We start from the raw sequence: 60,948 nt of genomic DNA on the forward strand, positions 1-60,948 counted from the left end.
ACCAACCTTGCTTGGGGTTAAAGCTGAAGAAGTTGCCCCAAGCAGCATTCCCTGGACCCAAGAAACACATGGCATGGGCATTTCTATGCTCTAGCTCTTCTTAAAGATTTGTTTTTATTATTTTAATTATGTGCATGGATGTGTGTATATGCCCATGAATACAAGTGCCTACAGAGGGACCAGATCCCTGCCCCATCTGCAGCTGCGGTTACAGACAGTTGGGTACTGGGAACAGAACTCAGGTCCTCAAGAGAAGTATGTACTCTTAAGCACTGAGCCATCTCTCCAGCTCCCCACCCCCATGCTCCCCCTTGATAGGTGATCTCTGCTGTTCCCACCTCTCTGCTTTCCCTCGTGTTGCTTTTCCCATCTGCTACATAGGGACACACTAGCTGTTACTCAAACTGCCCTTCCTGAAGCAAACAGCCTCAAAGGATGTTTTGCTGGCCTCTTCCCAGTTCTGTACCAGCTTGTTGTCTCCTTGTGGGGCTCTGGTTTCCCCCTCTCTAATTCTGACGTTACTTATATTACTTTCAAGGCCAAAAGGAGTAAATGTAAACTCGGGGGATCTTATTTCATAAGTGCTTGGAAGCCCAGCCTCTTTGTGCGTATGTCTTTACACTCCACTCTGAATTGCCTGATGATGTCTGATCCAGGTTGGGAAGGAAAGCCACCTGGAAGGAAATTAGCTACCTTGACTTTGGGGACACTCAGATGGCAGGAAAATGGCTATGTTGAAGAGGCCTGTGATATCTAGTTCAGGGAACTCAAGTCAAGTTAGTGCTGCCTCATCCAAGTGTGTATGTATTGGGGGAGGGGGGTATCTTTGACTGTTTTCTTCTCTCTCTCTCTCTCTCTCTCTCTCTCTCTCTCTCTCTCTCTCAGTTTTTTTGAGACAGGGTTTTGCTGTGTAGTCCTGGCTGTCCTGGACCTCACTCTGAAGACCAGGTTGGTTTTGCTACAAATTAAAAAAAAAAAATCGCAGTCAGACAGTGGTGGCTCACGCCTTTATTTCCAGCACTCAGGAGGCAGAGGCAGGGGGATCTTTGTGAGTTCGAGGTCAGCCTGGTCTACAAGAGCTAGTTCCAGAACAGGCTCCAAAGCTACAGAGAAACCCTGTCTCAAACATCAAAAAAACAAAACAAAAAAAAAAAAAAAAAACGACAGCTTTATAGTAAGATCCTATCCTCAAAACAATCGATTTAACAGCTGGAGGAATGGAGCAATGATGGCTCAGCAGTTCAGAGCAAGGGCTGCTCCTTCAGAGGTACCATTCCAGCACCCACGTGCTGGTTCACAACTGTCTGAAGCTCCAGTTCCAGGGAGCCCTCTTCTGGTCTCTGGGAGAATTACTTGATCATGGTTCATAGACATAGATGCAGGTAAAACACACATACACACAAAATAAAACAATAAAAAAAATTTTAATTAAAACTTTTGGCTTACACTCGGGAGGCAGAGGCAGGCGGATCTCTGTGAGTTCGAGGCCAGCCTGGACTACAAGAGCTAGTTCCAGGACAGGAACCAAAAAAGCTACAGAGAAACCCTGTCTCAAAAAATCAAAAAAAAAAAAAAAAAACTTTTGGCTTAAACTGGACATTGGTGGTGCATGCCTGTTGTATGAGGCTGCTTGTTCATTTCCCGGCCACCCCCACTCCTGAAGTAACCACATAGAAACTGTATTGACTAAGTTACTGCTTAGCCTATCAGCTCTAACTTCATATTGGCTAGCTTTTACATCTTAATTTAACCCATTTTCATTATTTTATATTTTACCACAAGGGTTGTGGCCTACCGGCAAGGTTCCAACATATCTGTCTCCGTTGGCTCCATGGCTTCTCCTTACTCAAACCTCTTTCTCCCAGCATTCAGTTTAGTTACCACTCCCCTCCACCCCCGCCTAACTCTGTCTATCCTATCACAGGCCCAAAACAGCTTCTTTATTAACCAATGGTATTCACAGCATACAGAGGGGAGTCCCATGTCACACACCTTTAAGCCCAGCACTCAGAGGCAGAGATAGGTGGATCTCTGTGAGTTCAAGGCCAGCCTGGTCTATGGAGTGAGTTCTGGTACAGTCAGTAATACATAAACTCTGTCTTGAAAAACAAAAACAAACACACAAAAAACCTTTGCCTTCCAATGACATCCATGAAGAAATTTCTTTCCGTCTGCGAGGGCATGCCCCTGGGTTGCATGTGCTAACTCTTCATGTCAGGCTGCTCTCTATCTTCCATGTCACTGAACCTGTGCTCCATCTCTAGGAGACGGTCTGGTGTTTACACTGGGTGCACGTAGGTTTCATGAAGCTGTGTCATGTGTGTTTGTGGTCACTGTTTTATGTCTGGAAACAATATGGAATTTTGAAGAATGGTAATAATAAACATGTTAACAAAACCTCTGGCCACTTCATTTTTACATTTTAAAAATCTTAGCTGGGCAGTAGTGGTGCACGCCTTTAATCCCAGCACCCAGGAGGCACAGGCAGGTGGCTCTCTGAGTTTGAGGCCAGCCTATTCTACATAGTCAATTCCAGACTAGCTAGGAACACACACACACACACACACACACACACACACACACACACACATATCTTGGGGCCAGAAAGACGAATCAGTAGTTAAGAGCACCAGCTGCTCTTACAGAGGACCTGGATTTGGGTCCCAGAACCCACATGTTAGCTCACAACCACCTGCAACTACACCCAGAGAATCTGATATCCTCTTCTAAGCTCCTCCCAGCACCAGGCATGCAAGTGGTGCATAGGCTTATATGCAGGCAAAACACCCATACACGGCCAGGTGGTGGTGGCACATGTCTCTAGTCCCAGTCCTCAGGAGGCAGAGGCAGGTGGGTCTCTGTGAATTTGAGGCTAGCCTGGTCTACAGAGCTAGTTCCAGGACAACCAAGGCTACATAATTTAAAATACTTCTGTATGTTTATCCTTATGTTTGCCAAATTATTCATTTTTCATAATGGAAATTATAGGATATGCAATCCCAACAAGTCATCACATGCAGAATGTAAGTAAGCTCACTTCATGTGATTTTAACAGACACCTTGTTGTTTTTTTTTTTTAAAGCTAGTATCTTACATTTGAGTTTTGTTACAGGTGTGGATCTGAGTTCGGATGGCACCGAATTCCGGATTCTTGTGTCTGGAGTGCACCAACAACACATAGTTTCAAGTGTCCCAAGGCGCTCGCCCTGAGGCCAGGACCCTTTGTGGGTTGTTTACACAGGACCTGTCTCTCCTGCCTCTGTGACACCACCTTCTTTCCAGTCTTCTCTCTTTTGGGAAGTGTGGATGAGGAAGGTTAGTTTTTCTGTCACGGTTTCTTCTCTACGTTAGCCTTGATGTGACTTTCTCTAGCCTGTTCTCCTGCTGGTGCCAACTTACAGTCATGTCATTAAGGTTTGGCTGCCTGCTTGCTTGTGCCAGCCTTCTGAGAACAAAGCCCAAGCCCAGGATTCTCAAGGTTCTTGGTCCATTTAGGACATGGGTGAAGCTGCTCTTTGGGAAGCCTGCAGCCCCACCGTTAGGTACTTTATCCATTTTGTAGACACTTTTCTTCTATTTTTTTAATTTTCATTTCATCTTTGTGTGTCAGTGTGGGTATTTTCATGCACAGGTATGTACATCTGTGTGAGTATTTGTGTCTGGCAGTATGCATGCATATGTGTACATGTGTGTAGAAACCAGAGATGAAATCAGGTTTCTTTCTCAGTTGCTCTCTGCCCCATTTTTTTGAAACAAGGTCTCTCACTGAACCTAGAGATACTGACTTGCTTAGACTGGCCATGGATCCCCAGGGCCCCATCTTTGCCTCCCAGTACTGAGACTGCAGGCACACTGTTGCATTGACTGTTTTGGTTTTTGAAGCACAGTCTCACTATGTAGCTCTGGCAGTCCTGGAATTCTCTCTGTAGACCAGGCTGCCCTCGAGCTCACAGAGATCCGCTTGCCTCTGCCTCCAGAGGGCTGGGATTAAAGGTGTGCACCACCACACCGTGCCTGAATTTCACTTGGCTTTTTATGTAGATGCTGGAAATCCAAATTCTGGTCCTTACCAACTAAACCATCTTTTCCTCCTTATTTTATTGCTTACTTATATGTACATGTACATGTATGTGTGTGAGTATGGTACCCCACGGAGGCCAGAAGAGAGTTATCAGACACCCTGGAGCTGGAGTTACAGGTGGTTATGAGCTGCCCAGCATGGGCACTAAGAACTGAATCTAGGTTCTCTGGAAGAGCAGCAAGTGTTCATATCATAACTGCTGAGCCATTTCTCCAGTCCCCACTTTCTCCCTGTCTATAATATCTCCAGTCCTGCTACATATTAGTTCATCCTAAAGTTATTTTGGAGTAGAAACCACAGATCCCAGTTCAGCCTGGGTGGGAGTCTCTGAAAAGAACTCAGGCCACAGCAGTGACAGCGTGACAGTGTGGAACTCTGTCTCCCTTATGGACACTAACAGTGTCACCTTTGTATTTCACACGATGCCTTCTTGATCTAACACTGACTACTGGGCAGTCTTTATCAAATGACTCTGATCTCATTTCACTACTTGGAATTTTCTTGTTTGTTGACTATGTTGGGTCACTGCACTTCCAGTCTTCCAGGGTAGAGGCACAGCCCTCTTGGTCATTGCCAAAACCCCACAGCCTTGGCACAGTGCTTAGCAAATTAACTACTTACTCATCGTCTTGATCCTTTTTGTTTGATTTGGTTTTTGTGATAGGATCTTACATAGCCCAGGCTGGTCTAGAACTTACTGTATAGCGGAGGATGGTCTTGAACTCCTAATCCTCCTGACTCTACCTCCAAAGTCATGGGTTAACAAATGTGCATCATCCATCGTCCATACCTGGCGGTGTGTGTGTGTGTGTGTGTGTGTGTGTGTGTGAGAGAGAGAGAGAGAGAGAGAGAGAGAGAGAGAGAGAGAGAGTTAGCAGGGATGAACCTAGAAACCCAAGGCCTTGTACATGCTAGACAAGTATTCTCATACTGAGCTAGGCCCCAGATTCAGTAAATTTTTTTCTGAGGCAGGGTTTCTCTGTGTAATAGTCTTGACTGTCCTGGAGCTTGTTTTTTTAGACCAGGCTGGGCTTGAACTCACGGATATCTGTCTGGCTCTGCCTCCCGAGTGCTGAGATTAAAGGCGCGTGCCACCACCATCCAGAAGTAGAATTTTTTTTTAATATATAAATAACATGACCTAGTTAGTGCTCAACCCAAGACTCAAGTCCAGGCCTCCTTGCCCTATCCCTAGCTTGGACATCTCTCTGTGTTTCACTGACTGCCTGGATCCTCTCCAGAAGATTCCAGGGACTTGTAAGCAGGCCCCAAATCTCCTGCGAGTTCTAGTCATCCAAGTGAGAGGACATACTTGGCTTCCTAGATGGAGGGCAAGTCTCCATCTCACAACAGGATGCGTCGGCCTGCAGGCCTGTACTGTTGCAATGCTATTCTGTTTCCTGGATCCCTGGGGAGCTGTGAAGAACCATTTGTCTTCAAGCTGACATTCTTTAGCAGAGTAAAGCCCAGAGTATAGGCCTTCCTTGTCGGGAAGTGCCTGCCTTCTATGGAGCAACCAGTCCAGCCACAGAATGCAGGGGTTTGGCCACAGACCACAGACCCGCCTCCTCATCAGCCCCAAAATGCCTAGGCCCCAAGAGAAGAGAGGAACTGTCAGATGTAGGATGTAAGACAATGCCTTGGCTCCCCTTATTGTTGCTTTCTGGATTAGCAGCCCGTTGTATAGCTGTGCCACTTGGGTGGCCTGATTTTTCCTTATAAATAAGTATAGGTTAGTGGTCAGCAAGGGGACTGGACTTAAAAACAGACAGAGTGCTTACCTAGAAAGTGTGAGGTCCTGGGTTCCATCCCCAACACTGGAAAATAATGCTCTAGTACTGTGATGAGTGGACAAAGGCTCGTATCCAGTTAATGTCTCAACAGTGATGGTGTATGGGTCTTTCAGCTGAAGAATATCTGAGGCTGAAGCCCACACCACACTCGCCTCTTGTCTTAGGGTTTCTGTGGCTGTGATAAAACACCATAGCCAAAATGAACTTGGAAGTGAACGAAATAAGGACATGGCTGCTCCAGGGTATGTCTGAGGAGAGGGTTTTCAATTGTGGCTCTGAGGGAGAGTACAGCCAGAAGCATCTAGAAGATTCTAGAGCAGGGAGAGAAAGTAGTAGACTAAACATGACCAACAGACTGAACTGGACCATGAGAGGGGAGGGGGGGCAGAGAGAGTGAGAGTAAACAAGAAGAGAGAGAGCAAAGGAGACCGCAAGAAGGGTAGGGGCATGGTGAGGAGAACGAGAGGAGTCGGCACAGACTCTGTAACAGGTGCTTGAGAAGCTGAGCCATGTCGGCATGCTCTTGGGTTTGCCAATAGACACCACAGTTAGCCATTTGTCCCCAGTTTCTTTTGGACCTGACAGGGAGGAAAGAATTTATTTCTGCTTACATATTCTGTGTCACAATCCATCACTGAGGAAAGTTGGGACCAGCCAGAACTCAAGGCAGGAACACTGCTATCCTGCTATTGGCTTGCTCCTCATGACTTGCTTAGCCTTTCCTTCCTTCCTTCCTTCCTTCCTTCCTTCCTTCCTTCTTTCCTTCCTTCCTTCCTTCCTTCTTTCCTTCCTTCCTTCCTTCCTTCCTTTTTTTCTTTCTTTCTCTTTTTTCTTTTTCTTGAGACAGAGTTTCATTGTATAGCCCTGGCTATACTGGAACTCACTCTGAAGACCAGGGTCTCAAACTCACAGAGATCCACCTGCCTCTGCCTCCTGACTGCTGGAATTAGAGTTGTGGGTCACCATACTCTAAATCCCACTGGGATTTTTATTGCTTCACCTCTGTCTGAGTGATCAGCTCTTGGCCTTACACTCTTATATGGTTGGCAAACTTAAAATGGCATAGCTGGCGCCAAAGGACAACTTTGGTGAACAGGATGTAGCCTTGGGTGCATACTCTTAGTCAGGTGCTGCCTGGTCTCATATAACCTTTTGGTAGAAAAGATAAAGCATTTCATTTCTATTTCCCACAATCTCCCCGCTTTTTACAATATCATTTTATTCTTTTCTTCTAGTTTAATTAATTTTGCCAGACTTTCCTGCTTTGAGGTTCTCATCAGTAACATACATGATAAGATGTAGGAATTTTGTTAAGTAGTGATGTCAGTTGATTGTTGAACTAGACCTTGTATGCACAGTATCATCCGACATCCTACAACTGTTACTCCTAGTACCATAACAACGAAGGCCAGGACTGGGCTCATTACCGCATTGCAAATCACTGTTCCTTAAGATTAGAAAAGGGAGAAAAAGGGTCATTTATTCCTGAACTTTTAGTTCATTAGACAAATAGTCCTGGAAGAGCCCTTGTCACGCTGCCACCACGAGCCATGTTATTAACAATGAAAGTGCTGGCCATGTCTCATCACACACCTGACTCCACCCTTTCCTGGTAATATTATGTCTTGGGCCAGTCCATCCCCCCCCACCATTCTACAGCTGCCATCCAGGTGATCTGCTATACCCTCGATAGCGTCCCTGGTGTAATTCACAAAACTGTGTCGGTTGTATGTAATTTATCTGGTCTACATTTTATTTATGGTACAGCATATAATAACAACACGGTGACTTAAGGCCTGTGCTATCTGGTTCCTTGACTTCAATTCAGCAGGGCACTCTGGTGGACTCTATATAAACACAGGGACCAAATGACCCTCTTGGAGTCAGGAGCTCCCTTGCTCTTTATCTACGTGACAATTGAAGTTGGCCTTGGTTGTGTTGATGATGTAATAATGAAAGGGAGAGCCAGTTGACTAAAGCGCAGGTCCTACTCCAATTGGCTGGAAAGATTTTGAGTAATGGTCTACACAATGCCACTAGACATCTTTTATAGCAATGCTCAGGCTACAGTGATGTCACATCTCAAAGGCACAGAGGTTCTTCTATCCAGACACACTGCACGAGAATTCAAATTCCTTGCCACACTTTTTTTTTTTTTGAGACAAGGTTTCTCTATGTAACAGTCCTGGATGTCCTAGAACTCACTTTGTAGATCAGGCTGGTCTCAAATTCACAGAGATCCGCCTGCCTCTGCCTCCCAACTGCTGGGACTAAAGGTGTGCACCATCGCTGCCCGACTATCTCCACATCTTTTGAAGCAGGCCATGTAATTGGTTCTGATCAAGAGAGATCAAAAGTTTGAGGAGGACTTTGCCTCTGTCTTTGTGACCAGGAACCGAAGGGACAAGGATGCCCTAGGCATCTGAGGTCCAGTGCAGTAAGAATAGGACCACTTGAGCTTCTGGCCTGCTGGCTACTCGCGTATAACAATCACTCTTCTTTAGTTCACTGATTGAATTTTGATCCTCCAGCTATGTATTCATTTCCTCATACCCCATTCCAACCTCTATAGTCTGTCTTAAATCTTTAATAATTTTTTTCTTTCTTGTTTTTTGGTTTTTCTAGACAGGGTTTCTCTGTGTAGATACTGTCCTGATACTCTCTCTGTAGACCAGGCTAGCCTTGAACTGCCTGTCACTGCCCCCAAGTGCTGGAATTAAAGGTGTGCATTACCACTGGGCTAGCTAAAACTTTAATTTCTGTGATATGAATCCTTTTGTCACCTTTAAGAATCTTTGGATTTGCACTCGGGAGGCAGAGGCAGGCGGATCTCTGGGAGTTCGAGGCCAGCCTGGTCTACAAGAGCTAGTTCCGGTCAGGCACCAAAGCTACAGAGAAACCCTGTCTCGAAAAACCAAAAAAAAAAAAAAAAAAAAAAAAAAGAATCTTTGGATTAGAGGTGGGGCTAGGTTAGGTAACTGAATTAATAGAAAAGCATCCCTTGGGTCTCTTATTTCCCAGGTTTGGCTTATATACATCTAGCCTATGTGTCCAAATGATAAATGGTTCCTGGTCTAATTTATTTATTTATGTATGTATGTACATATGTATGTATGTATTTATTTTTGTTGTTGTTTTCTTTTTCTTTTTTCCTTTTTTTTTGGGGGGGGGGATTTTTGAGACATGTTTTTCCGTAGCTTTTGGTTCCTGTCCTGGAACTAGCTCTTGTAGACCAGGCTGGCCTCGAACTCACAGAGGTCCACCTGCCTCTGCCTCCCGAGTGCTGGGATTAAAGGCGTGCAACATCACCACCTGGCAACAAAATTAAAGATTTTAAAAGAACAACATTACTCCAATTCCTGAAGGTGCAGTGCAGTTCAAAAGGTGCTAAGTGGAGAGACAAGTACCAAGGACTCTTGAGTACAGAGAGCATCTCTCTTGCCCATGTTGAGTCTTTAAAGGCTGTTCTCCATTCTGTCATTGTCTCCTCCTCCTCTATCTTCTTCTAAAGATTTCTTGTATTGGTGTTTTCCATGCATGTACATATGTGCCCCACACATATGCCTGGTGCCCTCTGAGGTCAGAAAAGAATGCCATATTGTAGGTGCTGAAAACTGAACCTGGGTCTTCTACAAGGGCAACAAGTGCTTTTAACCACAGAGTCGTCTCTTCAGCCCCCAACAGGAATCAACCATCCTGTCTCCTGCCCCCTAAGCATCTGCTGGTATGTCTGAGAATAGCCATAGGAAAATCAGAAGTTCTAGTTTGTATCCCAAATGCTTCTGGATTACTCTTTACCCAATGGACTTTAAACCAATTACCTACATTGTCCTTCTTACAGGATTCAGTCACAAAAATTGTAATGTTGTTCCCTGCTGTGGGACTGGCTTTTATCTCAGTGGAATGAAATTGTCCTCCTAAAATAAATAAGTAAATAAATCGAATTATTAAGCTGCTAAATTCAGAAAAAGAGACATGTTTGTACGAATAGCATTCACCTTTTCGTTTTAAGTCATTCTTCAGGTTAAAAGTCCAAATAGGTGGGATTTTTTTTCTTTGGATCTAATGCTCAAGGGATGTTTCGTTTCGTTAGCTGGGGCATTATCTGCATACCCACGGGGCAGCACTGCCTACTGTAATTAGACGGGGAGGAGTTAGCACTTACAGTGTAATAAAGCAGGAGAAACAAATCATAGTGTTAGAGTCAGCCAGAAATAGTCTGGCTGGGTCAGCATGAGAAGCCAACAGGTGTTGGACCACGCAAGAAGCAGTCAGCATTTGCAAGGCACGAGAGTTGCCTTTCCCATTACTCCCAGGTCATCAGCTAGGAAGACAGAAGGAAGGGTGGAAGAAATAAAGAATAGAAGTGGGCAAAAATAAATGGCTGCATCAGAGGAATGTCATGGGTGGCAGGGCCTGGAACTGCCACGTGTGCATGGCTGTTACTGGAACCGTTGGGGCCATGCCAATCTGATTGCCCATATGGTCAGCGGTCAGTTGTGTGCCAGCACCGGACCATTTCTCAATGAGGGCTATGATAGTTTTTATTGTCAATTTCACGTAATCTACACTCATCTGAAAATGGTCTGTTCTAAAATTCACTTTGTAGATCAGGCTGACCTAGAACTCAGATCCGCCGAGAGTTCTAGGACTGCCAGAGCTATAACAAAGAGAAATTTCTGCTGTCTGCTTCTTGGCTGGAGTCATGTGAACGGTTCTCTCAAGCTCCTTCCGCTGTGACTTCCCTGCCATGATAGATTATAACCTGGATTGTGAACCAAAGAAGAGCTTCTATCAAGGTATCACAGCAACAAGGAATGGACTGAAGACAGAAATTGGTACCAGAGGTGGAGATGCTGCTGTGATAAACCTGAGCATGTGGCTTTTCAGCCTTGGAACTGTTTTGTGGGGAGCAGATGGGAAGACGTTGGAACTTTAGGATAGAAAATCCGCTGGAAGCTGTAAGAAGAGATTAATGAGTCATTTTGGTGGGAGCTGGGGTTATAGCAATGCTAAAACACAATGGAGGAGGCCTATACCATGAGATTTCAAGGGGAACAAGGGCTGTGCTGGGACCTATGCTAGGGGCCATTCTTGTGATATTTTGGGCAAACATCTGGGTTCATGTCCCAAGAACCTGAGTGAAGCTGAATTTAGAGAGGGTGGACTAATTTCCTTGACAGAAGGAAAGTATGTAGGCAGGCTTAAAGTTTCAGAGGAGAAGAGAGCGGATAACAAAGTAGCCATAACTGTTAGAGAGACTGAATGGAGTCATTGAAGAGAAACCTGGCACTCTGCACTGTGTAAACAAAATATTATTTCTTCAGGGTCAGCACACAGAAGCGGATACAACTGTGGTCCAAGAAGGCTGGGCTGTATCTCAAGCTGGCAGCATAGTTTGGCAGTATTACCCATGCAGTACTGGTTTTGAAGCAAAGAAGGCAAAGATTGAGGAGGTCATGAAGAACTACGAAGCCAGATACTGTGTGGCAGAGTTAGTGTCCCTAAATGGCCACTGGGTGAAGCTATGAAGTCAAAAATTTTTTTTGTTTGTTTGGTTTTGGTTTTTGTTTCTCTGTAGATTTGGAGCCTGTCCTGGAGCTAGCTCTTGTAGACCAGGCTGGCCTCGAACTCACAGAGTTCTGCCCGCCTCTGCCTCCCGAGGAGTGCTAGGATTAAAGGCAGTGCCAGGACCAAGGGACATCTGCAGGTGTGGAGTGGAGCTGGCCTGAAAGTTAAGCTATGTGAGCTACCAGTAGCAGGGCTTGAAAAGTGGGGGCCTGCCCTAGCTTTTCTCACATTGGGACATGGAGCCTCAAGATTCGGTGTTTGCTCTGCTGGGTATTTGTTTTTTTTCTTTAATATTTATTTATTATGTATACAATATTCTGTCTGTGTGTATGCCTGCAGGCCAGAAGAGGGCACCAGACCTCATTACAGATGGTTGTGAGTCACCATGTGGTTGCTGGGAATTGAACTCAGGACCTTTGGAAGAGTAGGCAATGCTCTTAACCTCTGAGCCATCTCTCCAGCCCCCTCTGCTGGGAATTTTTTTGCCTTAATCATTCCTTGCTATGCTCTGATCCTTCCATTCTGAAATGGGAATGCTTGTTCTCTTCCAGTATATAATGGAAGGTTTAGTATTACTATTATTGGAGCTCACAGTTAAGGCTTTGGATTTTTAAAGTGTCGAGATTTTAAAAGCTGAATTGTTATTTTATATCATGAGCTAAAATATGAGACTTTGGGCAGGAGTAAAAGCTTAAGGTTATCGATTTAAGAGATGTGTTTGTGGGGGGCAGAGAGATGGCACGGCGTTTAAGAGCCCTGACTGCTCTTCCAGAGGACCGGAGTTCAATTCCCAGCAACCACATGGCAGCTAACAACTGTCCGTGACTCCAGGGTCTGACACTCTCACGCAGACATACATGTAGGCAAAACACCAATGCACATAAAATAAAAGTAAATTTTAAAAGTTTAAAAAAAGAGATATGTTTATGTGTCAACTTTATTGGAGGTGGAGTTGTCAGTTTCTGGTGTCAGCTTTACGTAAGCTGGACTCACCTGGAAAGAGGGTCTGAGGGAAGGGTTGTCTAGAGACTAGGGTGGACAGTGGGCATGTCTATGGGGCATTGTCTTAATTAACTATGATGGGAAGACCTATTTACTACAGGTGGGAAGAGATCCTATACACAAGCAGAGAAAGAACTGGGCATAGCATGCATCAATACATTGTTCTCTGCTCTTGACTGGATGCGCTGTGAGCAAGGCACGCTCAAGCTCCTGCTGCTATGGCTTCCCTGTCATGATGGATTGTGTCTTCGCTACTGTTCTATTGCTGTGAAGAGACACCATGACCAACGCAACTTAGAAAGCATTTAATCCGAGCCTTGTTTATAATTTCAGAGGGTGAGTCTATGAGCATCATGGTGGGAGCATGATAGCAGGCAGGCAGGCACGGCACTGCTGCCATAGCTGAGAGCTTACAAGTTGAGACAACTACCAGGCAGAGAGACCACGCCTAGCCTGGGCTTCTGAAGCCTCAAAGCCTACCCCCAGTGACACATCTCCTACAATAAGGGCCACGCCTCCTAATTCTTCTTAAATAGTACAACTGGGAATCAAACATTCAAAGATACGAGCCTATGGGGACCATTCTCATTAAACCACCACAGACTGTAACCTGAATAGACTGTGAGCCAAACTGATTTTTGCTCCCTTAAGCGGCTTGTGTTAGGGTATTTTTATCACAGCAATGGGAAACAAAACTAAGACAGGGACATAAATCCCCAATGGGATCCACCATTTCTCAGACTTGGCACTGGAACACTAGAACCTCACAGGCATCCCAGGGAAGACAGACCTTCCTGGCCAGCTGCCTCCCCATTCAAAGGTAGGTGTGGAAGTCCCTGGTCAATGCACTTTTTTTTTTTTTTTTTTTTTTTTTTTTTTTGCTGCTCATGTCACAGCAGGGCAGAGAAGAGGGTCCAGGCTTCCCTAGACCATGAGTAAAAGCGAAGGGTGATTGGAAAAGGAGCATGTCCCTGCACTATTATCAGGATTCCTCGAGAGTTGAGAGCTTTCCCACTGGGTGGCGCATGCCTTTAACCCCAGCACTCAGAAGGCAGAGGCAGGGGGAGCTCTATGAGTTCGAGGCCAGCCTGGTCTACAAGAGCTAGTTCCAGGACAGGCTCCAAAGCTAGAGAGAAACCCTGTCTCGAAAAAACAAAAACCAAACCAAACCAAATGTTCCTGGGAAAGGGAAAGAGTAGTGTATATAAGGAAGGGAGAAAGGAGAAATATGAAATAGCACAGATTTTACCTGCTGGGTGAGTCACAGGGGCCACCTGCTTAGATTTCTAGGTTCTTGAATCTCAGGACAATGAATTGTATCAGAAATACATAGCTAACAATAGAGGCAATTTATTTAAAAAAATTGCAAAGATACTCTGGAGGTTGGGAATAGACTAGTGGGAAAACGCAGAAATTCCAGTCTTTAGCCGTAATCTCATGAACCTTTTCAAGGCCATTTCCACACCACCTGCCTCCTCTAGGCCAAGTTTTTCTCCTATGTGCTGTTCGTTGAGTAGCCCGGGCAGGGAAGGGTCTCCAGGCACTAGCAACTGGCTTTTTCATGCCTTATTCTTTTTTCTTTTTCTAATGTGTCTGGGTGCTTTGCCTGTTTTGTGCACCACGTGTGTGCAGTGCTCATGAGGTCAGAAGAGGGCCTCGGGCGTTACTGGTGTAGCAGACCATTGTTAGCCGCCACGTGCCAGGAACTTATCCTGAGTCCCCTGGAAGTGCAGTGTCTTTAACCGCTGAGCCATCTCTGCAGGCCCTCATACCTAATTCTGATCCCTCTTCCTCTCTCTCCACATCCCTACTCTTCTGCCGCACTTGCACTGTGCTAGAGTTTGGCACTTGGTGGCAGGGTTGCAGTATTCAATTTAAAAACCAGGAACTTAGCCGGGCGGTGGTGGCGCACGCCTTTAATCCCAGCACTCGGGAGGCAGAGGCAGGCGGATCTCTGTGAGTTCGAGGCCAGCCTGGTCTACAAGAGCTAGTTCCAGGACAGGAACCAAAAGCTACGGAGAAACCCTGTCTCGAAAAATTAAAAAAAAAAAAAACAAAAAAATAAAAACCAGGAACTTGCTAGAAACCACACAGATCCAAGCATAAAAACTGGCTGGGAGGAAAAGGCACATCTACAGACCCTCAAAAAAATCTCCGAATTTGCCAGACTGGAAGGGGGGGGGGCAGTTGATACTGCATAAGCAGGGGTAACCTTCAAACTGGGGGCGCACGAGTTCTAGTCTGCAGATAAGAAGAGAGAAACGGAGGAGGTTAAACTGCTCAAGCCATTGTAAAGTGTGAGATAGGGGAAACCCAGGCCCCCGACGGCCCGAGGCCACAGTGAAGGGCAAGAAGGCTGGGACCAAGAGTTGGGCCTCTCGGACCGTGAGGGCGGGGTCGCCGCGCGAAGCGCTCTGGGAATAGTAGGCGCTTTCTTTCCGCTCTCCTTCGGTCACTCGCTCTGAGCACCCAAGGACGTCCAGGCGGTGGGCGCAGAAACTCGCACTCTGCGACCGAAAGACTCTTTCCTCAAGCAGAGCCCACCTTTCGCCCTCTTGCGCGCGGCAGTTTGCAGCAGACTTCCGGCGCGCGGTACTGTGGGCATTGTAGTCCTCTCGCAGCCTCCCACTACGTACAAGCAGCCCACCGGACTACGTTTCCCTTCGGCCTGCGCGCGCCCCGAGCCGCGTCGGCGCCAGCCCCCTACGAGCCGAGAGTCTCCAAGATGGCCGCGTGGGGAAGGAGGCGTCTGGGTCCGGGCGGCGGTGGCTCCCGAGAGAGGTGAGCTGGGCTCGCGACTGCGGGCGGCCGCCGACCTTAGAGTAGGCGAAGCTTCTGTGCTACGCGCGACTCCGAATCGTGTGCTTGCTGCGCTCGGGGCCCAGTTCGCGGGGCCCTGGTGTGGGAGGAGCAGGCCGGCGCCACGGCCGGGGAGCGCGGGGAGCTCGACTAGGAGGGGTGGCGGCTCGCGATAGGCGGTCCGTGAACCGGGGTTGAGCGACTCCCAGGGCCGCGAGGCTGTTCTACGGAGCGGCGTGCAGGCTTTGGGCCACTGGCTCGCGCACGTGGCTGTCTGTGCCTGGGCGCCCGACGTGGCGTGGAGGGGCTCCTGGAAGGGGAGGAGGGCAGAGGTTCGCCGGGCGGTGTGCTGCTAGGGGCGTTTGCTGAGAGCAGCCGCGTGCCGGGCGCGCCTCCAAGGGCTTGCGCTTGGACGCCTTCGGAGCGGGCCGTCATCGCCACTCCTGAGGGTTCTCTGCAAGCGGTTCTGCCCTAAGTCCTTTAAAGTGACCTTTTCTACCGGAGGCGTTTGGGGGCGCTAGGGGTTTGTTTCTTCCCGGTGATTGCCCGAAGATGAGAGCAGTTGGCGTGTTTCATGTTGAACTTGTGGGTTTTTCCTCCTGCGGAGTATTTTTAGCTAATAGGTTACTAGAAACTGTTCAGACACTAGAAGTTTGGGGAGAAGGGTACTGTATATCGGTGGAACTACTAAACTGCCAAGTTCGTTTTGCAAAAGCCTTCGCATTTTATTGTCAGTTGAAAAGTAAACCTGGCTATCTTTTTCTTTTCCGATGAATACTGTTAAACATAAAAGTTCTGTCTCAACTAATCTGCATTGTTCGTTTGGACTGGTGCATCCCATGTTCCTTGCTGTTGCCTACAAAGCTTTCCCATCCCACACGAGTCTTCCTGCTTGGCAGTAGTGATAGCCTTCGTTTTATTCTTGAGTTTGCTTATGAAAAAGAATCTAGTCTGCATTTACCGTTCCTTGGGAAAGCAGTGGCAAGGAGTGGTTTTTCTGACTTTATTTCTTAGATAAGAACATCAAAAGTGACAATTTTTGTTGTTTTTCATGCCCTTAAGCCCTAAGGAACACTTTCAGGATATTTAATTTCAGCCCCTCAGTAATAGGAAAGAACCTTCCCAGAAGACCCAGTGTCAGATAAAGATACTTTTAGAGTTAAGATCTCTCTGTGTAGTTCTAGCTGTCCTGCAACTCACTTTATAGACAAGGTTGGCCTTGAACTCACAGAGCTAAATCTGCCTCTGCCTCCCAAGTGCAGGATTAAAGGTGTGGGTCACCACACCCTACCATACTCTTACTCTGGGATACAGACTGAAAGGGCCACACATGGGTACCTCAAGCATGGGACAAGAGCCTTATGCTGTATAGCCTACCTAAAAAAAATAAATACAATTAAAGTATTATAATTTATAATTATAAGTATAATTATAAATATATATATGTAAGTATTATAATACAAGTCAATTAAAATTTGACTTGAAGCAAATATTAATTTAACCAGTTTGTCGGCCAGCCACCCATAGTAGGAGTCCAGTTCTTGATTGAGCTTCAACAGCTTTTAAGGGGATTTAAATCAAATGCAGACAGATTTCACTGTTAAACTAGATAGTAGCTGACTCTTCAGAACAACTTCTGTTTAGTTCCTCACCTGAGAACTTGACTAATTGAGGTTATCTGCATGGGTCCTGTAGGTGTACAGGTGGTGACCTTTGGCCAGGAACTGCGGGTTCTACCCATGCATGCAGATGTTGTGTGTCTGCCAGGAATGGGGCATCAGATTTTATGATGTGAGAGTTACTACCATCTGTCTTCCTGGTAGGTGATGTGTAGTGACTGGAGGCTTACCCCTTTGTGGGAAGGCCCTTGCCAAAGGACTTATTCTCAGGATCCCATCTCCTTAAGGCCCTCCCTTTCTGAGCAGTGTATGGAAACATAACTTCCCCTGGCTACCAAGCTGACTTCTGGGCATACCTCCATTCCTGCTCACTTGGTGGCCTGACTGGGTGGAACAGACCAGAATAATTGTATGCTCAGCATCATAGATTGTGAGGACTGGGTGTATTATTGGCTCTCACGACACAAGTAAACTGTTTATGGCTCCTAAGTGACTTTGTTCCATGTCACATTTGGACGGACTCAAATTTCAGCTTCATGTTAAGAATACTGCAGAGCCATGCGGTGGTGGTGGTGCACGCCTTTAATCCCAGCACTCAGGAGGCAGAGGCAGGCGGATCTCTGTGAGTTTGAGGCCAGCCTGGTCTACAAGAGCTAGTTCCAGGACAGGCTCCAAAACTACAGAGAAACCCTGTCTTGAGAAACAAAAGGAACTTCAGAGTTGCACACACCTTGCCGCCTGCCCTCTGCTGAAACTGAAGGAGCTGCTGTGTGGTTTGTGGCAAGGGCTGGAGTGGGCGTTGCTTTGAACAGACGTATTTGCCAGTGGCTGCATACTCGAGCATATGTTGTATTTAATTCCTTGCTTGATGCTGGTTGGCAGCTTAGTGTGCAGTGGCTCTTGCTTTGCCTGCTTCTTAATTCCAGAAACACAGGCTAGTACTAGAGCTGAGTGACAGCCATTGCAGCAGTTGAGTAGCTGCTAGCCATACATATGTGATGGTTACACTGACATTAGAATTAAACACAATGAAAAATTTAGCTCTTAAATCACAGGCCATGTTTTGGGTGCCCGGTACTCACTTTGGGATAATGGCTAAGAATAGAGAAAACTTTTCCATCAGCTCAGTAAGTAGCTAGGGACAGTGCTGATCTAGACTGAAATTGGAGGGGGAAAGGAGCAAACTGAGAGCTGCTTATGTGTTGATTTTTCTCTCCACTCCATTAAATCTAGGGAAACAACAGTATTTGTAATGAAGAACATCAAACTCTGAACTGTAACCTGAATTCTTGTCCAAAATTGAGCATACTGACAGCGAGTACAGCAAACAGATTGCCGTTTGTCCTGCTGGCCTCTTTGAGGCACACTTACCCATCTAGGAAAGCAGAGCAGGTATTCTGCCACCTGTGTGCCAGCCTGGACCAGCTCTCAGACAGCCCTGCCTATCCTTTCTTGGGCTTCTTGGTGCTGCTCTCAGGGCCCCTCATCCCTGAGATCTCCATGATTGTTGGAATGTGAGTATAGCCCTGCACTCTGAATTCGTTTTTTTTTTTTTTTTTTTTTTTTTTTTTTTTTTTTTTTTTTTGCTGAGCTTATGAAGATACTTGATCTGTGTCTGATACAGGACTGCCTGAGATATTCAAGCTTTCTTCTGTTCTGTGCATTTGTTAGGCAGTCAGTAATTACGGAGTTCCCTCCACATCCTTCCCTCCTCCTCTTGGAAGACTATGTCATTTGTGAGGTCCCAGGGGCCATATAGAGTTAGTGCCTACTCCACTTAAAAAGCCATGTGAACAGATTGGTTTACATTTCTGGGGTGATAGACCCCCCTTTCTGTTCTGATCTTCCCTTTTAGAGCTAGGGGCTCCAGGAATTTGAGGCATTTCATATTTTAAGAGGTTCCCATGCTGGCTTGGGTATATGGCAATTTTCTTTTCTCCTGGTCTGGATGAGGTAAGCAGGCCTGAGTCATACACCAAAGTTTCTTGCTCTATAACCCCTGCTAGCTGTGTTGGCTAGTGAGAGGTGACAGCACCTATGGTTGAGCCACATGTTCTGCTCACAGATCTGAATGTGTACATCAACCACTGTGCCATGGTCCAGCCTTTGGGCTGTATTTCTGATGTCCTGGGTTTTACTCAAGCAGTCTGGGTTCTACTTGCCTTGATTTCTGCTTCTGTGGACAAGTCAAGTTCTGCAGGCTCATCTCATTGGGTCCCACCTCTGAGAAAGGCAGAGTTGATAGTGTCCAAGAGGAGGAAGGGCTGAGGCCACGCTTGCCTAGCTTGGGTTGAGCATGATTTGTTCTTGAGTGTGTGAAGAGCTGTGGGTGGGGTAGGAAGTGTGATTTAGGAGCCAGCATACACAGAGGGGTGCCGACAGCAACTGTGATGGGCACAGAGTTCCTGGGAAAAGGCAGTGGCCCACAGATTTTCCCCACAGTTCTTCAGATGAAATCTGTACAGTCTGGCATCTGCTGATCATTGGGGTTAACACTGGTTGCCTGTCAGTGCTTGAAGTGTGCCAGAGGAGTTGAGGTTTTTACTTTATTGAGTAATTAATTTACATTTAAATAGTTGCGGGTGTTTTACTATTGCCCTCTTCGATTTTTGCACCCAGCCAGATCATTCAGTGCTTTGGGAGACCAGGGAAATTGACTCAGGATAGCAAAGTGTTTTGCCCTTGGGCTTAAATGTGTAAACTTGAGGGACAACAGAGGGGGAGGCTAGGGAAAGTGGGGCAGGTGGAGGGGCAGGTGGAGGGACAGGAGATACTCATATAATAGTATTTGTAAGAACACAAGATTTGTGGGATTTTGGTTTTGGATGTTTTTGTTTGTTTGGTTTTTCAAGGCAGGGTTTCTCTGTGTAGCCCTGGCCATCCTGGGACTCACTCTGTAGACCAAGTTTACCATCGGAGTGCTGGGATTAAAAGCATGCACCACTGCCAGGCAAGATTTGTTTTAATGGTGTGTGGGTGCTTGGGGCATCCATAAGAAACCATTTGATCTTGAATTTGGAGTTGCAGGTGGTTTTGAGCCACCTCATGTGGGTGTTGGGAACTGGTGTTCTCAGCAAGGGCAGCACTATTGTGACAGTTAAGGGTCTCCTCATCCTACAGTCCTGCTGAGAAAAGGATGGTTCTGTTTCCTTGTTTTATTCACACAAACACTGTGCTATTTGGTGGGGAGAGGTCTGTCCAGACCCAGAATGCAATCTTGACTGTATACTTCCTAGGCCCCAGATTCCCAGGCAGGGTTCAGATGAGAACCCACATCTAAACTAGCAACTGGTATTCGTTTGGTTTTTTTTTTTCTTTTTGGTTTTTATTTTTTGTTTTTTAAACAACTGAGGATGTCTTCTTCATCAAGGCATCCCTATCTAACACTCTCTGAGAGTGACAGGTTCCCAAGAATGTTTGTAATGAAGGAGAGGAAGAGAAAATCTTGTGACATTTAAGGTATCTAGGACCTGAAAATAGAGTCAGTAGTCAGTTTGCTTTTCTGTTTTGTTTTGCTTTTTTTTTGAGACAGGGTCTCTCAAGGTAGTCCAAACTGTCCTACTTTTTGCTCTGAAAACATGATCACTTTTGCAGTTTCTTATGATATTGCATTCCACCTCCACCCCCAGGTCCAGAAAACCCATTTCTGGCTAACCAGACACGACTTTCTGGGAATGAAAGAATGCAGAAAGAGCAGGGCCGAGGTGGTTGCACGCCTTTAATCCCAGCCCTCGGGAGGCAGAGGCAGGTGTATCAAGGCCAGCCAGGTCTACAAGAAACCTGTCTTCCAAAAACAAACAAACAAACAAAAAAACCCACAAGAATGCAGAAAGATCAAACAATTGACCCTTTGCTGCAGAGGACGGGGAGACCCAGACTAGGCTATTTCAAAGGGAACCTGACACTTTGCTCCTGTGAGAGGTCTCCCCGTGGTCTGGTGACTGAGAAGCTCTTCTGCCTCAGTGTTGGGGATACACATGCCAAGGGGAGAGATAGCTCAGCTAAATTTATGAGCACTGGCTGCTCTTCAGAGGACCTATGTTTAATTCCGAGCATCCACGGTTATTGTAGGGAAGCCGCTTGTTGGTTCATGGCTGCTTAGCCCCAAAATAATCACACAGAACTCTGTTCTTTTGTGTCTAGGATTCCTTTCCAAGCTTTCTCAGGTTTTATGTGGATTTTAGTCCACCATGTTGGTGTGCTAGTTTGTTGGCGGAGGCCGCTTGTTTGTTCCCAGTCGCTTAGCCCCTGAAATAATCACACAGAAACTGTATTATTTAAGGCACTGCTTGGCTCATTAGCTCTAGCTTCTTATTGGCTAACTCTTACGTGTTGATTTAACCCATTTCTATTAATCTGTGTATTGCTATGTGGCTGTGGCTTACTGGCTAAAGTTTTGTCTGGCTCCTGCAGGGCTATGTGGCTTCTCTCTGACCCCATCCTTCTTTTTCCCAGCATTCAGTTTAGTCGTTGTATCCCGTCCCCCTTCTTCACCCCCACCTCTATTCCCTGCATGCAGGCCCAAGACAGTTCATTTGTTGTTGTTGTTGTTGTTTGGTTTTTTTTGTTTTTAGATTTTATTTATTATGTATATAGTGTTCTGCCTCCGTGTATGCCTGCATGCCAGAAGAGGGCACCAGATCTCACCGCAGATGGTTGTGATTCACCATGTAGTTGAACTCAGGACTTCTGGAAGAGCAGCCAGTGCTCTTAACCACTGAGCCATCTCTCCAGCCCCCAAGACAGTTTCTTTATTCATTAATGGTAATCACAACATACAGAGGGAAATCCCATATCACATGGTTTCTGTCCTCCTTAGGTTACTGCACACATGATATGCCAACATATATGTAGGCAAAACTTTCATACACACAAGATAAAATGTATTCCTATATATGCGTGTTTTTAAAAATCGGTCTTGAAACTGGAGAGATGGCTTAGTGTTTTAAAAACATGTATTCTTACAGAGGACCTGAGTTCAATTCATAGCACCCACATCAGGCAGCTTACAACTGTTTGTAACTCCAGCTCCAGGGGACAGCACTAACCTCAGATACATGCACATATACAGACTACACACATACACACAAATAAACAATAATTTTTAAAAATTGGTTTTGGCTCAGTGGTTAAAAGTGATGTCATAGTTGTGATGGCACATACCCCTCATCCCAGTGTTTGTTACATAGTGAGGCCAGGTCTGAACACAAACAAAAGGAAGCTTGACCGCTGGCTCTGCTATACATTTTCAGGCTCCAGATACCGTAATTGCCACAATAGTTTTTCTCTCCTGTTCCTCATTACAGACATTTCTTGGACACCTGCTTCATACAGGCAGAGCTAGATAGGGATGCTTTGATGGGAGTGGCTTCAGTTGTTTAAAAAAAGAAGCACCAGTTGCTAGCCTAGGTGTGACCTTTCCATTTGAACACTGCTTGGGAATCTGGAGTCTAGGAAGTGGAACATCAGGTTGAGTTCTAGGTCTAGAGAGATATCACTCACCACCCTATCCCATCCCCAGGATACAAAATTGTCCTCTTCTTAGCAGGATTGTAGGATGAGGCCAGTATAACATAGCTAGGAGACCCTGGGAGCTTGCTTCTGTGGCTTTAGGCACAGAACCAGATACCAGGGTGGGAGGTTAGCCACTGTTGCTTGCCTTTGCAGTGGGAGTCCCATTGGTATCTGGTCTCTGTGCTAAGGGGTACATTGTTGAATTTGGTTTGTTGTGAGGCAGGGTCTCCTGTAACCAGGCTTGCATTGAACTTGGTGTGTAGCAGAGGTTACCCTGGGCTTCCACAAGTACTCTCTCCACCATGCCACATTCCCAGCTTGACTTTAGTTTAATTTCTCCTTGGGAAAGGAGTCTTGCTAAGTATCCCAGACTGGCTTGGAACTCATAATCGTCTTTTTTTTTATTTGTTGGTGATGGAGGAAGATCATTGGTTAAATAAAAAGAAACTGCTTGGCTCTCATTGGTTAGAGATAGGTGGGAGGAGTAAACAGAACAGAACGCTGGGAGGAAGAGGAAGTGAGCTCAGACTCCACAGCTCTCCTCTCGGGAGCAGATGCCTCAGAGAGATGCCATGCTCCGCTCTCCTGGGCAGATGCACGCGATGAAGCAAGCCGCCAGGTTAGACATGCTGAACCTTTCCCAGTAAGACCGGTACTCACAGATTATTAGAGATGGGTTGATCGGGATGTGAGAATTAGCCTGTAAGGGCTAGAGCTAAAGGGCCAAGCAGTGTTTAAATGAATACAGTTTGTGTGTTGTTATTTCGGAGCATAACCGAGCAGGCGGCCGGGGTGCTGGGGACGCAGCCCCACCGCCCCTTATTACTACATGTTGGTTTTTTTGTTTTGTTTTGAAGCAGGGTTTCTCCTTGTGGCCCTAGCTGTCCTGAAACTCGCTCTGTAGACCAGGCCGCCCTCAAACTCAAGAGATCTGCTTGCCTTAGCCTTCTGGATAGCTGGTACTACAATTATGTCCCCACCATGCCCAGTTGAGATTTTTCTTTTTAAGAAAAATTTGTTTTCTATTATGAAAGAAGTGTGGGCTGGGGAGCTAGCTTGAGTGGGTAAGAGTGCTTGTGTTGCAAGCATGAGTACTTGAGTTCAGATTCTTTGCACTCACATAAAAGACTGGGCATGACTGTGTATACCTGTTACCTCAGCGTTTGGAGGGGCAAGCAGAGAAATAGGTAGATTCTCAAGACCTGTTAGCCAACCAGCCTAGTCACATTGCAAACTTCTGGTTTGGTGGTGTTAGAAATGGGTCTGGGGTCTCAGGGAACTGACCATACAGTGAAACAAAAAAAAGGTTTCTGCAGAAGGGTGTCCAGCTGCATATCGAGCCAGATATACAGGCCAGCATAGGCAGCAGAGCCTCACATTCTTACGGCATCTGGTAATGTAAACATAACACTGTTGATAAGGGAAGTGTAATTTTTTTTTTGTGAGTTCCATATTTATTTAGTGAACTATAAAGAAGAGGAGGAGAGCAGAGAGGCAGAGAGAAGGGAGAGAGAGAGAAGGGAGAAACATAGCTGCCTCTTCGAGAGGGAGACAGAAAAGGAAGAGGCTCAGGCTGCAAACAGGAAGCGGGAAGTGTAATTTTTGAGGACAGGAGGCGCACAGTCTTTGAGCACATACTTTTTATTTATTTATTTATTTATTAAAGATTTCTGTCTCTTCCCCGCCACCGCCTCCTATTTCCCTCCCCCTCCCCCAATCAAGTCCCCCTCCCTTGTCAGCCCAAAGAGCAATCAGGGTTCCCTGCCCTGTGGGAAGTCCAAGGACCACCCACCTCCTTCCAGGTCTAGTAAGGTGAGTATCCAAACTGCCTAGGCTCCCCCAAAGCCAGTACGTGCAGTAGGATCAAAAACCCATTGCCATTGTTCTTGAGTTCTCAGTAGTCCTCATTGTCCGCTATATTCAGCGAGTCCGGTTTTATCCCAGGCTTTTTCAGACCCAGGCCAGCTGGCCTTGTTGAGTTCCCGATAGAACATCCCCATTTTCTCAGTGTGTGGGTGCACCCCTCGCGGTCCTGAGTTCGTTGCTCGTGCTCTCTCTCCTTCTGCTCCTGATTTGGACCTTGAGATTTCTGTCCAGTGAACACATACTTTGATCTTAGTCAAATGTTAGGTGTGGGCTTGTCTGCCCACAGCTCTAGAACTCGAAAGAGTAAGCTCACAGGCTGGTCCCCGTGGGGGGAAGAGCAAAGCCAAGCCCAGCACAAAAGATGCTGGTGCAGCTAATATGGAAACTTCCTTTGTTTCATTCACTCCTGACAGAAAAGACAGCACATTTTACTTAAGTTCCACAAGTGCCTGGCAACTCTGGGTGTTTTTCCAAAAGAATTGAAAACAGGGCTACAGAAGTGGCTCAATGGTTAAGAACACTGACTGACTGACTGACTGACTGCTCTTCCAGAGGACCTGGGTTCAGTTCCCAAGATCTGACTCCCTCACATTTGTGTGTGTGTGTGCGTGCAAAATACCAATGCACATAAAATAAAAATAAATTTTAAAAAATTGAAAACAGGAAATGGTGTGGGCAAATAGATGGCTCAGCAGGTAGAAATATTTGCCTGGTGAGAGGTCTATCCTTAGAACCACATAAGGTTAGGAGAGAGCCGATATCTACGAGTTGTCCTGTGACTTCCCTGCACGTACACTTATACAAAACAATGAAGTATTAGCCAGACTTGGTGGTGTACACCTTTAATCCCAGCATTCAAGAGGCAGAGTTCAAGGTCAGCCTTGTCTATATAGCAAGTTCCAGAACAACTAGGGTTATAAAGTGAGACCCTGTCTCCAAAAGAAGAAAAACCTACCAAAAAAAAAAAGGCGCCAGGTCCGTGGTATTAGGGACTAGTTCAGTGGGTTTGACTTTGGATTTACACCTTATGGAGATTGGTTGTTTAATAATGTAGCTGTAGCCGGGCGGTGGTGGCGCACGCCTTTAATCCCAACACTCGGGAGGCAGAGGCAGGCGGATCTCTGTGAGTTCAAGACCAGCCAGTGATACTGTGTTTGCAGCAGCAACAAGAACCCCCCCCCCAAAAAAAAACTTGTACTTACCACTTAGCTGCCTTGCCCCACATAGCCCCTCAATTGGAGACCTCCTTGCTCCTTGCTTATAAAGCCTCATTTCCTTACTCTTCATGGTTGACAATTGAAGACAGGCTTGAATGACAGAGCTTATTAATTTTGTACCAAGTGACACATGAGAGGAGCCTGCTGCTTTCACCCCCATTACAGGGTGCTGTACCGTCCTCTGCCTGGGTAGTGGGCAGCCCAGTTAGTTCTTTCTCACTTAGCAAGCACCAGCTCTCGAACAGGTGTTTTTAGACTTGGGAAGATTGACATTTGAGATTTGACCTTGGGTGGGGGTGAGACAGGGATTACAGAGCCCTCCACACAGCCTGCCAGACATTCTCAGGGCACCTGTGTCCCAGAGAGTTTCCTTATAGCTGGCTGCAGTGCCAGCATTTCCAAGTGACTCCTCTCCCTTCCCAACGCTGGCTAACCTAGGCAGACCCATGACCTGAGGTCCTGAGCAAGGTTGCCACCTGCTCCACTGAAGGCTCAGGACAGAGTGACCTCTCACCCAGTGTCAGCAAAGTGCGTGGCACAGTGTTCTTCCCCCACCCCCTTTCTTTCTGAGACAAAATTTTGCTGTAGCTTTGGAGCCTGTCCTAGAACTAGCTAGCTCTTGTAGACCAGGCTGGCCTCGAACTCACAGAGGTCCACCTGCCTCTGCCTCCTGAGTGCTGGGATTAAAGGTGTGTGCCTCCACCACCCGGTGGCCCAGTGTTCTTTGTTCTTAATTAAGTTCCAGAGGTTGGACCAGGTGTAGGATCAAAGGCCATTTAGTGAAAAATGACTCCCTTTCCTTCTGGCCACCCAGTTCCCTCTTAATGATAGCCTTATTCTCAGATCTCCTTGCCTCCTAGATATTCAGGTGCTTTTATGTAAACAGGTGGATAACTAAAATAACACCCTACAGAGGTTGAGGAGATGGTTCTGTGGATAAAGTGCTCGCTCTGCTTGCAGGAGGGGCACCCAGATGAAAACTGGATGTGACAGCCTGTAACCCCAGCTAGGAAGGGAAGAGGCAAGTGGATCCCTGAAACTTCATGAATGATTGGTTTGGGCGTCACCATTTTATTCCTGGAAAAACGTTTCTAAAGATTCTGTCATACCAAAGGATGCCCAGGACTACTTTTCTTAAATGACTGTTCTTATAGAATTGATGTCTCTGGTAACTCCAGAGACTCCTGCTGGTACTCCTGCTTCCTCTGTTGGCTTGCTTTGCTTTTGTTTCATGCTGTATAGTTGGGCCAAGTCTAGAGTGGCTGGGAAAGGGCATTGGTGAGCATGTCTACAGAATCAGCTCAGTACATGAGAATTGGGTGGGCACAGCTATGTCTATAACTGCTGCAAGCTGTGACGTTCACAAAACTGCCTGCAGTGAGGACCTGTGAGAGTCTTGATCCACTGACTCAGCTCTTCACTCGCTGCATTTGCTTCGCGTCATCCCATATTATGGACCACTGGTCTTGTGTTTCCAGACATGTCTGTCTATAATCATGAACATGCTCATTCATCTGCCTTGACAAATAGCAAGATCTGGGCTCTCAGCCTGGCCTGGGTAGACTGGGTGCCGGCTAGTCATACAGAAGGTGCTGGGGACTGGCCAGGCTGAGGTCAGAAGTGTTATCTGCCTAGTGATAGGTTTTTAAGACAAGCAATCTGTCAGAGGTGCTGAGTGTGCTTTACTGACACAAATTGTTTCCCTGTGTTCAGGCTGGCCACATGCCTACGGGGTAGAGAAGGCCATGAAACTAAAAGTTGACTGGCATTGTAAGGGCACTACAATCCCAGCTTTTGAACCTACATTTTGCCTTGAGTGTTCCACAGGGGAGAGGGCTTGCCTCAGATTCTTTGTGCACAGGAATGTGCCCTATGTCCACTTTGAAAGCGGGCAGGACTTGTGGATAACTTGGACATAGCTCTGCCTAGAGTCATGGTTTCACAGATGGACATATAAATTGGCACTTTGACTTTGACTTTTATTGGCTTGTGGCCATGAGATCACAAAGGGAATCTCTTGACCAGGAGTGCACCCGCTTAAAGAATCTCTTACCCAGACAGGTGATGTTGGTGCACACCTTTAAATCCCAGCACTAGGGAGGCAGAGGCAGGCAGATCTCTGTCTTATAGGCCAGCATTATCTATAAGAACTAGTTCCAAGATAGCTACAGTTGTTACACAGAGAAACCCTGTATTTAAAAAAAACAAAACAAAAAAACCCTACCTGTTGTTTTTGAGACAGGGTTTCCCTGCGCAGCTCAAGATGACCTAGACCTCTTATCCTCCTGACTCAGGCTCCTAAGTGTTGGTTTTGCAAGCTTGTGCCACCTTGTCTGGTCTCGATTCTTTGACCCCTTCCTCAAGCTTACTTATTGGCTAAAAGTGTCTGAAAATAAGTCTTGTTGTGAACAAACTGCAGGCATCCTGCTCACCTTCCTCCCCTTGGAATGTGCTCTAAATGGAGACATCCCACAGAAGACCTTAATGGGGAAATAACTGCTCTCCAGTTGGGATCTTCAGCACCCTGGGAGGTATCAGGCAGCACGCAGCATAGCATGCCAGTGGACGGACTGCTTTGGCCATGTCCCATGCTGTGACTTTTTATTTTTGTGGTGATAGGTGAGGCCAGGAGCCCTGTGCAGACTAGGCAAGCTCTGCCATCTCCATTCCCCATGCTGAGGCTTCTAGTTCCACCCCAGAGAATAGCTTTCTCCCTGGGCTCAACTGACTAGGGGCATATGATTTAATTAATCCTTACCTGAGCCCAGTTTAATTACAGTCACTGTTTTGGGGTAAAGCATTTGTATTGCCTGAATCCAAGCCAGTGCTCTTTTTTTATTAAGGGGTGCTGGTCTGGGTATGGGGTTCCCTCACCCGGTACAGGGAGTACAGTCTGAGGGGGAGGTATTTTCGAGACAAAGTCTTGTAACTGTGTAGTTTTGGCTGTGTGGAACTCATTGTGTTGACCAGACTGGCTTTGAACTCAGATCTGCCTACCTCTGCCTCACAAGTATTGGGATCAAAAAAACATGCCAGGCTACCTTTGTGACCTTTTTGTTTCACTATTTCTTTCAGGGGGAGAAAATTGCTGTCTTGTGGGTTGGGTTCTGAAGCAAATGAACCCGTAAGTGGGCTATCCTTGAGGCTGAGGCAAACACTTGTCCAAATAAGCTAGACTGTTGAACCTAACCTCCTTGTCTTTTTCCCTCCACTAAAGGGTTAGCCTGTCAGCCACAGACTGCTACATAGTGCATGAAATCTACAGTGGGGAGAATGCCCAGGACCAGTTTGAGTATGAGCTGGAGCAGGCGCTGGAAGCCCAGTACAAGTACATTGTGATAGAGCCCACTCGAATTGGAGATGAGACAGCACGTTGGATCACTGTGGGCAATTGCCTACACAAGACGGCCGTGTTGGCTGGCACTGCCTGCCTCTTCACCCCATTGGCACTGCCCCTGGATTACTCCCACTACATCTCCCTGCCCGCTGGTGTGCTGAGCCTGACCTGCTGTACCCTCTATGGGATCTCCTGGCAGTTTGACCCTTGCTGCAAGTACCAGGTGGAGTATGATGCCTATAAACTGTCCCGCCTGCCTCTGCATACGCTCACCTCCTCCACACCAGTGGTGCTGGTTCGGAAGGACGACCTGCACAGAAAGAGATTGCACAACACAATAGCACTGGCTGCCCTGGTGTACTGTGTAAAGAAGATTTATGAGCTCTACGCTGTATGACTGCAGGAGAGTGGGACGCGAAGCAGAACCACAGGGCCCACAGGACTCAGATCCCTTCAGCAACACCTTGGGTTTTCTCCGCGAGGCAACAGCACCTGGGAAAGTGTTTGGTTTAATACTTGTTATTTTTAAACAAAAATAACAGATCATGGGTATGCCAAGGGTTTATTCAGCTCATTACAATAAGATGTCTATTTCCATAACCCAGGAGTGGGTCTCAGACTGTGGAAGTCTGACTGGGCAGTGGAATATGGATGGAGCCAACGCAACTTACTGAGGGGTGTGAACTTGCTGTGGGGGTGTCTTAAGTATATTGTTTAACTATACCATTCAGAAGCCAACCGGAAGCTATTGACCATTAAAATTATGAGAATTTCAACTTCTGTTCTCTCTTTATATGCCTGTGCCTGTAGCTGCTGCTGTATACGGGACGGGCACATGCTGCAGACACCCTGCTGCTGCTGCAACTTGTTGCAGCACAGTGGCACTAGAGCTGACATCCTGCCAAAAAGAATGCACAACATAGGACTAGCTACCATGGCTTCTGGCCTGCTGGTCTAGTCATGGCCTCAGTTGGCTGTTTGTCAGACATAATAGGATAAGATGGCCTTGGTCTTCCTTTGGTTCACCTGGGGATGCCAAGCCCAAAAGCCCTTCTCCAAAGACTGACTTAGGAGAACACAGAAAGCACAGACCTCTGCTGTTCCTACGTAGCCCTAAGTTCACCCCAGTGCCCCAGGCTGTGGGAGATGCCTCTGTTGAGAGCAGTGAGTCTTACAGTGTGTTTGGTTGGTTGGTTTTGGTTTTTCTGAGGCAGTCTTTCTTGCTGTGTAGACCAGCTGGGCCTGGAACTCAGATCTTTTGTTTGCCTCCTGGGTGCTGGGATTAAAGCATGTGCCACCACGCCCAGCTTTGTGTCTTTTTCCTAAGGCTTTCAGTAAGTGGAAAATGATTCCCCGCACAAAGGCTGAGGCATAGCGCTTCTGTGGTCTTTAGTAAACAGCCAAGCTAGCTTCTCCACAGGAAGTTCTGACACCCAGCATCAGGAAGGGGTCCTAACCTGGAGGTAAGGGAAACGAGGTTTTAGAGAACTCCCAGGGGCGATTGGGACATTTGTGATAGAAGAGATCCAGTTTGGGCATTATTTTCAAAAGCCCACAGAAGTACAAAAAACTTTGACTTCATTCCAAGTACTGTAGAAATACTGCTGGCTCAGTGAGTACTCAGTGATGAGATGATGTTATCTACACAGAGTATTGTTATGTGGCAGTGTGGTGGATCAGGATGAAGAGGGAGCTGCTGCCTTAGCCACAAGCAATCCCAGCTGTTTCTGGGGCCTCTGAGAGCCCCGAGTGCCTGAAGGTTGGCTCTGAGCCTGCTGGGCAAGCACAGCCTGGGAGGGGTTTTTTGTAACAAGCATCACCTGGTCTGGCTGTGTTCTTTCTGCACATCAGATTGCATGGGGTGTGGGGGGGTGACTGTGGGCTGGGGACCTCATTTCAGCTGAGCAGATGCCCTTGCCCAAAACAGAAACCAGGTACAAACAGCTCCTTCCTATTTCCCAAGCTACACTGAACAAAGTGACTCTTGTTGAGCGGACTAACCCAGATTCTGAAATGCCATCTTGGTTTGGCCCCTAGCTAGCAGGGTAGGGTTGGGTGTGCCTGGGCTGGGCTCTGAGAGAGGCAGCCTGTGAACCTCATTTCTGGTGATAGCCACAATGTTTTCATAGTAGCTTTCTCTGTTGAGAAGAAAGAAAAACTGCACAACTTAGACCTTGTTGGAAACCCACTGGATGCAGTTCTGTGTGGCCCTTTTAAGGCATGGGTCATGGAATGAATCTAACAAACCAGTCTGGTCTTAACTGTCTACCCACTTAATCCACTTTCAGGAGCAAAAAGCTCTGTAAAGGAGCAGTTAACAGGAAACATGGAGCGGCAGATCGTGGGGAGCTCCTTCCACTGGGTCTCACCCTGGTTACACCTCTGGTTCAGTGACTACCCTTGAGCCTATGAGGCCTGAGCTTACCCTGTTGCTTACCCTGTAGGGTGGTCAGCAGCTGGGTCGAGAAGCACCGGTGACCAGACACCACAAGTTTTAAAGAGCAAGACTGAACCTTGACTACCAGGATACCTTAAGGAATTTCAGGATAGGGGACACTTTTCCAGAGAACAGGAAGTCAGGACAGCTGCAGCACTGCAACCGTGGGTGGCAGCTGCTCTCACATTAAGCTACTGGGCAGAAATGTCAGGAATAAAGTTCGTCCAAGAGAGCACGAGTTGAAGGTGGGCTATGGCTTCTGAGCGTCCAGTTTCCTGGGTGACAGCAGGTAGGAAGAGGGGACTCAGCTTGGCGGGAATAGTCATGTATTACATAACCTTGCAGCTGGTGGTTCTCTTGCCCTCAGGCCCAGGGCTTAGATCATCATCTTGCATGAGAAACAAAGGACGTGGCTATTGTCCATGAATGTGCAGGTTACTCGGATCCTTGTGCCCTCACTTGTGATGAGGACTCAGTGGTTCTAAGCTGCCTACCAGTGTCTTCTAAACTGACCTCCCTCAACCAGGTTGATGTTCCATCCTCTGATGACCGAGTGTGCTGTTGCTATGGCTTACCACTTTATTTAATGGAAAGAATGGTAGCTGGACGTGACCCTTCTCAAAGTGCCAGCCAACAAGTGTCAGACAAAGTGTTATTTCTATGCCGGGGCGTGTCCTTGCTGCAGTTCACTAGGAATATGCAGGGTGCTTTGTAGCTTCATGCTACCTCACAAGTGAGGGCCCAAGGATCCGAGTAACCTGCACATTCATGGACAATAGCCATGTCCTTTGTTTCTCATGCAAGATGATGATCTAAGCCCTGGGCCTGAGGGCAAGAGAACCACTAGGCTGCAGCCCTGGTACAGTTGGCTGCTGGCATCCTCCCTGGCAGGAGGGTGGATGGCACCTGTGGAAGATAGGAGGCCACCTATGATCTGTATGTTTCACCCACAGTTCTTGGGCCATTCAGGACAATGTGTGAGCCAGGGTAAATAAGCCACAGATCTAATCACCCACTCAACTTCCTCCTCCCGGGGAATTTGAAAGCCTCCAACACTGACCCTAGCTATCTGCAGCCGTTTTAATCACCTGTCAGGGTGAGAGAGCAGCAGGAGGCACTGGAGAGACGGCTCAGAAGCTAAGGGTACTGGCTGTTCTTCCAGAGGAGCCATTCCATTCCTAGCACCACATGGCAGCTTAAAACCCGGCAGTAACTTCAGTCCCAGAAAATCTGATATACCATCTCTGGCTGCCACAGGCAGCAGGCATTGCACATGGTACATAGATATACATGCAGACAAAACACCCATACAGCTCAACAATAAGAGGCAAATTAAACAGGAAAGGAGGAAAGTATCCTTGTTTGCAAATTCGGCTTCTACGGGACTCTAAAGACACCACCAGAAAAGTAACTGAAAAGCATCCTCGGTATGAGAGGTTAAAAACCTCTACAAAGAACATTAAAATATTCGAGAAAGAAACTGACTTGGGTGGTGGTGAACACCTTTAATCCCAGCACTAAAGAGGTAGAGGCAAGTGGATCTTTGAGAGTCCAAGGCCGCCTGATCTACAAATCGACTGTTCCCACAGTCTGTCTTAAAAAAAAAAGTGAAGACAGTAAACGAGGAAAGGACGTCCATTTTTATTTAGTTTTTGTTTTTGTTTTTTCAAGACAAGGTTTCTCTAGTTTTGGTGCCTGTCCTGGAACTAGCTCTTGTAGACCAGGCTGGCCTCGAACTCTCAGAGATCTGCCTGCCTCTGCCTCCCGAGTGCTGGGATTAAAGGTATGCACCACCACCGCCCAGCTAGGATCTCCATTCTTAATGGGCCGGGAGAATTAATGTTGTAAAAATGACTGTTTGGGGTTATGGATGTAATTCAGTTTGTAAGTGACTGCCTAGCATGCATGAGGCCCCAGGTCTGATCTTAACCATTCCCAAATTGGCATAGTGACACATGCATAGAAACTAGAGAAGGAAGGGTGGGAGGATTGGGAGTTAAAAGCCACCAGGCAGTGGTGAACCTTTAATCCCAGCACTCGGGAGGCAGAAGCAGGCGAGCAGGCGGATCTCTGTGAGTTCAAGGCCAGCCTGGTCTACAACAGCTAGTTTCAGGATAGGGTCTAAGACTACAGAGAAACCTTGTCCCGAAAAGGGGGGAGTTAAAAGCCATCCTTACCACAGTGAGACAGTGAGTTTGAGGCCAGACTGAGATACAGTCTGGGAGGGAGGGAAGGAAACTGGCCACCATATCAAACGATAGCTACAGAGTCAATGCAACTGCACTAAAATAAAAACTAGAAAAACTAACCTTGGAAGCACAGAGAGAGAGAGAGAGAACCCAGATAGCCAACGTAATCTTTAAAAAAGTAAATGTGGGGGGCTGGAGAGATGGCTCAGCAGTTAAGAGCACTGACTGCTCTTCCAGTGGAACTTATGGAAAATGCAGTTCCACAAGATCTGACACCTTCACACCAATGTACATAAAATGAAGTTTAAAAATTATTTTTAAAAAAAGTAAATGTGGGCAGTATATGACTTCAGTATAGTGTTCTACCTGGACGCCAGAAGAGGGCGCCAGATCTCATTATAGATGGTTGTGAGCTACCATGTGGTTGCTGAAAATTGAACTCAAGACCTCTGGAAGAACAACCAGTGCTCTTAACCTCTGAGCCATCTCTCCGGCCCCCAACTTCAAGTTATATTAGAGTCATAGTAACAAAAATGGCACAGTATTGGCATTGAACACAGACATAGATTAATGGAACAAAATAAAAGACAGATTAAAAATCATTTTTTACGAAGATGTCAAAAATGGTGCTTTGAGGCCTGAGCATCCACATGATCAAGAATGAAACTAGATTTTCATCTCACCCTGCACAAGTCAATTCCAAATGAGATACTTCCATGTAAGATGCGAAACTCAAACTGTTAAGAAAATGGGGGCGGGGGACAGAACAGCAAATGCGCTGGGCAGTGGTGGCACACACCTTTAATCCCAGCACTCAGGAGGCAGAGACAGGTGGATCTCTGGGTTCAAGGCCAACTTGGTCTACAGAGGGAGTTCCAGAACAGCCAGGGGCTATATAGAGACCCCATCTCAAAAGGCCAGGAAAAAAACCAGCAAATGCTGGCTTGGATGTAGATAAAAAGGAACCCTCATGCACTGCTGAATAGAATCTAAACTACTGTGACCTCACAGAAACCAGTATGGAAGTTTCTCATAACACCATACATAGATCTGGCCAGGTAGTGGTGGTGCATGCCTTTAGTTCCAGCACAGGTGGAGGCAGGTGGATCTCTGAGTTTGGGGCCAGCATGGAAGAGCTAGTTCCAGGATAGGCTCCAAAGCTACAGAGAAACCTGGTCTCAAAAAAACAAACAGCCGGGCGGTGGTGGCGCACGCCTTTAATCCCAGCACTCGGGAGGCAGAGGCAGGCGGATCTCTGTGAGTTCGAGACCAGCCTGGTCTACAAGAGCTAGTTTCAGGACAGGCTCCAAAACCACAGAGAAACCCTGTCTCGAAAAACCAAAAAAAAAAAAAAAAAAAAAAAAAAAACAAAAACAACCAACACTCTAGATCTGTTATACTATACCACCCCTTGATGTTCACCTCAAGGACGTAGTCAGACTGTGACACCTGTCAGCAGTGTGCACTGAAGCACTGTTCACAACAGCTAAGCTATGCCACCAGCTTAGGTCTCCAGCATCAGACACGAAACAGAGATAAGGCTTTCTTCAGCCATAAAGAATGAAGTCTTGTACATTTTTGGAAAAATGACCCAATATCATGAATTAACCAGTCTCAGAAAATAAGTATCGCATGTTTCCTAGTTTGTGGTTCCTAAATTTCATACGGCCACTTAAAATGATATGCATTAAACTAGAAGTGAAAGGGATGGGGACCTAAGGTGGCTGGCGGGTAAGAGCGGGAGTGAGCTAAGGGCAGACCTGTATCTATTAAGTGATCTTAAAAGGCAGTTTGGCAGGCCCAGAGCTGAGTGAAGACGACAGCTTTATGTGGGAGATTTACTTTGATTTGGGGAAATGGCCAATAGACTTCCTATGATTTCAGCTGTCAGTTTCTGTAACAGGAAAAATCTCTTTCTAAACTTGGAAATGAAGTTGACCTGCTCAGTGAATCCATTTTCAGTAAGTCAGAGGTGGCTGGACGGTGATGGCACACGCCTTTAATCCCAGCACTTTGGAAGCAGAAGCAGGTTGATCTCCGAGTTTGAGGCCAGCCTTGCCTACAGAGGGAGTTCCAGGACAGCCAGGGCTACACAAGAGAAATCCTGTCTCAGAAAACAACAACAAACCAAAAAAACAAATATGGAGTTGGTGCAGTGAGGAGACCTAGTTCCCAAACCTCCACAAGAACTTCTGGAATCTGGCAGGTCCAGGCCTCAGAGGACATGCGGCTCTTCTACTGAGAACTCTGACCTACTGTTCAGTCATTTATTTTACATCTGTAGAGTCCCAGCCCAACTCCACATTTTAGTTCTAACAGGCTAACCCACCCCCAGAGAGAACAGAAGTGCTTCTGTCCACCTTAGAGTGCAAGACAGCCCCCGTCAGGTTCTCAGCCATGAATCCCTTGCAGAACAATCCCAGCCCAGGAAGGGGTGGTACTTAGGCTGATCCAGGCTAGCAGCTCTGACCAACATCACGAGTTCTTGGATTTCCGCTCTTTTCTGGCCCTAGAGGCCATGATTCTGAAGAAAATCCCAGGAGCCAGAGTTCTGAGATAGACGGCCAAGAATGGCAGTAAGTCAGTCAAGATCACATCCTTTTTCTTCTTCCCCACGGCAGCAAGGACATCCTGGGCCACCTCTGCAGGGCTTCTGCCCTGGGCTGTGTTCTTGTCTAGAGCTGCAGCAAACAGAAGGAAAGAACATGAGGATAAGTAAGAGTCATGAGGCCAGCTTCCCAGAGCCCCTCCTGGAAGTAGACGATTACACTGAGAAAATGAACTGTTTATGGTTCAAAGCAGGTAAATGGGGGCTGCAGAGATACAGACAGGATGGCAGATGGTATACCAGTTAGTGTGTGGTACCGACTAACTAGAGAGTGTGCTTGCTTGGTGGTCTGTGACAGATGCCAAAAGCCAGCATAGATAGGACTCAGAGTGGACCCCACCCCACACCTCAAGATCGCCAGGACTGAAGAGATGGCTCGGCAGCTAAGAGCACTGGTTGCTCTTCCAGAGGTCCTTAGTTCAATTCCCAGCAACCACATAGTGGCTCACAACATCTATAACAGGATCTGATTCCTGGCATGAAGACAGAACATTCGTATACATATAAATACAAAAACAGAGAGAGAGAGAGAGAGAGAGAAAGAAAGAGAGGGAGAAAGAGAAAGAGATCAGGCTTGGTGGCAGTGTTACCCATGAGCCATTTAATGGCCTGAGAGCTTTCTTGACCTTGGATATTCTGCATTTGGGCAAAAGCAGTGACTAGGGGACGGTATATTATCTGCTCTGCCGTGGCTGGTGCACAAGGCTGTCAGCAGGAGAGGAGATAGATGGTAGAGCCCATCTGACCCCATGTGCACCCCTGTGCACTGAGACGGGAATAAACAGCTGTCCCAGTTCCCAGTGGCATGCAAGGGCTGGAGGAGGAACAGCTGGGACAGTTAGGCGGGTGTAGGGTAACAGCATCTAATGTTCCTTCTTTGCTGATGACTCATCCATCTTACTAGCAGAGCAGAACCGGTTGACAGACACAGAAGAGGCCATTAGCACACGCCACCCAGAACCCGAGCTCCCACGGGGATCTGTCCTCCTGTGTGCTCACCACAGGAGAATGGGAAATTGAGAACAGGTTTGCAGCTGTCTGGCTCCTACCGCTGTGGCTTTCTATGAGGAGACTGCTGTGTGTGGCAAAGTAGCCACCCAGATTAGGGTGGTCTTGATTCAGGCCTGCTCAGATGGGTGCGAGACCCTCAGGACGTGGACAACAGCAGTGTAGACCACAGAACACAGACCACAGCCTAGTGGCAGGGTTTAGTGTTAGTCTGCTAGACAGACAGATAACAGGCCTGCTCCAAGCTCGGGAAGGTAAGGCTGGCTCTAATAGTTGACCCAAGATGGAAGGCAACTGTTCTTTGTCTGCTCCTGTATGTATAAGCAGGGGTCAGGCTGCTCAACCCATGGGCAGCACCTGAGGTCAGCTCAGCACAGCTTCTGGCTGGGTAGGTTAGAGACTGATACTGCCTCACCTCATCCAGCCTCACCTGAACACTTTCCCTAGCCATTTCTCCAACACCCCGGGCAGGAGCTGATCATGCCAAGTGCCCCTTTCTTCCTCTGACCCTTCCCCCTCCCCTGCTAGCTGAGTTCAATTTACTTAGTCTTAATTATATTATTCCTTAGACCTTGGGATCTGCAGATGAGTTAGTGGAAATTTGGTGAGGGATTTTATGTCCCAGTTCTCTACCTATGGGGGATCTTGTTCTAAAAGCTGAATTTGAGATAAGGCCAAGGGGGTCTGGATGGGGAGATGCCAGGTCCACAGCAGTCCACATCTGCAGCCAACACTCAGGCCAGCAGAGTGCTGTGTTACAGTCAGCCTGTCCCTTTTCTGATGGAGGAGAGAAACCAGACCTACCTCCGTATCTGGAGCCATCGGCAGTGACAGCATTTACAGAGAGATTGGTATAGATGTAGCCAGGGCTTATCACAGTCACCTTGATGCCATCCTGCTCCATCTCAGCACGCAGACAGTCAAAGAATGCCTGGGTGGCATGCTTGGAGGCTGCATCTGTAGGTGTGGACAGAGGCAGAAAGGGTGCTGGTGATTACAACACTACAGCCATGTTCATGTCCTGATTCTGACAAGTCCACTTTGTCCTGGAATAAAATGCTGCCATCCCTTCAGCGTCCTCAAATGGCTCATAAAAAATTATATATATATATATGATGTATGTATAGGCGTGTGTGTATGTGTGTGTATATATATATATTATATATATATAATTTTTATTCTGTGTACACACACATTCAGCTCTGCCAAGTGGGTCTATCTAGTCCTGTGTGGGGAGGGGATCCCCCAGTGACAGACCGGACCCCACAGGAGCCTTTACAAGCTGTTTCCAGTTTCTACTTCTTAGGGCTTAATCTCTCTGTGAGCTACTAAAGATATTAATAGTCAAGAATATTCTGTCATAAATCACTACTAAGGGCCAAAGTCTGAGGTGGGGATGGGGGATTCCCCAGTGTCTATAAAAATGGCTAAATTAATTATGTCATAGCCATTACTGAATTATATCTACTTAAAAGAACCTATATGCTTATCTAGTGGACTGAACAAATCAGAAATACTATATAAAACGTGATCCCATTTTGGATGTTTCAGTTTAAGTAGAAAAAAAATTGGAGCCATATGCCCCAAAGTACTGGAAGGGTTTCAGTCCAGGGACACTACAGGTCTTAACAGCCTTCAGGCAGAACTGTCTCCAACTGTAAGGGTGAGCTTAGGGAGGGACACCTGCCCAAGGTCACCTAAAGGATAAGAAATAGGCTAAGATTTAGACTGGCTTGCGTGACTGCTGAAACAGTGTGGTCATTGGTGGGTGCGGCCCTAGCGCAGGCAAATCTCTGAGTTCAAGGACAGCCTGACCTACTGCTTGAGTTCCCAGGCAGCCAAGGCTAAGTAGAAAAACTGTGTCCCAAAACAAAACAAAAACCCAGAAAGAACATTCTGATGAAGTTACTCATGTATCTGTAGGGTATTTCTACAGTGTATGAGCCTAGCTAGTGAACACATCATTTTTATAATCAAAAAAAAACTAAAAATGCTCTGGGAAAGGAAGGCCAAAGCACTTACACGCTGATCGAAAAGGAATGCTGATCTTGCCCTGGATGCTGCTGATGGCGACGATGTGGCCTTGCTTCCTCTTGACCATGGAAGGCAGGAGTGCTGCAGGGACAGGGTGGAAAGTTCAACAGTGTCTAATCACTGTGCCTGGTGCTGCTGGAGGAGACGCTAGAGTTCTCCTCGGAGAACCATACAAACATCACAGTTCCCCGTCCTACTGGGAGCTTAACCTCTGACCTGAAGTCTGTATCAGTACATCAAAACATTGTGGTATGCAGGGACCGTGGAGCAGAAATGCAAAGCAGCATCAATGAGACCAACACTTACGTGAGGGCGCAAAACAAACACAACGCAAATAGAAACCCAGACTCTAATGACCACACCCACTGCAAGGGGCAGAATGGACAGGAACAGTGTCTCGTTAAAAAGAAACCAAGCAAGATTAACAGGCATTCTAATGATTTGGTGCTCACACGTCCTACCCCAAGATGCCCCTACCTTTTGTTAGTGCAACAGGGCCAAAATAGTTTATCTCCATCACCTTCCTGTCCACGTCCACTATGGTGTCACTGATGGCACCACGGTAGCTGACCCCAGCATTGTTGATGAGGATGTCCACATAGCCAAAGCACTGGAGGATCTTAGTTGCTGCTGCAGCAATAGCCCCAGGATCTGTGAGGTCGAACGTCACTATGTAAGGTTTGTACATCTGTCCCTGGCCAAATAAAAAACACAAAATGTACTTTATGAGTGGCAGCCATGTTCCTGCTTTTCAGTTTTGGGACTGGTCCAGTTGGAACAAATGCTATAAAGTTGTGGCAACCCTCTTCCAAAGACGTGGCCTATGCAGTTCCAGCCTGGGGTGTTCACGTCTGTCTGGGCAAATTTCTCCTAGATTGAAGGTGACTGCTATGCTCTACAAGATGTGACGAAGGGCCCCTCTTACCTTCATCAGCCAAACTGAGAGCCACAGGTAAGGATCATGTATGGTGTGTATGTTACCGCATGAGCTATTAACAGGAACTGCCTCTGCTGCTCCACACTGTACATTATGACACTCAACAGTCACAGGTGCCGTCCATTCCTGGCTGTCATATCTACTCATCTGTTTATGACATGTTATCCATGTGTTCCTGGAAGGCCCTGGGACACAGGAAGGGGGCCAGACATGGCTGCTGACCCAGTTTGAAGGGGAGGGCAGTTCACCTCTACAGTCACAAAACTGCTGCAAAGTAAGTCCCAGGTGCTAGAGGATCGGGCTCAGCACGGTTCTGCACAGCTCAGCAAGAGCGGAGCTCGGGGAACCCATTGCCTCTGGACAGCTGTCCTAGCGGAAACCCTGTGAAGTGACCTGAAGCTCCAGGTTACCTGGATGTAACTACCAAGGGAATGCTGGCTGGCAAGTCACAGCTACCAGGGGCAGATTGCAGTCACCAGGTAGCTGTTGCCACCAAAACCTGGCAGGAGACTGTGGCAGACTGTATTTCTGGTGCAGCTTAGGGTACCCAAAGTGGGCAAGAAGAAACTTAGCCTCCATTCACAGCTGACCTACTGCTCGTGCCTGAGGTGCAGGGGGCTCTGTTTTAACAGCCGCCACTGAAAACAGCTGCTAGCAGACTGCTTTGGAACATCAAAATTATAAATAAATCTCCAAAAAAGAATCCCTGGGAGGCTGAGAGGCTAGATTTAATAACAAAGGCATTAAAACAACTATCTCTGCAATGCTGGAAGAATGAGGGAAGACACTGGCAGCAACAGGACATAGATGAATAAGAAAGTATTTCAATAAAGGGGAAATTACAAAAAGAAATTCTAGTCACACAGTGGTAGTGCACACCTTTAATCCCAGCACTGAGGAGGCAGAGGCAGGCAGATCTCTAAGTTTGAGGACAACCTGGTCTACAGAGTGAGTTTGAGGATAGCCAGGACTACAGAGAGAAACCATGTTGTGTGTGTGTGTGTGTTTAATTTGGAACAGAAAAATGCTTTAGCACCAAGTCCCAAGTTTGGAAACATCTAAAAATTCTTGGTTTTGAAGTAGAACTTCAAATAAAACATTGAGCAATTAAAAAATTAATAAATAAAATAAAAAAATTAAAAAAATAAAAAAAATTCTAGAGCTTAAGTACAATAAGTGAAGAGGTGAATACACTAGCATCTAAAAGCGGGCGAGGAAAGAAGAAATCTATGAACTCAAAACATTACCATTTAAATTAATAAATCTAAACAAAAAAAAAAGCGAGATAGAGCCTAAGAAATCTATAGTATTCTATCAAGCAAGCCAACGTAGGAAATGTGGCGCTCTGAGAAGTATTTAAACACGAAATGGCCCACCAAAGACATGACTCAACGCCACCTAAGACGTTCCCCACCAACCAGATGAACCAGTGACCCACAATGGGACAAAGGTCCTTAAATGTCAAGAGGGAGTCTTGAGAATAACAGAAGCTACTCCTCACATTAAAGTCTTTCACAGAGCACGGCCCATGTTCACCAAAAACCCTGAAGGCTAACGAAAGCAGGCTGCTAGATCTAAATTATAACAAAACACTAAGTCAGCATATAGCATAACAGCCCTTCAAAAGTGAAAGGGGGGATGAAGGCATTCCCAGGTCCATGAGCCTTGCCCTGCAAGGAATACAGGGGACAGCCCTAAGGGATCTTCATGCAGTTGATAGGAAAGAGAAGCATAAAATGGACTTGGTGGGTTATTTTTTTATTTGTTTATTTATTTATTTGTTTTTTTGTGAGACAGGGTTTTTCTGTGTAACAGTCCTGGCTGTCCTGGAAATCACTCTGTAGACCAGGCTGGCCTCGAATTCACTGAGATCTGCCTGACTCTGCCTCCTAAGTGCCGGGTATTAAAGGCATGCACCACCACTGCCCGTCTTGGTGGGTTATTTTTAAAAGGAGAGGGATGGAGTAGGGGCATTTGGGAGGAGCTGGAAGAGAGTAGGTGGCAAATAAGACTGAAATACGTTGTATGCATGTGTGAATTTCTTGAAGAATAAAACCCATTATGTTAAAAATGATCAGCACTGCTGGGTGGTGGCGGCACATGGCCTCCAAACCCAGCACTTGGAAGACAGAGACACACAGGTATCTGTGAGTTTGATGCCAGCTTGGTTAACATGTGGTTGCTGGGAATTGAACTCAGGACCTCTGGAAGAGTAGCCAGTGCTCTTAAACCTCTGATCCATCTCTCCAACACATAAGATAATTAAAAGAAAAAAAAATTATCACTTCTCCAGTCAACACCCTACTAGATGAGTATGCAGGGGACTAGGCAGTGGTGGCTGGCATCGGATGGCGATGTCGGGTGTAAAATGTGGATGGGTCTCAAACTTCCTTCCCCACAGAACCTTTGCTATAGGCTCACCTGGGAGGTACGAGAACCAGCAAGTTCACTGGTGAGGGCTTCAAGGGCTTCCACGTTTCGACCACAGAGCACCAGCTTTGCCCCTGCAGCATGGAAGACTCTAGCACATTCTAAGGGAAAAGAAAGACAGCTGAAATTATCTAGTGCCATTTCCCTCCAGGCAGCTCAGTCACCCAGCGCAGCACAAGGACTGCTTCTCACACACTGACACGTACGTGCTGACCAGTGTGGAGCTTGGAGGTAAGGCCCAGTGGAGGCTTCCAGCCAGAGGCGTGACATAATTTTTTGTTTTGTTTTGTTTTTTGTTTTTCGAGACAAGGTTTCTCTGTGTAACAGGCCTAGCTGTCATGGAACTTGCTCTGAAGACCAGGCTGGCCTTAAACTCACAAAGATCTGCCTGTCTCTGCCTCCAGAATGCTGGGATTAAAGGCTTGCACCACCACCACTGCCCTTCTTTTCCAACTGAACCAGAGGGCGGATCCCTTCCGCATGTCCTGTGATGCCCAGGAAGCCTGCCGATCCCACTCCTGGCATCACAGGTCCATGGCTTACCTCTGCCGAGCCCTGACGTGGCACCTGTAACCACCACCACAGCATCCCTCAGGTGAGCCCTTGAGCGGATCCGCTGTAGCACCCGGAAGAGGCTGAAAATCCCCAGGCAGCCAAACAGCAGAGGCAGGATGGCCGTCTGGGTGACCAAGTCCATGACCCTCTCCTTCAGCATGCTCTTCCTGGAAGAACCAAACCAAACCAAATCAGGGGCAACACAGGAGAACCAGGGATTAGTTAAAGCTATGCAGCCCCCACTCCAGCCTTTCCATGTAATAGACAAGGGTGGGAGGAGACTGAGGCTCAACCCAGTGGAGTTGAGAACTTGCAGAAATTTTTTTCTCACTACAATCTCAGCTCCTTGTACCAAGCAAGTGTGGAATGGCCCTGCCTGGTCCAAAATGGCCCAGGAGCTGGTCACTACCCAGATAGCGGGAAGATGGGTGGGTGGGAACCCCTACTCAGGGAAGAAGAGCAGAGCTGAGCCTCTGGGACAAGGACCAGAGCCTTGCTAGGCTTGTTAGCTGCAGACCACGCTGCACACCCTCTCATGGGCCCCTCACGCCCACAACCAGCAGAGTTTCAGCCCCATTCCAGACCCACAACATGGACTGAACCACAGCTACACCAAAAGCCACAAGGGCAAAGCAACAAGAATTACCTAGAGGCTCCAGCAACTTACAGACACTAAACGTGGTACAGCCACAGCAGCACAGGGCCCTGAAGACCCATCTTCCACCTAGCCCGGCGGGTACAATCCCACTGTCGCTCGGGTCTGTTAACGGGTGTGGTGAGGGTGTGATGAACTACCTTTGTGCATGCATGGTGCCGCTGCACGTTCATGGGGTGCAGCTGCCGGGAGAGGTGGCAGCCTCAGGCAGAGCAATCTCAGACCTCAGAAAGTCGCTTCACAGCAGAGTCTCAAAGAGACCTGGGAAACGCTCGCTCTTTCCAAATCAAAGAAACTCACTAAATAGGGTTCAATGAAGTTTAACTTTTTTACCTGCATAAATCATAAATGAACAAAGAGAACAAAATCTGTCACATACACAAAAAAGTTTGCATCCCACATCTAAACACATGCATCCTGACTTCCTTCATGATGTAGAGGGGTAAGCCAAATAAACCCTTTTCCTCCCCAACTTGGCTTTGGTCACGGTGTTTCATCACAGTGATGATAACCCTAAGACACGATCATTTTTCAAATATTTAAGTAGCCATCAGCCTATTCTACACTTCAGTGCACGTAACCACACCAATGAGTCCCCAGGCTGCTTGGGCCTTCCTGGCCTTTCGGAAATAGCTAGACGAAGATGGCCCAGAGTATGGGAAACCTCGCTGAAAAAAGTAGAAGGGAATTTTTGTCTTGGGCAGTCATATTTCCAGATTAAGAAATAAATCTTCTCTATAATGCAAGGTCAAAACCAAGGCTGTTTCCTTTCAAAGCAGCTCACGAGTAGTTCATTTATAAAATGAACATTTTACATCCAAATGCTTATTAGCTTCTAGTTCAAGATGTAGCCAAATCATGAACCAGGAAGGCAAGGGAGACAGTATAAAAAGAAGTGGGTGGTGGTGCACACCTTTAATTCCTGCATTTGGGAGGCAGAGGCAGGCAGGTCACTATGAGTTTGAGATCAGTCTGGCCTACAGAGCAAGTACCAGGACAGGTTTCAAAGCTACACAGAAAGACCTATCTCAAAAAACAAAACAAAACAAAATACAAACAAACAAAAAAAGAGTGGGATCTCAGTAGGAAGCAGAGGCAGTGAGTTTGAGGCCAGTCTGGTCTACATTATGAAACCCTGCTCAAAGAAAAAAACAAAACAAAAACCTGCCAGGCAGGGGTGGTGTACACCTTAAACCTAGCAATTGGGACGCAGGGGCAGGTGGAGCTCTATGAGTTTGTGGCTAGCCTGGTCTACAGAGTGAGCTCCAGGACAGCCAGGGCTACACAAAGAAACCCTGTTTCAAAAAATCAAAAAGAAAAACAAGGGCTGGAGAGATAGCTCAGAGATTAAGAGCACTGGCTGCTCTTCCAGAGGTCCTGAGTTCAATTCCCAGCAACCACACTGTGGCTCCCAACCATCTGTAGTGACATCAGATGCCCTCTTCTGTGTGCTGGTATGCGTACAGACAGAGCACTCATATACGTAAAATAAATTAATTAATTAAAAAAAAAGAAAGAAAAACAAACCAAAAGGCTGTGGGGGACAACTTACTTTGTTGAAGTTTTCCAGATAAAAACTGGCAGAAAAAAGGATCAAGTCTTCCCAGGACTATTTGACCATAGCAGGAAACAGGGAGAGACATCAGAAGAGGAAGGCTTCCTCCACAGAAAGCACCGCACACAGACCACCCAGAAGGATGTGCAGGCCACCAGGCAGAGCGCACTCCAGTCACCGCCACTCTGACTCGCCAGGAGGCACTAAGGAGCACATACGCTGGCACAAGGAAGTGGCAGAGCCAAGGGGCTCACAGGCTAAGGCCACCTGCTTGTACAAGATGACCTGGGTAAGCGTGCCTGGGTACCCTTTTAAGGTCCTCCTCGGGCCAGCTCTTACAGTCAGCTGCTCTCTTTCTCTTCTGCCAAAAGGTATTTTGGCAATGGCTTCTAGAACACCAACTCAGATATGAAAACATGTCACCCGTGATGATATTGTTCCTTTCAATCACTTGGGCCAAAGTTCACCATTTTATGTCAGGGATAGAGTCTGTCCGCAAGACTGCTTTTATTCTCTCATCAAATCATCAGTCAAAACGGGCAACTGAATCAGAAACTACGCACAGAAATTAAACACGTACGTCTGAAAACAACAAGACAGGACCTACGAACTCTCCAGAGCTTAGGAGGGAATCGGTCCAGGTCTGTAAGAAGGGAACTATGCGATACTGTGCCACATTACAAGCAAACAGGGCCAAAGGGCAGACAGGGTTCCAAACGGAAGACAAGAATATATCTAAAGAAATTGAAACTTCCTACCTATTTTCCAAAAGTCTGAACCGTGGCAGGTTAATGGCGCACACTTGTAGTTCCTGCACTCAAGGCAAAAGCAGGAGGATCAGCCACCAGCTTACAGCAGAGCAGAGCCGACAGGACTTCAGGCGGAGAAGAGGAGTGGGGAGGGAGAGACACCACGACAGCCTGCCCAGTCTTCAGCCCCGGCTCTGTGAACCGCTAGCAATTAGAGAGCCCACCTGTCCTGCATCACCGTCTGAAGCTAGCGAGCCCGCCTGCTCTCCGCTCCCAGGCACCTTTGGCGTTGAACACACTGAGACTTTGGCCCGAACCCCAAGTCTCCTACTAGGTCAGGGAGTCAGTAGAGTATCTGGCCCCACACCCAGGCTCCTCCTAACTCTTGTTTCCTTCTACAGCTCTTTTTTTTGTTTATAAAATACACCCAGCCAATATAGCAGGCCATCATAGTCCCTCGATATTGGTTTTCTTCCTCTTTTCTTAATATTCTTTTGTTTTGTTTTGTTTTGTTTTGTTTCTGAGACAGGGTTTCTCTGTGTAACAGCCCTGGCTGTCCTGGAACTCTCTTTGTAGACTAGGCTGGCCTCGAACTCAGAGATCCGCCTATCTCTGCTTCCCCAGTACTAGAATTAAAGGCGTTAGTGTTCTTTCTTTTCTCTCTATATCCTAGCATCCCGGCTGCCCTAGCGTCTCTGTGACTCCAGCTCCAGAGAGAAAAGGCTGCCCCGTTGCTTTCATGCACATCTTTAACCTTCTCTTCTTAGTCTCCTTTTAACCAAAACTCCTGCATCTCCACCCCATCTTTTTTTCTTTTCATCTACCATTCCTCCTGTGAATACGCCCCCTCCTCTACATGGCAACCTGATACCGATCACTGATCTCACTGTGAGTTCTATTTTCTTGTTCTCTACTCATAACCACCACAACAAACATACTACACTGCTGGTGTCTCTTTAAGAGAACGCTAAGGGAGAGAACGACTGTTTCATAGACAACTGGTACTCCACTTTCATGATGGGTTACTGCTGGACCACCACTGGGGAGACAGCCTGGTGCCTTGCATCACCTCAGCCTCTACAATAGCCTTTCCTGAACCCTGCCAACACCCCCACTGAAGCAGAAAGGGAACCAGCCCGAGAGAGAGGAGTATGTTGCAGGCAGGGAGCCAGAAGAGTGACGCTGTCTGTGGTCCCCCCATAGGCCTCGCTATTGGCCATTCAGCTCTTTATTAGGACCATCGGGTGTTTTAGGCAAAGAGTCACAGCTTCACAGTTAATCAAATGCAGCATAAACAAAAGTCACACGCCTGAAAATAATATTCCCAACACATATACACATAAAGTACTTTAAAAACCTGTAAATCGCTGGGTGGTAGAGCATCCCTTTAATCCTAGTACTCAGGAGGCAGAGGCAGGCAGATCTGAGTTCGAGGCCAGCTTGGTCTACAAAGCAAGTTCCAGGACACACACGGCTATACAGAGAAAACATGTCTCAAACCCTATCCCACCCCACCCCCCAAAAAAGAAAGCATTTTCAACAAATGGTGCTGGAAAAATTGTATGTTTACATTTAGACAAATGAAACTTGATCTTCACCTCTTACCTTGCACAAAAATCAATTCCAAATGGATCAAAGACCTCAATTTAAAGTTGTGTGTACACTTAAAGATATAGGCACACACGGGACTTTCTTATTTGGATTCTAGACACTCAGGCAATAGGCCAACAAGCAGCAAGCGAGACGTAATGGAAAATCTGTTCTACAAAGGAAATTGTTCACTGTGTGAAGAGGCAGCCTACAGAATGGGAGAATATCTTTGCCATCTATCCATCTGACAGAAGATTAGTGCCTAGAATATACAAAGAGCTTAAAAACTAAACACTGGATCCCCAGAGCTACAGTTAAGGCAGTTGTGAGCTGCCAATGAAGGTGCTAAAACTGAACTCAGAAGAGCCCTCTCTCTGCCCCCCCCCAAAGTATAATCTTTTTTTTTTAAATGGAATAAAGGCACCCACTCTTTCCTAGCTCATGTCTGAGAAGCAGTACCCAGCAAGACATCTCTTCTCCTCACGCCAGTGCCATTGCTTACGATCGGAGAGCAGGGAACACCTTCAGGTCAGCAGGACTTTGCTGGAACAAACTACAGTGTATTGTATTTAGGGCTGTCAGCCTGATGGCCCCACATCTGAGGAATGCAGACCCGCATCAGTAACAGCAAACATGAGAAGTAAGGCTAGAGGGTACTTTGCCAGTCCTGGAAAGCAAGTACACTGAGCATCTCTGCTCTCCAGGAAGCACATACCCTCAGCAACCCTGCAAACAGGGTGCAAAGAGGGTTCGGCGCCAGCCGCTGCAATGTGGCCACTGGGAGGCGCCATCAAGCAGCGATCAGTAGGCAGTGCCACGCGAAAACAGAGCACAAGGAGAAAGAGCGCCACATCGTGGCCGAGCGCCACATGGAGTCTGACCATTCATTACAGTCCAAACTCTCAGCTAGTCGGTCACCTTTAATCCAGGGCAGACTATACCTACTACACACTTCGACATAGGTGAAAACTGATATCTCAATGTGTTATATGGCACATAGAAATTACCACACTCCCTCTAAATAAAACATTCCCTCCTCCGCCAGAAAGGGAAGGGAGACTCGGGAGCATTAGGAAGAGAACAGAAACTTGGACGCTCGAAGGCTACTCCCTACCAAGCAGTACCAACACAGACAATTGCTGTGGTCGAGACTCTGACTGGTCAAACTGTGAAAAGAAAGATGTCCTGAGTGTCCAGCTGCCTGCAGCCTCCTCGGATGCAGTTTCAGAAGTCATCACCCATGAAGGGTGGGCCTAAAAAAGCCATGTGTAAAACCACTGGGAGTGGGCTGACAAAGATGCAGACTGCCAGAACTGCTCAGTTGCAACGACTAACACGCCTGACCCAGAGCCACCGTGCTTTGTGACCCCTGGAGGCTAGTTACTTTTAAAAGAATGACACAAGCCAGGCAGTAGTGGTGCACACCCTGATCCCAGCACTCAGGAAGGCAAAGGCAGGAGGATCTCTGAGAGTTCAAGGACAGCCTGCTCCACAGAATGAGTTCCAGGACAGCCAGGACTGTTACACAGAGAAACTCTACCTCCAAAAATCAAAAAAAAACAAAAACAAACAAACAAAAAAGCAGTATGACAGACAGACATTTTAATTAGGAATTAGGCCAGGCATCCAGACAGGAACTGCACACAGACATCAGTTTCAGAAATGGATATAAATAAAGCAAATCAACTCTAAGATGTCTGCTGGACATCTGTCCCAGACAAGGCTGCTAGAGTTGACCTTCATTCAATACTCATCAAGAACTACCGAGTGCTGCCTGGTGTCAGAATGAAACAAACTGTCCTCATAGAAATGTCACAACAGTCAGAGAGATGGAAAAGATAAATAAAATGTATCATTCACACATATAACACGCTGAGCAGCTAAGGGCAAAAGTAAAGTCAACAGAGGAATAGGAAGTGATATTTGCTGAAAAACCTAAAAGAAGTGTCTACAAGTCCAGACTCCCTGAAACAAAGCTGTGGCTGGAAAGGCTGACCGACTGTGAGAACTTCAATGATGTGGAAAGGTTGGAATGTTGCAAGTCCAGAGTCTAAATTATCTTGGGTCATAGTAATCATTTATTCCCCATCTCGGTATGGAACCTAACGTCTTTGTGAACATGAGATAAATGCTTTGGAATGTACAAACTCCTAGCTTCCACCAACCACAAGGCTAAGAATGCTTCAGATAGCATCTGTGGCTTGGAACTGAGATTTCCCCACGTTTATAGAACCCGACTACCAGATGTTTCCACCAATGGATTTGCAAAGCCACTGGAATTATGGCCTCCTTTGTTGTTACTGTAAAACCATGCAACTGTTACCACGCTGGATCGTATCTGGCTCCAGAATAAACTCTCTCTTATTCCCACTGTGTTTCCTGCACTGACAGCTGAAAGATAAAAATTGGATCCATACTTTTTCCAGTTACATTCTGTCCATTCAAAACATGAGGCGCCTCATATTTCTTTCCTTCTTCCAGTTAATCAAGGATGAGAAACCAGAGCTTCATCGAGGATTTACACAACTACGGACAACAGAGGGTAGAAAGCCTGGGGCAGAACAGAGATAGAGGAAGGGAGAGGGATTTCTCAGAAATCCAGTTGTTCCATAATGAGACTGTCAAATAAGGAGGGAAAAAAAGGAACTAAGCTATTTTCCTCTTAGATAAGCAGAGGATGTGTTATTAGCGTACATGAACTTTTGTTTCTCTGCTCTTATCAAATCCCCAGTCAACCTGTAACTCAGAAAAAATGTGCGTAAAGAGCCTTTCCAACATAGCGAGGAGTTTTCCGGAGCCTGTTCTCTAATAAAAAGAAATTCCTACCTATCCTAATCACAGTACTAGAATAAAAATAAATGATCCCAAACAAGCTCTAAATGTTGGAAAGGAAACACTAAGCAAGCAAAGAGGGGCTGCCCAGCTCATGAAATAAAAACTTCTAAGTCTGAATGTTCGTGAAACTTTCAGGACTCAGCAACGCCTGTCCTGAAAGCGCTGAGCAAACAATTCGGGGGAGAGGAGACTGCTCAGCGGTGCAGCTGCCTGCGAGCTGAACAGAAGCCAAAAATGTACCTGCCATTCCGGGATGGGCATTTCAGTAATGATGCTGCCTTTGAACTGTTTGTGTTCCTGGTCCCCAGGCTCCTGTAAGTCACCCTCATGGGCTCACCGGTTTCCCAGGCCTGACGTGGATGGGATCATTCTCTTAGTCTGTCATTGCTCTCTATCTGGAATGAAGAGCCATTTTTGTGTCTCCAGAAAGAGTAACTCCACCGGGGTCTGGTCTCCAGTCCTGGCCTTGTGATCTCCTGCCTCGTAGGAACTGGAACTTCAGGCATCCCCACGTGCCTGGCACTGGGTATGAGGAGGAATCTGGCCTCCATATTAAGTCAGTGCCCAGCACTGAGATACACACCTGTAACAATCTTTCAATCTCATTTACAATCACCAACCCAAAGACCATCTTCTTCCCTGAATGGGCACAGCTTTCGCCTAGAGGCATGTGTCTAAGAGCCTGCCTCCCTCACTAGCGTGCTGCAGCTTAGCTTTCTGAAACAAGGCGATACCACTGACTTGACTGTTTCAATGAGGACCATGGGCATCTATCTATAACAGCCGCCACGATGAACGGGTCGGACGCTCCAGTAGGGTTCCCTCCCCTTGATGGCCAACTCCAACTGTATCATTAAGGGATCCCCTTCCCATCTGCTACTTCTCTAGAGTTTTCCTCCACCCCTCCAGAGTTAAAAGACAGAAAAGACCTTATAGGCATTTCCATCAAAAGTAGCATGGACATGTACATTTGGGGCACAAAGACACCCACCTGGAATCTCTAGGTTACAAACTTCTGGGAAGACTGGTTGATCCAAGGGGCTGCTATGGTGGGCTAGGCTTCATTACGGAGAGTGGGGCCAAGGGCTTCCAGGTTGTGTGTAGTGTCTGGGAAGCTCTGAGGGAGAGGGCCGAGGCCATGAAGCTTGTGGAGAGCCACAGTGGAGATCCACCCTATTAACTACTATACTGATACCGCCTGCACCATGTGTTGCTCAGACAGGTTGTGCGGGACATCGAAGTAAAAGATAATGTTGCCCTGGGACCCAAGAGATCAACCAGAGAAGCCTCTCTCTGCCTGACCATCCTAGAACCTAAAGATGAGATCCTGCACACCCCACCCCCCCACCCCCATCTCAGAACAAAAGAGTGGGAAGCCAGAGCCACCTGCCATGTCCCAGCCAGTGCCTACAGGGTCTTGGCAGCTGCACCTAGAGGCTGGAAGTCGCCCTGTAAAGCCATTTAATAAAATATTGCACAAAGACAAAACTAACAAAATTAGATACCCACCTGAGAGATAGTGCAAGGTCGTGTTCGTGTGGAAAGGAATGTGTATCAACTTCAAATCATTATACTGAAGGTTTATGATCTGAAGAGAAGTGGATGCGTACCATGTGTTGACACCTACTACGCGCAGCGACTAGCTAAACCCTTGCAAGAGAAATCTCATTTACACTTCACTACTGCCTTATTCCTAAAGTTTTAACTGAAGAAACGGTAGCTGAATGTTTAAGACATCTGCCCAAAGTTGCACCCGCTAAACGGCAGACCTAAGGCTGAAAGAGTGTCGAATCTAAGAAAGTCACTCCCGTGGATGTTCCAGGGTCAGTATCTTGTCCGTCCTTCCGAAAACCCAGATCTTCTTCGCTAATGCTAACCCTGCCCGGGCTGGGGAGCCACGAGCTCGAGCGCTCCAGCCCGGGGTCACGCATCCACACACGCCGCAGTAGCCGTGCGCACGCGACCTAGGCACGTTTCAGGCGCAGGTGCCCTTCGTAGACCCCGACACGCACACACGCAGACCCAGCGACCTCCGGGATGAGCACACGGAGCCAGCATTTCAGTCCTGGCGCCAGAACCCAGCTTCCTTCAAAGTGGGGCGCCGCGGGAAACCGGAAGCCATCGGGGCCCACGGCCTCCCGCAGCTTGCTCCACCTCGCCCGGACTAGGAGTCACTCGAAACGGATGCACCGCGCTCCTGAGCTATAGACGGGACACTGCCCTCATTCATTCTCACCAAAGGACTCCTACATCCTCAGCCTTTACCTAGTGAACGGAGAGATCATAGTTAATCAACTTCATCCTCCCGCCTCGGAATTGACGTGTCGCAGCTGGCTCCGCCCAATCACAACGCTTGGGGAGCACATGCGCTTTGGAGATTCGCCGCGGCGTAGGGTAATTTAACCTTTGAGGTCTGAGTGAAATCTTCCTGCTTAAGTCCTTTACCTTAAGTCTTCCGGAGGGAAATTCTGAGTAGTGACTTGGGTTCCATTGGTTTTCAGAAGAACTTAATTTACGCTGCAAAGCTGGGTGTCCTGGCATATTCCTGTTATCCCAGCTCTTGGGAGGTGGAGGGAGGAAGCTCAGGAATTCAAGGTCACCTTCCAGTAGCCTACTTGACACTTTCTCAAAAAACAAAAATAAATTCTGCAGCTGTCAAGAGTATCATAAAGAGCGATGTGATGTTGATACAATTCCAGTACTCGGGAGGCAGAGGCAGGCGGATCTCTGTGAGTTCGAGGCCAGCATGGTCCTGCAAAAGCTACTTCCAGGACAGGCTCCAAACCTCAAACAGAGAGAGAGAGAGAGAGAGAGAGAGAGAGAGAGAGAGAGAGAGAGAGAGAGGGAGGGAGGGAGGGAATCAGTTTGTTTTTTTTTTTAAAAAAAAAAGAAAGAAAGAAAAAGAAAAAGTGGGGCTGGAGAAATGGCTCAGTGGTTAAGAGCATTGCCTGCTCTTCCAAAGGTCCTGAGTTCAATTCCCGACAACCACATGGTGGCTCACAACCATCTGTAATGAGGTCTGGTGCCCTCTTCTGGCCTGCAGATATACACACAGACAGAATATTGTATGTATAATAAATAAATAATTAAAAAAAGAGAGAGACACCTACACAGCTAGTTACTCTGCCTACCAACTAGTAACCACAGTTAACACAACTAGGAACCTACAATTTTACCAATAGTGCTAAGTCTATCAACTGGGGACTTAGGGACTGGGGATGGAATTTGGTTTTGGTTTTTTGTTTGTTTATTTAGTTTAGGTTTTTTGTTTTTTGGTTTTTTTTTTAATTTTGGTTGGGAACTTTCTTTTTAGATAGGGTTTTAATATGTATGTAGTTCAGACAGTCCTGATCCTCCTCAACCCTTCTGCCTCGACCTCCTAATTGCAGGGATCACAAGGTTCACATCACACCTAGCAAGAACAGCGACTTTGACTCTTTTACCTCATGAAAAAGAATTCTCGACAAAGTGCACACCTAAATGTAAAAAGTACAACTCTTTGAAAACAAACAAAAAAGCACAACTCTAATAGCGAACTAACTTGGCCATAGAAAGCAAAAGTAGTTCATGGCGGAACACAAATACCAACTCTAAAGGGAAAAACTGATAAAAATTAACATAGCAGGACTATGAAGAGGCGGGCAAACCTCTGTGAGTTTGAGACTAGTTTGGACTACTTAGGGAGTTTCAGGACAGCCAGGGCCACAGAGAGAGACCCTGCTACAAAATGTAATAATAAACAATTGGGAATAGAGAGATGGCTTAGCAGTTAAGAGGAACTGATTATCTGAAACTCCAGTTTCAGATGATCTGACACCTTCACTCAGATATACAAGCAGGCAAATGAGTACACAGGAAATAAAAATAAATTAATTTAAAATAATAATAATACACAATTAAGAGTGAAAATGCAAAAAGATTTATAATATCTGGAAATAAATTTTATTTAGAAAGATACAAAGCTTGCAAATAAATCATTTCATTTCCATTGTTGCATATTCATTATAGAAGAGATGAGGTTACATGAAGATATTTTCTTTTCTTTCTTTTTCTTTCTTTCTTTCTTTTTTTTTTTTTTTTTTGGTTTTTTTGAGACAGAGTTTCTCTGTAGCTTTGGAGCCTGTCCGGGAACTAGCTCTTGTAGAGCAGGCTGGCCTCGAACTCACAGAGATCTGCCTGACTCTGCCTCCTCGTGCTGGGATTAAAGGCATGCACCACCACCGCCCAGCTACATGAAGATATTTTCATAAAAGTTTATAATGTGTTGTGGGTCCAAGGCTCCAAATCAACACGAGTAGGCACATGAGGTTTCTTCAAGGCAAGATTTAATACAGGTGCAGTGGTGGCGCACTCCTTTAATCCCAGCACTCTGGAGACAGAGGCAGGCAGATCTCTGAGTTCGAGGCCAGCCTGGACTACAAGAGCTAGTTCCGGGACAGACCCCAAAGCTACAGAGAAACCCTGTCTCGAAAAACAAAACAACAACAGCAAAAAGATTTAATACAGGGCAGTGCAAAACAAAACAAGAAAACTAATCAATCAGGGGCACAAAACAGACTCAGGAGCTGAACTATGACCCCAAATGCCAGCTGAAGCAAGTATTTAAGCACAAAAAGTCACAAACATTAGTGTCAAGCTACATTTACAATTTTCACCAATCAGAATTCAAAGATTAGAGGCTTTCCTTAAGTGCTTCATCATTGTCAGCTGACAGACAATGCAAGTTTTTCAATCCAGCCAATCAGATTCATTTGTTCTTTTTTTGTTGTTGTTGCTTTTTGTTTTTTGTTTTTCGAGACAGGGTTTCTCTGTGGTTTTGGAGCCTGTCCTGGAACTACCTCTTTTAGACCAGGCTGGTCTCGAACTCACAGAGATCTGCCTTCCTCTGCCTCCCGAGTGCTGGGATTAATCATTTGTTCTTTTTGTTGTTAGGAAGCGTCATCGTGTTTCTAGAGAACAAAGAATGTGTAACAGGCTATTTCTGTTGTTGAGGGGGAGCTGGTTAGCTATCGGGGAGTCCTTGGCTCCCCCAGAGTTGGGAAACTTGAACTTTGTTTCTTCCTGCAAGCAAAATGAGACAGGACTCAGGGCAAAATGCTTTTGCCTGTTGCCAACAAATGTGCTTTGAGTATATTCCCCTCCATTCTCTGTACCCTGCCCTTCCTTATCTCCCTATCATAATGTAATTAACTGTGTATGTCTTTCCACAGCTATCATTCCTAATTAATCAATTATGTTTAAATTAAAATCCTTACAATTATCCACAAAATCTGGAAATGTAGTAGAATACTTATGTTGATATTGTTTCATTAGTTTTATTTTGTTGCCTAGGCTGTACTCAGTGAACTCAAGCCATCCTCCTGCCTCAGCCTCCTGAATAATTGGAGATAGATAGATAGATAGATAGATAGATAGATAGATAGATATAGATACTTTATATATAATATTACACACACACACATATCTATATATCACCATGAGCACCTGGAAAAAATTTATTTTCAAATATATGTTAGCTACATTTTCAAATATGTTCCGTATCTTTCCCTTTGACATATCCACAGAAGTTTATGTGACCTCATGGCTTCTCTTCACAGCTTTGAAAACTCTATACTCATGTTTGCGAGTTCAGAATGATCCATAATCATTCTGAAAGATTGATTCTGTCTACCAAACCTTAGTGAACCTACATTTCATTCCTGCTTAAAGACTGTTCTAGAAGCAAAACAACAAATTTCAGTGTACTTTTCAGTCCATTTGAATTGGATTTATCACATGCAAGAATTAGGACTTGAACTTTCCAGCCAGGATGTTACACAAATAGACCTCACTGGTGAGGGGTCAACATAACCTTCTGTAGAAACAGGACAGGGGACTGTAATTTCTAAGAAGCTGGACTAATTACATTTTTTCTATTTATCCCATTGTGCATAAATCACACCCTGCACATCACCAGAACTAAAAGGGAGGGAAAAGATAGACCAACTACAATCTCGGCCCCTATAGAACATGGTGGCTTCATGTATCCCAGACGAGATACTGGAGGAATCGGCCACCGAGAGAGGCTGGCAAGCACAAAGTCCCAGGAAAAAACCTGTTCTCTCTGGCAAAGGACCAGGAAAACAGCAACTTAGAAAGGAAAACAACTAGCAGACAATGACAATTCAGTGCTTTCCAAAACCATGAAAAAGCCTCAGCCCTCCTCCACGCTTGCTCAGAAGAAATCCCAGAGTGCCTCCGATGCCACCGCTTCCTCTTCCACAGGTAGTCTCAGGGAAGGACACGTGGCAAGCTGGGACTTCCATTCCCAGTAGACTGTAAGGGGACTCTTATCCAATGGTGTCAGTGGACTGGTCAACAAGGGAACCTAGGCTTCCATTCCCACTTAGATGTAAGGAGTCACCCCTCCCCCTTCTCTCAGTGTGACGACAGCAGTAGCCAAGTAGAGAGTCAGGACTTCCATCACTCCTTACTGGCGACAAGCCCACTTCCCACAAATGGGAAGAGGCAGGCAGGAAGTAATAAGTACTCTCTCCCCTCCCCTCCCAACCAACGGGGTGTCAGTGGAGGCCTATTGGGAGCTTGGACTTCTATTTGTACAAAACAGTAATAAAGAGTTCCTCTAGGTGTCAGTGATGTGGAACATATAGACTTCCACTCCCTTCTGCCAATAGCAAAAAGGCATAAAATTCCCCTGCCAAAGTAATGTCCAGCTTAAATGCAAAGTGGAACTAGGATTCGGAATTTATAAACTCAGAAGGCCAGGTTTCTGTCAAAAACCACTCCCTTTAGGCCAGGGTAATAGCACAATGGTGGAGCTCTTGTAAGCATGGGCAATGCCCTGAGTTTCATCCACAGCATGAGAAAGAAAATTAAAAAGCATACATTTTTTAAATCAAGAAACTGAACCCTTTTCTTTTCAAATGTCTGTGTGTGTGGTTGTCTCGCCGGCCTGGATGTCTATGCACCACTTATGTGCCAGGTGCCCAGGGTCACCAGAAGAAGGCATCGGATCTCCTGAGATGAGTTACAGATGAGTGTGAGCTGCCATATGGGTGCTGGGAATTGAACCTGGGTCCTCTGGAAGAGCAGCCAGTGCTCTTAACCACTGAGCCGTCTACTTAGACTCCCAAGAAACAGAACTCTTAGATGTAGCAAAGACAGTGCAAAAGGGAAGCTTATGGCACCAAACACTTAGAAGACTCGTTGTCAGATAATCTTTTTGTACACTGTGAAGATGTGTCTCTGCCAAGGCACCATCTGATTGGTTTAATAAAGAGCAAAACAGCCAATAGCTGAGTGGGAGAGGATCGATGGGACTTCCAGGAAAAGATAGGAAATCTGGGAAGAAGAGAGCTGAGATTCACCAGCCAGACACTGAGGAAATGGGACACATGGTGCTGAGGAGAAATAATGAACCACATGCAGAATGTAGATTAATATAAACGGGATAAGGCCAAGCTCTTATAATTAATAAGAAGTCTCTGTTTTATTATATGGGAGCTAGTGGTCCAAAGAAAGAATGACTACAAAGTCTCAAATCTAATGAGTTTAGAGATTACAAGAATCAGAAGAAAGCAGGAAGAAATAAAGACAAAAATCAATGACATTCTCCAAGTGTAATAGTTAACATGTGTAGTCTCAGGCCCATTGGGAGGTTAAAGAAGATTACTATGAATTTGAAGCCAGTCTGAGCTAGAGAATGGGTTCTCAGCCCTCCTCAGCTATAGAGTGAACCTGTCTCAAAAACAAACAAATAGGGAAATTCATGGGATTTAAAACAGAAAAAAATGGAATATGTGCCTAGACTTATGAGGTCATAAGGTCTTACATCGAATCAAAACCCCTCAAAAGAAAACTTGGATAGGCAGTGGAGGCACATGACTGTGATTCTGGCACTTGGGAGGCAGAGGCAGAGGCAGTCAAATCTCTGTGAGTTTGAGGCCAGACTGGTCCACAAAGCAAGTTCCAGGACAGCCAAAACTACACAGAGAACCCCTCTCAGAAAAATAAAAGAAGAAAGAAGAAGAGGTGTAGCACCTGCACTATAGAACAGTTCACGGGCTGGGAAAGGGCTGGAGATTTAAACACATACACACACAGACACACGGATCATCCTTGAAACAAGAACTTTATTGTGCTCCAGGGAAGCTTACATAGGGATCCTTAACTGACAGCCACGCCCCAGCTCTTGCGATTTTCAGCTGTAAAACCCACCAGAACCCACCCCCCCACCATCAGGAACTCATGAGGGTCTCATGCTCAAAGCAGCTGCAGGCACAGGAAAACAAGTTGTTTACTGTCCACTCAGACAGGCAAAGGGTCTGAGGCAGGCAAAGAAAGTCAAGGGGCCAGGGGTCTGCAGCCCCCAACAACGAGGAGGAGGAGGAGGAGGAGGAGGAGGAGGAGGAGGAGGAACTGTCTGGGAAAAAGTAAATTAAAAACAGAAAAATGTGTCAGTCAAGCCCAACACTGCTTCTGCGTCCTCAAACTAAAGGGGTAAGGGTGTGTGGGGTGTGTGTGTGTCAGAATGGATGTCTTAGCTTCACAGCTTCTTCATCCTGGGGACCCCAACCAGCTGCTAGCAATCAGCCCAGAAGGACAGACTGGTATGCTAAGATGCATACACTGATGCTGTGGGAGCTTCTTCCACTCCTTCAGCCAATAGCCTTTAAGATGCCAGCCAACTTGGACGTGATCTCTTATACCATAAATGTAGCTGAAAGCATGCATTCCCTCACTTGCTTCCTCTGTGGCTAGGTGACAACTGCATACTAACCTTTCCTCTTCCCAGAATTCTCTTGTTCTCATCACCCCACCTCTACTTCCTGCCTGGCTACTGGCCAATCAGCATTTTATTAAAACTAATACAAGTGACAGGATAAAAGACCATCGTCCCACAGCAATAGACCATTCCTGACTAAGCCCAAATGGCAACATCTTCATTCATGAAAGGCCCTAACTCATACCTCTAACCTGGAACTCAAGTGTTCCCTTTTTGTCTATGCTGTGAAAAGGGCTAGATCCCTGGGTGGGAAGTCTGCTGGAAGCCCTAAACCAATTATACAGTGGGATTACCCACAGACTTTTTCCTTTCTTCATTCGCTGCTACTGCTAACCCACCTCCCTTCCTTTCCTTTCATACGTTTTATTTGAATCACATGCATGTTGGAGTGTCTGTGTGGGAATAGGTATAGGAGTGCGGTACCATCAGAGACCAGAAAAGGACGTCGGATCCCCAGTAGCTGGAGTCACAGTTGCCTGATGTGAGAGCACTGGGAACTGAACACAGGTCTTCAACAAAAGCAGTGTGTACACTTAATCTCTGAGTCATTGCTCCAGCCGGGGCTCCACCACCACCCCGGACTCCCCTTTTCCTTTTTGAGACAGAATCTCACTATGTAGCCCTGGCTGACCTAGAACTCACTTTGTAAAAATCAAGCTGGCCTAAAAACCTCACAATGGTCTGTCTGCCTTGCCTTCTGAGAGCTGTGATTAAAGGAGTGCACCACTATGCTTCTCCCTGTTTGATTAAAATCAGATCAGCTCAGATTTCTGCTGGAGGAGGCCTCTCTCTGGATCAACTCAGACTTCCTTCCTACAAAAATCTAGTAAGAATGGATATTTTCTCTTCATCAAATATAATCACAAACCCCCTGACTCCTGCCAGATCTTAAAAGAGATACTTTGTACCTTGAAAGACTAGACAATCAAACCCAATCAAAACAACCTAGAAGAACCCCTTGAGAGATGGTTCAGAGGTTAAGAACACTGGCTGCTCTTCCAGAGGTCCTGAGTTCAATTCCCAACAACCACATGGTGGCTCACAACCATCCGTAATGAGATCTGGTGCCCTCTTCTGGTGGGCAGGGACACATGCAGGCAGAACACTATACATAGACTTAGATGGACACTATAAAGTTGTCCCACACTAGCTTAGAACTGAGTATAATAAAGTGTTCTTTATTTAGGGAAAGACTCACAGATCATAGTCCTCTGCATGAGTGGAAAACAGGAACAGAATCCAGCAGCCAGGAGACAGAGGCTGCACAAGTTTTATGACTACATTTATATAGTACAGGAGACCACACCCAAGTGGGCTGGTATCTTTTTGTTTTGTTTTGTTTGTTTTTTAAGACAGGGTTTTGCTGTAGTTTTAGAGCCTATCCTGGAACTAGCTCTTGTAGACCAGGCTGGCCTCGAACTCAGAGATCCACTCAGCAGAAGAATACAAGTCGTTTACAGGAAATTCAGGGTCTAGTGGTCTGCAGTCCCCAACATATCCCCCTTTTCTATATAATTAGACCAAGGTTTTGGACTGGCATTGGTGTGGCACAAATATGATCTACCGCCGGGGCCGCAGTGGTGACAATAGCAGCCACTACAGGCTACTATCCCAAAGTCTCTCTCAGCCAGGTCGGCTCCACCAGGGGGACACCGACCGGCCTGGGGGAATGGGCCTCCCAATGCCGCTGGGAGAAAGCCACTAGCAAACTTCTGGGCACGCAGAGCCAGGAACCGCAGTGGCTCCTGGCACCGCCACCACCTTCTGGGCCTCTCCGCGAGC

The 60,948-nt window shown here is 46.6% G+C and overlaps 2 protein-coding genes and 1 pseudogene across 4 annotated transcripts; 2 read left to right on the forward strand and 1 right to left on the reverse strand.

Annotated features, from left to right (window-relative positions):
- Nucleotides 1-15,004: 15,004 nt before the first annotated feature.
- Tmem11 (transmembrane protein 11) lies at nt 15,005-29,575 on the forward strand. Of its 2 annotated transcripts, XM_041664844.1 has the most exons (3): nt 15,121-15,228; nt 18,099-18,379; nt 28,680-29,575. In XM_041664844.1, the coding sequence occupies exons 2-3, from the start codon at nt 18,366-18,368 to the stop codon at nt 29,194-29,196; spliced, it is 531 nt and encodes a 176-aa protein (XP_041520778.1). In that variant the 5' UTR covers nt 15,121-15,228; nt 18,099-18,365; the 3' UTR covers nt 29,197-29,575. The 2 variants fall into 2 exon arrangements, with proteins under 2 accessions (XP_041520777.1, XP_041520778.1); XM_041664843.1 differs by lacking the exon at nt 18,099-18,379 and having other exon boundaries at nt 15,005-15,228.
- Nucleotides 29,576-34,787: 5,212 nt separating this feature from the next.
- On the reverse strand, nt 34,788-52,776 carry Dhrs7b (dehydrogenase/reductase 7B). 2 transcript variants are annotated; one of them, XM_041665876.1, is made up of 7 exons: nt 52,647-52,776; nt 42,986-43,164; nt 42,434-42,543; nt 39,553-39,769; nt 39,064-39,156; nt 37,846-37,998; nt 34,788-36,106 (listed from the first exon to the last, which is right to left on the reverse strand). In XM_041665876.1, exons 1-7 carry the CDS (start codon nt 52,664-52,666, stop codon nt 35,901-35,903), a joined length of 978 nt encoding a protein of 325 aa, XP_041521810.1. In that variant the 5' UTR covers nt 52,667-52,776; the 3' UTR covers nt 34,788-35,900. The 2 variants fall into 2 exon arrangements, with proteins under 2 accessions (XP_041521810.1, XP_041521811.1); XM_041665877.1 differs by lacking the exon at nt 52,647-52,776 and adding an exon at nt 51,891-52,629.
- Nucleotides 51,427-52,549, forward strand: LOC121456138 (annotated as a pseudogene).
- Nucleotides 52,777-60,948: the final 8,172 nt, after the last annotated feature.

Source organism: Microtus oregoni, unplaced genomic scaffold (assembly GCF_018167655.1).
Source record: "Microtus oregoni isolate MIOR12 unplaced genomic scaffold, Mior012 000015F_ref0000493, whole genome shotgun sequence".
Lineage (NCBI taxonomy): Eukaryota > Metazoa > Chordata > Mammalia > Rodentia > Cricetidae > Microtus > Microtus oregoni.

Bases quoted from the DNA above. Each gene is read 5' to 3' on its own strand.
- Dhrs7b (XM_041665876.1), bottom strand. From the start codon at position 52,666: ATGATCTCTCCGTTCACTAG. The intron at 43,165-52,646 runs GTAAAGGCTGAG...TGGTTCTTCCAG, and splicing joins ATGATCTCTCCGTTCACTAG to GAAGAGCATGCTGAAGGAGA. The intron at 37,999-39,063 runs GTAAGTGCTTTG...CCACACCTACAG, and splicing joins CATTCCTTTTCGATCAGCGT to ATGCAGCCTCCAAGCATGCC.
- Tmem11 (XM_041664843.1), top strand. From the start codon at position 15,173: ATGGCCGCGTGGGGAAGGAGGCGTCTGGGTCCGGGCGGCGGTGGCTCC. The intron at 15,229-28,679 runs GTGAGCTGGGCT...CCTCCACTAAAG, and splicing joins GGCGGTGGCTCCCGAGAGAG to GGTTAGCCTGTCAGCCACAG.